This window comes from Callospermophilus lateralis, unplaced genomic scaffold (genome assembly GCF_048772815.1).
Source record: "Callospermophilus lateralis isolate mCalLat2 unplaced genomic scaffold, mCalLat2.hap1 Scaffold_45, whole genome shotgun sequence".
Lineage (NCBI taxonomy): Eukaryota > Metazoa > Chordata > Mammalia > Rodentia > Sciuridae > Callospermophilus > Callospermophilus lateralis.
In genome coordinates, this window is record NW_027514398.1 from 2,330,740 (window position 1) to 2,402,828 (window position 72,089).

At 33.5% G+C, this 72,089-nt stretch overlaps 1 pseudogene; it reads right to left on the bottom strand.

The window, feature by feature from the left end:
- Positions 1–23,032: 23,032 nt before the first annotated feature.
- On the bottom strand, positions 23,033–43,432 carry LOC143388909 (developmentally-regulated GTP-binding protein 1 pseudogene; annotated as a pseudogene).
- Between the last annotated feature and the right edge of the window lie 28,657 nt (positions 43,433–72,089).

The window sequence follows — 72,089 nt, forward strand, 5'->3', positions numbered from 1 at the left end:
AAAAGAAAAACAAAACCTTACTAATAATTATATTCAACCAAATAGAAGACTAAAGATAACTATAATGTATTAGTTTTGGACTCTCAGACCCAAAGTCAGTTTCCCATTTGTTATCACGGATTGGCCTTGTTCAGAGCAGATCCTGGTGCAAAACAATGAAGCTACTTAGGTCAGTTCCTTCATTCTTAAGCATATTTGTACTTCCTAAGGCTCAAATACTCTACTTTTTAAATGAGTGGTAGTGTTTTACTTTTCTAATATTACTAGATTACCCAAATTAAGAATTCCTTAGTTAGAGAATGAAAAGGAGTTTTCGTTAACCCCCAAAATATCAGTTGCCAATAGAAAGGCAGCTTGGTATAGAGATTTGGAGTCAAGACAAACTATTTTCAAATTTCAACTTTGAAAATTAACTGAATAAATGTTGACTATGTTACTTAATCACTTTGAAGTTTTCTATCTCCTCTTCCTGAGACTGTCATGAAGATGAAATGAAGCTTAAGGCATGAAACCTAACCCAGTTAACTCATTCTGTTCTCTTATCAAACACCAGAACAGAAATAGAGAAAAACTCAAAGAATGTCACGATAGAAAACACAAGAGAGAAGGACAAGTAAATTTTCCTGAAAGAGATTTTCAAACTGCCAGAGACATGAAACATTAAGACCTGACTCCATTCTCAGAATTAAGATTTTTGGTTTTTTATTTGTCCCAGGTAAGAACTGACCAGAAATATTGTGGCTTATCTGAAAAAGACCAGTGTCATATTGACTTCACGATTTGTTATATGGATCTGATATGTGCTTTTTTTTATTTGTTCTTAAATAAATAAGATTAAAATGGGTGAAGATTGTTTTAGTCAGCTTTTCTGTTGTTGTGACTGAAAGACCTGACAACAACTTAGAGGAGAAAAATTGGCTCATGATTTTAGAAGGGTATTTTATAGGAATAGAAAAATAACAATCTCATAATATTATAAAAATGAATTTTTATATTGACAAACATACTTGCATCCAGAAAAAATTGTATGTATCAAGAATTAATTTTGCACTAACAACAACTCCCCCCAAATTGCAACTTGTGCTTGTTAGAATGGGACTTTCATTGATTGATTAATTAATTAATTAATTAAAAATATTTTTAAATGCCACTTTATTTTTGGCTCTTTGCTAAGTGCTAAGAATCCAGTGATGAATATGGTTGAAATATCTACCCTCAAGGAGGTACCTTAATGCTAAATGTACTTTGTTTAGAAATTTTTAAAACTGTGTATATTAATGTATTGTTGACTTCCAGTCATATTTCACCTGATTTTCCAGTTTTCTGTTTGTGTTATGATACCACTTAAGTGAAGGACAAATATAAACTCTCTTTAGTTAATAAAACACATTAAAAAAACAATTCACAAAAATAAAACTAACTTTAGGTGATTTAATATAAAGATTCTTCCCAGAATTAGAAAGTAACACTGTCGAGTAATTTGTCACATGCAGTGATCTTCAGCTGAATTTGGCACAGTAGTCTACCAATTTCTTATGGATCACAGTACAAAATAATTCCTAATCGAAGATATAAGAAAATTTCTAAGACTGCCCAACATGCTTTATGAAGATCCCTGTTATTAAGTGCTAGAACGTCACACTGTGATGACTTACCATGAATGAAACAGAGATATTTTAGTTGAATATTGCTCTGATGCTTGGAACTAATGATTCACTCCAGTGGTACAGCTAGAAATTTCTGACCCTAAAATGAGAATGAAGAGTGATTCTAGCTTTTACATCAGCATTCACAGTAGGCTCCCTCTCATCTTCACTCCCAAACAAGCCCAGAAATTGAGATGTGACATGGTTCCTGAGAGATTTAAAATTTTCAGCTGACTAATTTTAAATGACAAATTGAATTTTACCCTTCACTTGTATCTGAAAGAATTTCATATTGAATAACACATGGGGAGCCTAATTGAAAATATATTAGAAATAATACCTTTGATCTCACTGAACTTTTGAGACTATTTGTTCCATTTTATAATTTCAACAAAAACTAATGGTTCAAAAATATCTAAGAGCTAACTTTTGTGATAGATATAAAAAATGTTGCTTTAGTTAAAAACATTCATTATAGTCTATACAGAGTATAGACACATTTCTAGAAAAGTTGCTATTCATCTGTACCTGTTTCCTTCTAAAGAGCCTGTATAATGTGGCCTGTTATTACCTGGCTCTAAAATATGTTATCTATAGTTTCTATTTCACATAGTGATTAATTTGAAAATTATTGAAGTCTTACTGTATAAACCAGGATGTAATCCTCAAAATAATGCTGACACATTTTCTATCCTCAATTAGAACATGGTCTGTCTGGATTTAATAAGAGAAACACATCTGTCCTGAGAGGACTTCCTTTTTAAGTGGACAAATGTGTTTTGTAACTGCAGTTTTTCAGTTTTAATTGTTCTGCAAAAGCAATGTAAAAAGAATATATGAAGTCCTCGGAAGATTAAGTTATTGGCATAAAGAAAAAAAGCCTATTATAATTTTCTACTGCTTCTTGATACATGTTATTTTTAAGTTACAACAATCTGTTCTCCTAGACTTTCCCGGGGAACTGCCTTGGCTGCACGGGTTCCCCTCAGTGAGGCCAGAGAGGCAAAGTATCACCCTGCTGCTGTAGCTGTTGATCCCCAACTCCAAGTGGACATTAAAATCACCAATGCCCAGACCCCCTCCAGACTCTGAAGATATACCTGAAGATATACCTCGAGAATCACTGTTTTGAAATTCCCTATAGTGATTTTAATCTCTGAAGATATACCTCAAGAATCACTGTTTTGAAATTCCCTATAGTGATTTTAATATGCATAAATAAGAAACATGGCTATTTTTGTATTTCTTACCTAGAAATGGGTTTTAATCATTAACGCATTCAGTGAGTTAGCTAGCTGTTGTGTGACATCATGCAGGCAACATGGAAAGCAGGTGCATGCTTTGTGATTTTATAAATTACAAAATTCTACCCTAAATAACTCGTCTTTCCTTCAGATGCTCATAGTTTACCAATATCACCATGGAGGAAGAGGCAGATCCCTGTCAATAGGATGTACTATTGAAACCTTGAGGTCCACCTTGTCTAAACTTTCACTAAATGTAGATACCACATCTGTAATGGTTATGGCATCTGTGTGCACCCTAACAGTTCACTGCCTCTCAGAGCAGCCTATGACCGTAATGTATAGGCTCAGTCATCAGAAAACTCTCCTTCCTTATATGAAACTGAAATACTTTTCTCCAACATTTTGCTTACTCATTCTCATATCAATTTTCTTGACTATATAGACTACTTCTTAATTTTATTGATGAACTTTCTAAGAATTGAAGATAGCCATCAGAATTCATCTCCTCTACACATGAAGCATTCTTAAAATTTTCAACTATTCCCTATGGATTCCTGGTGGCTTGAAAATGTGTTTTCAGATTCTTTGGCATTTTACCCACCAATAGGTGAGGATGTTTGGTTGAGTGAATCTGGGAGGGCAACTCCAGTGATGCTGTAGGAATTCAAAGTCAGATCTTTAAAACCATGTGTCGAATTCCTTGTTCATTGGAACTTGGTCATGCAGGTGGAGCCATGTGTAGATGCTCCAGTCAACACTCCCAGCTGATCTCTATCTTCGAACCATCCATGCAAAGGTACCCCCAGACCAGCTGAATCGCACTGAGTTTCCATAGCCACATCAAACAGAAGACAAGTTGCTCAAATATCCACGCACAAAACCATGAGATGTAATAATATGACTATTACTTGAAACTACTAAATTTTGGGATAATAAGTTACTAAGCAAAACATACTAACCCAAAGTGGTATGTTTGTTGGTTATATACATTGAGATATATACTTCAATTTGTTATGTCTACCTCTTTTTACACACCCACATGGGCACAAAACATCTAAAACTATTTTTTTTTCATTTCTGTTTGCACATGGAAATGTGGGGTTCAACCTACAACATATTTTCAGACAAAAATATACAATATCTGCACACCTGCAATCCCAGAGACTTGGGAGGCTGAGGCAGAAGGACCACAAGTTCAAGGCCAACCTCAGCAACTTAGTGAGATCCTGTCTCAGAAAAAAATAGAAAGAACTGGGTAATCTAGCTCAGTAGTGGAGCAGCACTGGGTTCAATCCACAGTTCTAGAAAAAAAAAATGTTCAGAGAGAATATACCATTTTATATTTGTAGTAATGAACATTGAGAGAATAGCACATGTTTGTGTTTCTTATATTTCATAGTCTCATTAATCTTCCTATTTCTCATATTCTGTGTCATGGATTTGAAATTAGAACTTTAAGAACAGAAAGGCAGGTCATGGGATTTAGTATACTTTTCTGGACCTAATCTAGAAGGTAATTTTTAAATATTAGTTCAATTTGCCCAATTTAGAGAAAAAAAAATAAAGTGTGGATTGAATAATAATGTTCATCAATTTTGCTCTGTTACCTTTACTGTTGATTTGTACGCTATACAAATGTATAAACGTGGTCATATTAAATTAAAAATAAGAGATTAGGAAGTGTTAAATTTAGCAAATAGTGTTTAAATCTCATTACAGCTATTTTTATAAAAATATTGTTATGAGAAGTGGAATTTTACTTCCTAAATATGTTTCCATTAACACATATATGCATTTGTAACACTAGATGGCGCTCGTTCCTAGAAAGTTATCCGCCTTAACCCAAACAACTAAAGAAAGAAAAAATTATATATGTGTATATATATATATTTTTTTTTCATGATATATTTCTTGGGACACAAGAAAAAAAAATAAACTTAAAATATAAATAGAATGTCTAACAATATTTTCTGAAAGACTAACCCATCTGGGAATGAGAATACATAGTTTTATTTAAACTCTAATAAATGTCAGAAAATATTTCCATTGTTCTTGAATGAAAAATGTAGATAAATCCTCAGAAATATAGTTTGAAAAGTTTTGATCTTTTAGAACATGCATTCCTTACTAGTGTATATATAATACTCTTATGAATATCCAGAGTCCATACTTTCTATTCTTGCAGGAACATACTCTAAAAAATTATAAGTTAAAATGACAGACTAAAAAAATAGACTCGGATGCTTTTGAAGACTTGTATTAGAAGCATGAGCAGAAAATCAGTATTATTATGAGCAACAGGGTACCAGGTTTTCAAGGACTAAACAATCTTTGGTAGAGACAAAAACTTCAAAGATTGTTCACAGTAATCTGCACATAGTTATTGCATTCATCATGTGACCAGGAGATATAATCAAAACTGGAACATAATAGAATGAGATACTGAATAAAATGGGACTGTGTGGTCAACATTGCCAGTACTGAGCAAGGCTACTCTAATTCAGAAAATGCCTATAAGTAAGAGAGCTAACTTCATATGCTCAAAGAATGATTCTGAAACCATGCCAAATGTACAGCCTAGCAGAAAAAAAAAGAGACTTCTTTATTTAACCATTTATTAATTTATTAATATATATTTATGCAATCATTTAATACATATTTGTCAAAAGTCCACTGAGTGGAAGTTGCTATGTGAGCTCATGTAAACTGACAGGTACAATTCGCTATCAATTACACACTAGAAATACGAAGATAGTTTGAGGAAGCACAGAGGAGAAATAGACAAAAGGTGCCTAGACTGGCTGTAAGATGCTTCAAATTGAGGTGATATTTAAATAGGTCCTGGAAGTATAGTTAGGGCTACTAGAGAGAAGTTGCTAAAGAGGGTTGCATTGAATTGGGTATATTGTATTGTAAAAGACAAGTGAGAAGAAATAAAGTTAGAATTTAAAATAAAATATAAGGCTTAGTATTGTGTGGTCTCCACTGAAATTCTGTCCTGGGCATAATATATGAAGACTCAATGATGAAAGTTCTGGATTGGAAGTTCTTCTGATTTTCTCTCATTAACTTGGAATATAGTTTTCATAGGGCCAGAGGCTTTTCTTGGTTGGGACAAGAAACCTGGGATTATTAACTTAGAAGAGAAAAGATTGATTTTGGCTCATGGTTTCAGTCCATGTTTGGCTTGCACATGTTTCTAGGCCTGCTGTGAGGCAGAACATCATGGTGTAAGGGTGTGGTAGAGCAAAGCCACTTACCTTATGGAAGCTTAGGAAGCAGAAAGAAAGAAGGGATCAGATACAAGACATAATTCTCATGCACATGCACATCCCCAAAGACTCACTTCCTTCAACTAGGTTACATCTCCTGCAATTTCTAATACCTCTCAATAGTCCATAGTGTTAAACTACTGATGAGTTCAGAGCCCTCATGATCTAATCACTCTGCAAAAATATCCCACTTCTGAACATGCACTGGTGACGAAGCCTTTAAAACCTGAGTCTTTGGGGGACGTTCCAGATCCAAGCCATAAGAGCTAGCACTTCAGATTGGAACAACAATGAGTCAGAACAATATTTGACTCCTTTCCTTCATCTCCTAGATGCCCTTCAAATTTTTGTAAATTGTCCTAAATAGGTTCTAGGGCCCAATATTTATTCACTATTATCCATTATTCACAGAGGCACTGTAATACACTTCTGCAGTAATCTAATTAGATCGTGATTCTGATTATTAGTCATCCAAGTACTATCCTAGGAGGACAAAATATAAACTCTTCCATGATTTCTTTGCTTTATGTTAATTTCTAAACATAAGTATTCTCAAGTGGAGGTAGCTCATTTTTGGAAACTTGATAGTCATCTACATAACTGCTTTTAACTATCACCCTATATAATTAAGAAAGTATTCTTGCAATTAATGTTTAAGAAAAGCATATGAAAAAAAAATACTTTGAACCACATTACTTCCAACCATCACATTTTTTTTAAAGAGAGAAGAAAAAAGAGTTTTGGAATTGATGAGTTAAACAACATTGAACTCCACCGCAGGAGATTATGGAACCTTTAACATTTGAGGTGCAGGCACTGAGACTGTCTAAGAGGTGAAAAGAGTGTCCACTAGTTCCCCAAATTTCTTGACAAAAATACCCTGCCTCATCCCATGCTTTGTTTTCATAGAATATATGATGGTCTTAGGTCTCACTGGAAAATATTAGTGTATTCATAATTTAATTAAAAGTGGGTAAGTCCAAAGTTATATGGATTCTTTCTTTAATTTTTAGGTTTTGAAGGGATATAACAAAGGTAAAATGTATATTAACAGCACCATCTGTCTCTCTTGGTAGTGAGCCTTTGCCAACTTTCATGCATCTTTTCAACATTATAGACATGATCTGGGCAATAAGGAAAACCCAAATTCCTGGAACTTTTCAACTAAATAGCAATAATCTTAATTGAATTTTAGCATAACGGTATTATCTTTTCTGCAGCACAATGAATGTTGAAGCAGAAACCTTTCTGCATTTATATCCTGGCTCTACTGTCTACCAGCTGAGCTTGGGACCTTATTTAAAGGCTCTGTGCCTCTTTTTCTTCATCTGTGAAATAGGAATAGGGGTATTCCTACCTCATGGGATACTTTGGAGATTTGAGTGTGTGTGTGCGTATGTATGTGTGTGTGTGTGTTAATAATTATTTTTAAAAATAATTAGCAATATGTATGTCATATATTATTATATTTTCTTCCTCTCCATACCTCACATACAAATAAAAAAATCTACCTACCTGCATTTTCTCTGTAGATCTTTACCTCTCCTTGCAGTTGGGTTGCATTCTAAGTTCTGGGTTTAGTGTCGGAGACGGGAGTGCTGGTAAGCCCACTTAGCCACATACTTTCACAAACGTACTCAATCAAGTCTAGCTTTTATCTGTAATAGATCTCCAATTTCCATATCTGACCCCTTTCTGTCTCTTTGTTGGTTCAAAATTCTGGCATAGAAGAGAGACATGTGTTAATCCCTTAACTAACCCCCAGAAGTTTGTATACCTTTACATGAAAACTGCCCATATGAGTCAAACCTAAACTAACTGAATATGTATCCTCTGATCTTATTCTAGCAACCCCCAGCCTCTTAAAATAAGGTACAGCCCATTGCTCTGGCAAAAGGAAGAGAAAAATAAGAGAGACTATGGATGGCCCCAGTGTTGAAACCCCTACAGAGATTCTAGGTCAGCAGTTGTGGTTGACACAAGCTTATCCGTTCACTCCTGCTGAGACCACAGAGGAACCTGCCCATGCCAGGTCCACATCTTCCAGTGATTCTAGGATGCTCTCCCCAGTGCCTGCCCTTGAACGACTCAAGTTAAATTCCCCCTCTCTGGGGAGCCAGCAGTTTAGGAAGAAAAATAGCTCTCCTATCTCCCTGTCTTTCCAAAAGTTGGCATGAATGTTGGACCAGAAGAACTATAAAAGCCCTGAGAAATAAAAATATGTCCCTTATTTAGATATGAAGAAATTCCTCATGGACAGTTACCTTGTAACAATTCTTTTCTCTCTTAAACTTCTAATTCCGGCTCTTCAAACCTGTGTGCTGTATATAAATCTATGAAGAATAGGCAAGAGTTTGAAAATATTCCAGCTTTTTATAATCTGTTAATAGTCTAATATAACCTCTCTTCCTTTAACTTTCCCTCCTCTGCATCTTTTTTTTTTCTTTCCTATAAAGGATAAATGTCTGTCAGATTCTAGGTTTTCTAGAAAATTTTTGGGAAACTTCAGTTATTGTTACAGAATCTAATTATGAATACTTTATAATGATTTTTAAAATACAACAAAAATAGGAACCTAAATTTCTACAAAATGTTAAATTTTGGTTGACTCTTACAGATGCCATGCTGTATTTTTTGGGGAAAAAAATTGTAACAGGTTATTGAGGATTTTAGTATCGGAAAATTGTTGAAGAAAAAAAAAATGTTATAAGCTGTTGACATTTCCTTTTGAGGAGTTTGCCCAGGATTTAAGAAAATGAACGAAGCAAGTGAGAAAAATTAACAGGCATTATTTGCCTGATTGAAATATATCTATGTATTACTTCCTAAGACCATACAACAAAATTTAAAAGATGAGTATTTAAAAAGATAAAAGTCATCCTCTCTCTGCAGAATAAAGGATAGTAAAAACATGTTATAGAACTCCACACTGACTACAGAACAGGAATGGAGTGAGTAATTCTTCTTTTATGAGGGAAAGTGGACCATTATTGTCAATCAGCTCTGAGGCTATGTCCCTGTTTGGCCTTCTTCTTCCTCTTCTCTCTCCCCACAGTGGGACCTGGATGGGAATTGGAGTATCAGAACACATATTTCTCTGGTAATATAACAGCCTACATCATTTCCTCTAGGGCCAGATTTTTATCAAAACTCAGAGCAAAGCATTTTTGCCAGCAATTTCTGAGCCATTGGTCATGTCCTGATGTCTGGCCCACTTTTGTGTGAGAGCTTTTGAGGATGATGTTACAAGAACATATTGTAGGGCTCTTCATGTCTCCTGGTTGTACTATTCTGTTTTACGCTAAAAGAAAAAAAGCGGGGGGTTGTAATAAATTCAAAGCATCTTTATTTTTTCCTGTTGGATCACTGGAAAGGCTGGTGTTCCATATTCGAGAGGTTTAAAACAAAGTTGATAAATGCAACATTAAAAATGATATAATTTGTGCAAATACGTACTATACACTTGTCCGGATTAATAAAATGAGAGGTTCTGTTAGGATAATTTCAACCCTCAGAAACAATTAATTTTATCTTTAACATCATTTGATTAGAAAAAAGACATTCTTTATGTAATATTCTGTGTAAGTTAATTAATTTGTTTTCAGTTTCATGGATTGTTGATTTTATCGTTTTAGAAAGCCTTACTGAAAGTCAAATTGTCATCATGTACAGAATAATTAAATACAAAACTGTCATTTCTCACTTGTGTGCATCAAAATACCAATGACTAGAAATCTGCCAAAGATCTCTCTACTCACACAGCACAATTTTCAGTAGGGTCATCAGGAGAATGACTGAACAGAAACTGAAAAAATCCTTAACCTCAAAGAAATGATATATATTTTTTCCTACAAAAGCCATGAAAGGAGCCCTAAGGAGACAAATTATTGGACATCAGTCTATTATCATTTGGAGAATATGAAATAAGATAAACTTCTATTTATTTTAGAGTTAAAAAAAATTCTCATTTTTCCTGGCTGTCCTTCAGGTTATCCTCATGTAAGCATAGAGTGCATTTTTTTTATAGTTTTAGTTTACAAAACTGACAACTTGATGACATGAACTATAAATCACAGCACACAATAGCTTTCCCCTCACCCCAGTCAATAACAGAAAAATAGAGACAATGTTTGCCTTTATTTAATTTTGTTTTGGGCTGGTGAACAATCATGACAACAGAGCTAGCTCTACATGGACAAGATCAGATATGACCCGGGAGTGGTGGTGCACGCCTATAATCCCAGCAGCTTGGGAGGATGAGGCAGGAGGATCGTGAGTTCAAAGCCAGCTTCAGCAACTTAGGAAGACCCTAAGCAACTCAAGGAGACCCTGTCTCTAAATTATAGAATATAAAAAAGGGTTGGGGATGTGGCTCAGTGGTTGAGGTTTTGGGATCAATCTCCAGTACAAAAACAAACAAACAAATAAACAAAAAAGATACAATTATATTGGAAATCAGAGGATAAAATTAATAACAAAAACATTTTGTTACTAGGGGATTCCAATTCCTAAATGCCAGTGTATTTAAAAAAATAATGAACTGCATGAATACCTAGATTGCCTATATTGTTTTAGAATGTTTTTTAAGTTATGGTGGCTGAGTGGGAAGGGTGGGACATATCCTGTGGTAATTATAAACTCCCCAGTTGAGGATGAGCTATATGTAACAGAGGTATGCTGCAACTCTGGACTCTTTATGGACAATGACAAAAGGATGAAAACTTAATAATTTAGGAAATAGACAATGAAACACTCTCTAAATAAATAGAAAGTGGAAGGAACTTTGCTTCTCCCCGACCAACTCACCCATGTACATAAGTGAACTTAATGTGCTGGGTGTTGAATTTAGTCTATGGTAATTAGGTCTTAGAAAGTAGAAGAAATGTGTAATGATACCTGAAGCATATGACATTTTAGGGAGGAAAAAAGCAAGTATAGTATAAAATAAGAATATGTTTAGAGAGACTATGAGATCATCACTTGATTTATGTATTTTGCTATGATTGAATTTTACTAAATTATAGTTTTCAGTGTTCATATGTTAACAGGGACAACTCATTAGGTAATTTGGTGTGCTTAAAATTATTAGTATGACTAATACTGTTATTGCTTTCAAAATTAAACACAAACGCTAGGAGATACTCATCTAAATTGACTTAATCATAATTTAATTACTGTATGCCAAGGTATACCTATTACAAAATTCAGAAACATATTGGCTAAATAATAGATTAAAAATATAGTGTGATCATATGAGACATAACTCATTTATTACATGTTGGAGAAAATATTTTAGGGAAGAGTCTTAGGTTAGTTGTGAGGGAGAGAAGAAATCTACTTTGAAACTTAGAATCCTTTCCAGATTCTTAGTCTCTTAGTTTAATGATCAACTAATTCAGAACCAGTTCTACTATCAGCTTTTTGAATGCAAAAAGAAGGTTATGAATATATGTTGAGAGCCACAGCCGAAGGGGCCCCAGCAAACTTTCATACTGCCAGCTGATGATTGGCTCACAGCCGCCCCAGCAACATCTAGCTGATTGGCTCCTCTGCGGTGATGCTCATTGGGCTGTTTCCCTGCCCTTTCAGGCCACGGAGCTGCTCATTGGGGGACATTTTTGGTTCTGTCCACACGACCCAGTCAATCGACTTCAAGAGCAGGAGGGTTGTGGGAGGTGGAGAGGCTGGTGGTTGGGGGAGTGGCTTGTGGGAAGCCGGTGGTGGCAGTTGGGCTCTGAGGGTTTTTCCTGAGGAGCGGTTTTGTTTGGCGTGTGTTGTTCTAAAAATAAAGTTAGTTTCTTTATTTTTGTGCCCAGCCAGACTGTGGCAAATATACACTCTACTCTTAAAGCTTCAATAATTGTATTCTTAATGGTCCTCTTTCATGAAATAAAAATAAACAGACAAAATATTTTGAACTATTGACACTAATTTAAGGAAGAGTTCTGTTGGGAAATGATTGATTGTTGACCACAGAAAAAGTGTGCTCCCATCTTTTCATGATCACATGCCAATCAGTAAAAGGTTTGACAGGCACTTTCCTAGTTAGAAAAAATCAAGTTGTGATTAGAGGCAACTTTTAAGAGAATCTAGGTTTGAATACATTCAAGGGACTGTTCTACTCAATATGGTTTTTATTGTAAGGTCAGTAATAAAGAGTTTTGTACTAAGCCCATGCTTTTAATTTAACTCCATAAATGTTTATAGAGTACATAGTATTTCTTAAATATAATACCAGAGATTAAAATCAGATCCAAATGTCAGTCTGCATATCCTTGAGCCTGTGACCCTTCAATCAGAAAAACAGAGCTTTACAATAAGAATTACAATCCACAGTGCTTCAGCAAAGCGGGGATTCCAGCATGCAATGCCAATCACATTGCTTCAATGCTCCTTGATGTTCTCTGTACATAATCTAAACTCCTTGCCTTGGGGCACAAGTTATCCAAATCCTGGTGCCCCAATCGCCATAATTTTTGCCATCCACTATATAGCTACCTCTCATCATTATGTGTCTCTCTTGCCTTCTCAAATTTTCCCTAAAGAATCTTCTCTGGAACTTTCAGATTGGTCAGATCCTTTCATTACATAGTTTATAAAATACCTTTGGTTAGCCTAAAAAAATCCTGACTTCAATTTAAGACTTATATAAGGTGATACAGCCTTTGAAACAAGTTGCTTCATTTTCTACCTTTCCATAACTTGACTTTATTACTACAATTATTTTTACTACCCTGGGTTATAATACAAAAGTATACAAATCTGTCTTTCTAGAGCAATGACCCTGTCTTCTTTCTTTGTTCGTTCTTCTTCTCTTTTTCTTCCTTCTCCTTCTCCTCCTCTTCTTCTTTTGCACTTTAGAGGTCATCAGGCATATATTGTCAAAACGCTGAATGTTGATTGAAGATGAGATTTGTTTTCTGGAGGAACTTATGAGCTAGTGGAAAAAAACAAGTTAAAAAATCAACAGAGAAGAATATAACACAGACTAAGAGCTCATTTTTATTAAGTCCTTACTTTATGCCAATTACTGTAATAAAATCTTTTTGAAAATTATCATATTGAAGCTTCATGCCAATCTTTGAAGAAGATATTATCATCATTCACATTTTATATGCACCCCTGCACTTCTCAAATGATATTAGCATTTCTTTTTACTTGTCTAAATCACTCTCGACTGTAAGCTCCTTGAAGACATGGACTGTCCAGCACTGTTTCAACTCTAGTGTCTGATACGTGCCTAGCACCTAAAAAATAATTAAAACAGTGGTTAATGTATTTGCAAATACATTCATATATTAATCAAAGGATTCTTTTTGCCCCTGACAGCACACACTATGCAATGCTCATGTCATGCCATATTCTGTTCAACATGCTTTACAGGTATTAGCTCATCAAACCCTCATCACACCCTTTGATCCAGCTTCTCTCAGTATAAACTCTGTAATGTTTACAGATGAGGAAACTGAGGCATACACAGGAAAAAACCTTTTGGCCAAGACCATATAGCTAATTATCTATATTGGATACTACACTTAAAGATGAACTGAGATAAAATCTAAAGTATGAAATTAGCCATATGTAATCTAGAAAAATGGCAAGTTAAGAATATTATAAACAATTTTAGATACATTGGTGATCACTTTTCATCTTTCTTTCCTGGTGAAGCTCTTGGCCCATTTTGATCCTCTTTCTTCATTTTGGTTTGTCTTCACCTTGTATAGTTGACTTAGCTCTCATTATGGATCCAAAGTTAATACACTTGCTGCATAATGCTGCATATTGCATAGTGTAAATGTTTTATCCCTGCAATTGCCACTTAAAGACTGAATTTTGGTTACAACTATGCATATTTTAGGACCTGTTTTTCAATTGCCTTTCCAATATCTATCCTTAATACTATCACAAAAATTTAGGTAGGCTAGAAATTGCAAAGTAATGACTTGATTTCAAGTGCAAACATGGTTTTTGTGATTATTGGGCTACTGGGCTTTGCATATCTCTACCTTTTGAAGCAGATGAAAAAAATTCCCATATGGATATTAAACATTTTACAAAGTTTCTTTGTTCAGCATGGTTGTTTCCTCATCTTTTCCACAAGTGACCCACTTTAAAAAAAAACCAACAAACCTATTTTCCCTTTAGCATTCATTCCAGTTAGTTGTAAAGTGGGATTTTTTTCCCTTTGTGTATTGTTGCAAATCTTTTAGCATTGCATGTATATTAATATTCTTTCATATATAAATTATAGAGTAGGAAAAGTTTATTTTGGGACTCACAGTTTCAAAGTTTCAGTCTATGATCAGCCAGCTCCATTGCTCTGAGCCTGAGGTAAGGCAGACATACGGCAGAAGAGTGTGGCAGAGGAAATCTGCTCAGTTCATGTGGCCAAAAAGCAGAGAATGGGAGAGAGACAAAGGTCAGGAACAGATATAGTCTCCATGGTCATGAATCTAGTGATCTACTTTCTCCCACCTTGCCCCAACTACTTAATACACCTACTAGTCCATTCAGATTATTGATCCATCAAATAGATTAATCCATTGATGGGATTATAGCCCTTATTATCTAATTTCATCTGTGAACATTGCTATTGTCTAACATATGAGCTTTTGCAGGAAAACTCCAAATTCAAGCAATAACAGTGGTCATATATTTTTTATTCATATGTATCCACTTATTAAATAGCAATGACCAACTTTGTTTACTAACAGGAGTGATTTAGAGAGTGGTTTCTTAGTAAGCTGGTCTTGAACAGTAATCAATTTTTCTATACCCATAAAATATAATATGATCATATAATATTTCTAAAAATTATGCTACTATAGAGTAATATAATATTTTAACGAATATTTTAAAACTATTAACATTAAAAATTTAAAGACACTGGACAGATAAGAACATTCACCATTTTTTAAATCTTGGAATTCATCTTGAATCTGTAGTAGCCCAAATGTACTACTATAGTTTCTTAATAATTTTTGTGTGTTTTTTAAAAATTTATTTAACGAATTGCCACAAATTTATCAGTTTAAAACAACATTCATGTATTAGTTCATACTTTTCTATGCCAAAAGTTTTATATATATATATATATATATATATATATATATATATATATATATATATATATATATATATATATTCTTTGTTCAGAGCTGAAATCAAGGTATCATTAGGTCTGAGCTCTCATCAGGATGAACTGGGAGAGAATCTATTCACAGTTTATTCAGATAGTTGGCAGAATCCAGGTTCTTATGTAGTACTGAGAATCTCTGCTTTTTTTCTCCTAGAGAGTTCCTTATAACCCCTGTGCTGTCCTTTCTACACTTCCTATCTTCCAGCCAGTAAGGGTACAGTATATTATCTTTCTGTTTCATTCCTTTCCAATTCTATAACCATCCAGAGAAAACTCTGCTTTGAAAGACCTTGTGTGATTAGGTCAGGACCACCTGGATAATTTTATCTTAAGTCAATTTTTCCACATGACATCATTAAATCATGTGGACTAAAGTCCATCTTGTTTACTGTCTTGAGGATTATGCAGGACTTGTACTTGGTGGTGGTGGGTGGGTGGGTGGAGTTTAGTGAACTCTTAGAATGCTGCTTACCTTAATCCCCAGTGAGAGAAGGTCACTTCTCATGTTAATTTTCTTCCCCATACATAACTGAAAATGTACTTGTGTATCTTTTGAGATACTGCCATGTAGTCATATTCTGACAATTTTTTGTAGCACTAATATTTTAGGATTGTCTAAAGTTGAATAAGACTTTTCCCTGTTTGGGTGTGCAGTTGTGATTTTTCTTTAATACATGCACATAAGCATGTGAAGCATTAGTTGCAGTTTTAATAATTAGCAGTTATAATCTGCTGATATCTTGGTCACATAGAATATGAATTCCTAGAAACTCAAGAACAGACTACATATATTTAGGTGACACGTATCTTTTCTGAATTGTCACAAGATACATCTTAAGATTTGTGTATTAGTTTGCTAGGGCTGCCATAACCAAGTAACACAGAATGGGTTGTTTAAATATCAGAAATTGATTTTCTCACAATTCTGGAGTTGGATGTCCAAAATCAAGGTGGCAACAGGGTTGTTTTATTGTAAGACCTTTCTCCTTGGCTACTCCCCTGCTGCCTCTGTGCATACAAATGCTTGTTTTCGGTGGCCTGATATGTTTATAAGCATGCCAGTCTTGTGGGATGAGGACCTACCTAATGGTTTTCATTTAACTAGATTTTTTTAAAGACCCTATCTCCAAATACAGTCACAGTCTGATGTTTTAGGGGTTAGTGCTTCAACATATAAATTTTAGGTGACACAGTTCAGCTCATAACAGAATCTGAGTAAAACATATTACAGACTCCTTCATTTTTTATCAATATAGTACAGCGAGGTCTACAGTTACCAAAGTAGTAAAATAACCTGTCACTTTATAAATTTTCTTTCTATATGGGGCCATATATGACTCTCAAGATAACAAAGTGACATCTAAAATGTGTTTCCCAAAAAATATTTTATTTGGATTGTGTCATTTATCTCTTTATGCCCTTAGAAAACATTCACTCAGATTTGTACTGTTTTAATTTTCAGGAAAGATAGGATATATATCTTCCAAAATATAAATTAAATCTATCATTCTAAGAAAACATTTTTTATAGGTACAAAAGTCTCATGCTGAGATGTACAAAAATACAAAATTAGAAGGAAAAGTAAACACTAAAGAGTAAGGAATAAATTGCAAGAACAGCAAAGGGTAGGCTATTATTTCCTTTTGTGATTATGCATAATATGAAGCATTGGCTTTTGGTAATAAATGTATCATAAATCAAGGTTATTGCCTGATGAATAGAACTAGGTTAAAAGTAAGAAGATAATCTAAGAAAAATAATAATATAAATTATATTATATTGTATTTTAACTAGATAGATTATACTCCTTCATTTCAAGTAAAAGGTGCAGATGATGAAGAATTGACTCTTATTTCTAGAGTGGTAGAAGAGTGTTTGCCAAAAGTCTCTACCACTGCCAAAAGTCGAAAGGTCAGTTAAGCAATTATTAAATAACTACTATAAGTACTCAGCGGTATTTGTTTGTTCTTGCCATTGTAATGAATTATCACGAATTTGGAGGCTTAAAATAACAGACTTGTTCTCCTGTTGTTTGGGTGCTTCTCTTGCCAAAATTAGACTTCAGAATTGAGATCAAAGTGTCAGAAAGTATAGTTTCTTCTGGAAGCTCTGGTGCAAAATCTGTTCCTTGCCTGTTTGTCTTACAAAACCATCCACGATTCTTGTTTCCTGACTACATCACTCCATTTTCTGCTACTGTGGTCACATTGCTTTCCCTTCACTGCAATCAATTTACCTGCCTCTTTTAAAGACACTTCAGATTATAATTACAGCCCACTCAGAGAGTCCTGGATATGCTCTCCATCTTAAAATTCATAACTTAATTACATGAAAAGCCATTTTTTTTCCATCCAAGGTAACCTTCACAGTTTCCAGAGAGTAATTCCACCATCTTAGGGCCACTTCAACCTATTATACCAGGTAATATTCTGTGTTACTGTTAGAGATGTAGAAACATAAGGTGTAAATCCTCCATAATTTATAACTTGGGAGACCATAGGAATCCTGTTTATCAAATAAAGGATAATTTAATAATGTAGGACCAGGTCAATAATAAAGAAATTAAATGTTTAAAGAATAAATAAATCATTCAGAAAAAAAATGGAAAATCCATGAATGAAGGAAAGTTAAAAGTAGTCCCATCATGAACAAAACAGTTTATAGAACTAGATTTATGAGACAGAATGAGCACGGAGGCTGGAGGTGTGTATGAATTTGTCTACGATACTCTACCCTGGCAGATACATAGGTTAGCAATATGTGAATATATGTATGAACAACAGTAGATGATTGATTAAAATAGGAATGGATATATAATAGAGTATAAAATAAATTACATAAAGATTAAAATGAGCCTAAAATTGAATTTGAAGAAAGTTTTTATAGATTCTTTAGCATGAAAGGAATATTGATATACTAATATTTTAATTGGATAAACTCCATTCATCCAGATTTTCAGAATGCCTTTTTTTTTGTGGGGGAGAGTCAAACTCCTGTTCAATAGAAGGTCTAATCATAATACCCCCTTCTTCAGGGTCACCTTTTACAGTTATATTTGGGGAAAAGCAGCAGTCAGCTCAGCAGGTGCCAGGATTTCCTGTTGTCTCCTGGCTTCTCTATGGATTTGAGGGTCCTCTTAGTTTCCTAGAATTTCTGGTCTATAAAGGTTTCCACAAGTCACCTCTAATTCAAGGCAATCTTTCATTTGTAATGATTTTTACTCAATTCAAGGGAGTAAATGATAGAATTATGAAACAAGCAAGAAAGAACTTTAAAATCAATATAATACCTACCATTTTGTAGAGATCCATGGGTTATTGCTTGTCTTGAGAAGTTTCATGCTGGAGATTTCCCTACATAGGACTTGTCTTGGGACCATCACTATCTCACAAAGTTTCCCCTATCTGTCCCTCTGTTTCAGATCACTCACCTCCTCCTATCCTTGGTGTCTTACAGAAATGCAAAGTGTTTGCCCCTTGTGTTAAGCAGAGCAAACAAGCAAGTATTCCCTTGTTTCACCATTGTCTGTCTGTGGTTCTTTATTTTTTCAAACAAAAAAATGTTCATTTACTCAAAAATTGAACTACATTGTTGTTCTAAGGGGAATTATCACAATGGTTAATTTGGTTTTTGTCTTACTTTTCAGTTGTCCCTGTAATACAAGAAAAGTAAGATTTTCTTCAAACTGAAATGATGTGAAAGATGCTTTGAAAGGGAAATTGTGCATAGTGTAAAGAACACATATTTACAGTTTGGACTTTTGGTTAAATTCTAATTCCTTCATTTTGTAATTGGAAGAAATTCAGCCACCTTATTCATCCATAAAAGAGGGAGGCTTGTTATGGGGATTTAATGGGATGTTCCAGATTCTGACACGCGAATTTCAGCAAAAAGTAGCTCTTTTTATTTTAGGACTAAGGAGCTTTGCTGGTTAGGTCTTGTGATCATTCAGGAATGAGATGAATGGATCCCTGACAAAGGGAGAAAAAAAATGATAGAAGTTGAACAAACTGGAAATGCAGTTTTGGAGAAGAAATGGGAGAAATTTGTAATAGAGATGATAGAAATGAAATGAAAAAGTGTTGCATCAAAAAAAATGGTAGCATAACAAATCAGTGTGTGTTTTAAGATAAATCCTCTCTATTCTTTGAATTAAGGAAAGGAAGAGATCAGTGAGGCTGTTGATATAAGGTTGTGAAGATATGATTTTCATACCAAAGGAAGAGGAATAAAAGCAAAACTAGTGGAGAAAAGAAATAAGGCACCCTTGATGTAAATATGCAGTTGACCTGGGAGTGATCATTGGCAAGGTGTGTGGAGAGAGAAAATAAGGATTTAAATCCAGCTGGAGCGATAGACTCATTATGAGGCATGGATGTTAGGCTGCCAATAGGGCAAATTGGGTAATCATTCACCATGAGGTTGTCAGCAACAGAACTTTTGTTAGCTTTTAAGCTAGAGTGAGTGAGTATCCACTCAGGCTCCAGAACTGATTTTTTTAAATGTCAGATTTGTCATCTCTTCCCCATTTCTTTGTCCAAAGATCATGACCAACTGCTATGTGCATATGACATACTCTCTTCACACTTGCCTCTATTCTCATCAAGAAACCTCTCCCTTCTTCAGTCCTTGATTGCAAACTACTCTAATTAAACTTAAGAAACTCTTGTTTTCATTGTTGTGGTGAGTCACATCCAGGATATAAGTGGAAACAGTGAACCAAAGGCAATAAACCTAGAAAAAAAAATCCTAATATCTTTAAAAATTATATCCCTGGGTACCCTAAAGACATTAGCTATGTGTGAAGTTTAGTGATGAGAATTTCTTAAATGTACTTTACTTTTAAATGTCCTCATCATTGAAGATGATGTCTCTTGAAAATCACCTCTCAGTTCAATGCCTGCTTACCTTACATTAAAGGACAAGTTTGAGAAACGTGGAGAGCAGAAAAGCACAGAGTAGCAATAAGGAAGAGTCCTTACTTAATGTTACCGAGAATAACACCTCATTAAAAAAAAAGAATAGTTTTCAAATTGATTAGAAATAGGTGAAGAAATTTATTTCTTGTCACATTTTAGAAGATAATGGTAAGCAAGAGATGAGAAGGGCTTGAAGATTATATGAAATACATGTGAGTATGTATTTATATATCTACATATTGTATATGTTATAGTTTAGAATAACTCCAAAAGTGACTAGAACTATACACATAGAAGTCTAAAGCCTGGATTGTGTTTCTCTCAATATCATAATTATTTTTACTCTTTATTCACATTTTGGAAAAACAATACATTGTGTGACCATGAATTTAGAGTTGTTTGTTCATGCATTTTCCTGTGACAAATGACTCAAATAAAAGTAAATTTTTATGTTTTATAAATAATTTCAAACTGATATATTTTCCCCTGAGAATATACTCCTTGGAATGAGATGATCAGTGTATTGGAATTCAGATCTGGATTGTGAATTCCACTGTTCATTGGTTTTGTTGAGTGAAATAGTGTCCCTTATCTATAAATGTTAATCTGTTACAATATTTGAGGCTTCAAATAAAGTTCAGTTAAGCTTAACAGTTGGTTTTTAAATATGGATTATGATTTATTTGCAGCTGAATTAAGAACACTTTATTACATTATTACAAAACAATTGCTGTCTTGTAATATTTGTTCCCCAAAGAACTGGAGTTGAAATTTGACTTAGCTTGGAAATGTTCACTAATGATCTCTTGAATCATCTACTCCCCCGTAATCTTTATTCCTCTACATTAAAAAGTATACAGCATGTTGCCAATTTTTCACTAACAATGTGCAAGTGTAATGAGTTATATGATCTTCCAGACTATTTTATGAATGGCCTTCAGTCTGACATTTCACTGCATAGTCAAGACTCATACACTATAATTGCACGGAGATCTATTTTTTTTTTAAATTTTGTAATCGTTCATCTGAATAGCAGACTAAAAATTCATTTCATGCTGTTGCAACTTAGCTAGTACATTTTTACCAACATGTAAGCACAACTACTTTTTGTAGCTATATATTACACAAGTATTAGGGAGAAATAAAATTATCTTTTAATTAACATGTACTAATGATTCTGAAAAAGTAAGCACTGCTAATTAAAATAGACTCTCTGAACACAGGTATGCATTTTTGCTCTTTTAATTTATCACATAGTATGTAGTTTTCTAATTTGCACTTCATTCATGTCTTTTGTAGAACTTATTAAATTCTGCAATTGTCTAGTTTGCTTATTGACTTACTAGTTGTATTCCTCACTAGAATGTAACCTCCATGTACAAAGGGTGCTTCTCTGTGTTTTTAATTTTTTTTATTTTAGAGAGAGTGAGGGGGAGGAGAGAGAGAGAACTTGTTAAATATTTTATTTTTCAGTTATCGGCGGACACAACATCTTTGTTTATACCCGGGCCGCACACATACCAGGCGAGCACGCTACCACTTGAGCCACATCCCCAGCCCTTCTCTTTGTTTTTTATTGTTGTATGTTCACTGTTTTAATTATTGTATCTTTGTAGTAAGTTTTTAAATCAGAAAGTGTGACCCCAAATCACAGACTTTAAATAAATCTTCGTATCTTCATTTCTAGAATGCTAGATTTTAAAGATATATTTAATTATAACTTCTAATAGTTCTCAAAAAGTTATGGAAATAATTTATTAATAATATTAAACAAAAATGTACTCAATGACTAAGTTATGAATATAGTTTATCAAATTTTTATCAACTTAAAAACCTATATTTGAATCATCTTCTAAGTCAAATGGAGACTTCAATCACCATTCAATTAATATTTCTTAAAATTATGCATGACAGTGTGTATAGCTTGTCTGTAGGATAAGACACTGACCTTGTTTCCAGGATTTACTCTAGAAAAAAAGGTAACAAAAAAATCAGAGCTATTAATCAAAGTGAATTGCAAATTGTTATGAAAAGGGAGAATACTTCTTAAAATCAGGAAGTCATTGATTGCCTTTGGGAGAAAGGCATCTTGACAGTGAAATTAAAGATGCCTTAGGGTGTGCAAGTTATCTATAAGAAACATGGGGAAAATGAAAGATCAGAAGCTACTTCATGTGTTGGAGCACTGGATTCAGTGAGAGCCTGTGGCAGATAAGGTTAGTAGAAAGGTTTAAGTAGTATTATAATAACTCTATAATAGAAGGCTGCGAAATTTTGTTTAATTTGTTAGGAGACAAAATCACTGAATGTTTCTAATTGAAGGAGTGAAATGATAAATTCTGTTTTAGAATGATTAGTATAGATGGATTGACAGTTTTTACAGAATTAAAATGTAACTTGAATTAGAAGAGTAGGTAGGTAGTGACTGAAACTGTGCAGGTGAAATATGTTGTATTACTAAAGTAGAATGATAGCTCTGTTATTTGAAAGACAGACAACCATAATGCAAGGCACATTTTCTTGCCTCAATAAGAAAAAACAGATCTTATCCTTATCTAAATATTAGAAATTACTACTCTTTCTCTTTTTTCTCTTTGCACAAAGCCAATAAGCCCACCAGATCTTTTAGACATTTCAACATAGAATGTGACACCAAAGTAAGGCAACTGAAGTTGCAGTTTGGGGGTCTCCATCTCCCACCCCTGTATTCTGATCCAGTGGCTACCTAAAGACAGAAGGGGCAAAGTAGGGTGCTCACTCATGGAGAAAGCTGCTGTGGTTGGCCCCTGCAGATGAGAAGGAAAAAGTTTCATTTCCTCACAATCGGAATGACATCCTTGCCCTCCAATGTATGGTCTTTATCCACTTTCTGTAGATTGTATTTCACAGAGAGACCTCAGACCACAGCATATTCAAATTCTTTGATAAGATTTTTGTGACTCTTCATGCAGAAAGCCTTCAAGTGGTCCTGGAGTAAGGCAGTACTACTGGACATGTATAATCTGGTAACTGGCCTTTGGGTTTGGTGTAAATTCTCACTAGTTTCAAATAGTCCCGGCTGTTTTTCTAACACATCACCAAAATTCCGGCAGTGATGGGCAGAGATGGCTACCCGCTGAGGCACTTAATAGATGCTACCCAACCCTTCAATGGAAAGCTGATCAATCTTATTTAATACATAAATACAGGGGATATAAAAACACAGTTTCATTCCATCACATCAATGAGGCCATTAGCTGTGGCATCACTACGCAAAGTCCCAGTATGCTCTTCACAGTTTCAGCACCCAGCTCACTCTTAGGGAATGTAGCTGTGAGATTAATGTCTCCTTTGTCATTCTTTTTAAAGCCAATGTTGGGAGTTTTATTATTCAAGTGAATACTAAAGCCTTCCAATTCTTCATTCTTCAATTACTTTTTTATGTCCTAAGGGTTTCAAGACATCCAGAACAATCAAGATCAAATTGCATGTTCAGGCCATTGCAGTGTCCTGATGGCTTCTATCTTTCCCCTCCCTGGCACCTTCAGTGATACCTGGGAGTTACAGAAGCTGTATTTTGGCACCTTTGTATCTGATGACATAAGGTACAGTAGTCAGAGTAGTGAACTCATAGGTTGCCACTTCAGAATATACCCCAGCTAGGTTACTCAATAGTGTTGACTTCCCCACAGATGGAAAACCCACAAACCCCCCAAATTTCCAGCATCACCAGTCTTGGCCACGTCACAACCTTCTCCTGGACTACCACCACCACCACCTTTTGGAGTAATGAGATCTCTACAAAGCTTAGCAAGGCAAGTCTTGAGCATCCCTAGGTAGTATGCTTTTGCCTTGTTGAGAATGCTCCATTTCAGTTTTGATCTCTGTGTTTTTTACTAAGGTGCGGCTCTTGGTGGCAAGTCTGGCAAGGTGGCGTGGGGATGGGTCGGGGTGGCCAGGATCAAGTACTTTTGGTCTTTAATAATTAGCCCCATGCCTCAGATGGTTCCAAAATTGAATGAGAAAAAAAATACAGGATGAGTTTAATAAATAATAAAATGTGAAGTAACCCTTCCATCTTTGTATGGAGTGAGATTAGGTTTAACAAGAATACTTTGATATCAAACACCTTATAGGTAACACACTTGAAAAGACTAATTTTAAGTGTGTTTACATTACTAATTTCCTTTAATAAATAACTCAATGAGGAGCAAGAGTAATATTTAGCATATATTGAATAGTAAACATTTTTATCACCTCATTAACTAGACAACCTAAGAAACACAATTTATGTCTTTTTTGCCATGAAACTGAATATAAGTAATATTTTTTTCTAATTGAAATATTAAAGAATAAGTGATAGTCTTGTCTGCTACTAAGATGTCTTAAAAACATTCCAAATAAACAAGAAAGAGTTCTCAATTCTACTGTTACAGGTTAAGTATCAAGGGTCCATCCTGAACAAATTCTTTAGCATCTCTCTGTATCAGTTTATTTAAAATAAAATAAATTAATGATAATAACTATTTCATCATGAGAATTAAACTTTTAATGTAAAGTGATATAAGCAATGCCTGACATATTGTAAACCTTTGACTAAGTTAATCATCATCATCATTCGCCATGGGCATGCTATATTTTAAGGACACCAGGGGCATTCGGCTTTCCCACCTGTAACATTCCATAAAGATGCGGAAGTCAGGTTGGCAAGAAAATAGGTTCATTCACAGCCAGGTTTGAGGAATATAGAAAATAGCTTTTTGGTGTGTGTCAAATTGGCATCTTCAGGGGCTCAGGGACACATAAACCTTTTATAAGAGAAGAGGAGGCACAGTGGAACAAAAGGTAGGAAATAATGAAAGTAGATTTAGCTAGGCTGTGTGAGAGAATACATCATCCTTAATTTTCTCGTGTCTGTCCCCAGTGTGAGGTAATGAAAGCAGTTATCAGGAAGTTGCTTTTAATTTCAAAGGGGATCTGTTTCATTATTTGTGATTTTAATAGAAAAGAAAATTATTTACATATGATATATATTATACATGTACATTCTTCTTTCAACTGTCCCATCCCTTTGACCAAATATTTGAAAGAGGATTCTAATACACAAACAGAAATCACAGCAGGGACTTCAGGATAAGAAGGGCATGGAAGCATGATAAGCAATATACCTTTCAATATGCATATTGAAATCCAAGAAAAAAAAATAGTAAAATGGCAAAATTAAGAGATGAAAACTATTATGGAATTAGAAGCAATATATGCTATGCCACTAGATCTGATAATAGTCTATAAAAGAGTGACTGGTAAAAGAAGAAAAATTAAAATATTCTTTTGGAGCAAAGAATAACACTGGAGGTTGGCTGAGTATTGAAAGCATTTGGAAGGTTGAATTTTGTAGGGTTGAGTGTTCTGTAAATGCTTTGCAACACAGACTGCTGGCTCTCCACACACAAAGGACAGTGATTTTTAGCGTGTTCCTAGTTTCAAGATGTGAAAGTTCCCCTAATGGCCTATTTTGAGCTACCAACATGCTACTGCCGAAGATGGAGTCAGGAATAGATGTATATCACCTGCTCTCCAGAGCCTTCTGTGCAACACCCATGACATCTCTTCTCTGAGAAAGCAAAAAGAGAATAGAGAAGCAAAGAGGTTTTTGGGAAATGTGGGGAAAAAGGAAATGGTTTTGGTCAACAGCCACATATCCTTTCCCTTTGCCTAGTCTTAGGAAGTCTTTAGAAAGCTCTTTGAATCTCAGCCTTTCTTGTTAGGTAGGTTAGTCAACTATGAACAGTTGGTAGAGGGAAGGACAAGAAAGGGCACTAACTTTCAGGGAAGACATAATAGACATATGCATTAAGAAAAATCCATGAGGGGCTGGGGATGTGGCTCAAGCGGTAGCGCGTTCGCCTGGCATGCGTGCGGCCCAGGTTCGATCCTCAGCACCACATACAAACAAAGATGTTGTGTCCGCCGAAAACTAAAAAATAAATATTAAAAAATTCTCTCTCTCTCTCTCTCTCTCTCTCTCTCTCTCTTAAAAAAAAAGAAAGAAAGAAAAATCCATGAGTCACAAAACAGACCAGAGGGAGCTTTATCAGGCAAGCAAACATCTAAAGAGTGGGAACTAGGATATCCAACCTTCCCCAACCCATAAAGAATTATAATCTCTTGGGGGAGGTAGTACTTATAACCAATGGAACATTATCCAAGCAGAAAAACTTCTGGAAAATGGGGCCTGGTATGTCAGAACCTCCCTGAGTCACAGTTAATTATAATCTCTTAAGGGAACTGCTGGTTCTAGATCACGTTGCTCTCTCTCTTGTGATCAGGTTGCCAGGACCTTCCGTTATCAACAAACCACCCCTGTTATGAGGTCAGCACAACCCTCTTAGGTAATTTACTAAGGAGCATACCAACAGATAATTAACCACTTATTGGGGTACAAGAGAATAGAACAAGGACAAAGAAAGACTAGAGGGAATGGTGTTTCAGAAACAAAGTTAGAAAAGTGTGAGGGAGCCAGAATGAGACCAGATGAGGTAAGAGGAGAGCTGTGTGGATGGTATCCCATGGGATGGTATTTCCATCTCAGTGAAAAGGAGGAAGGGGTCAATTTGAAGAAATGTTGCTGATGTTCTAGAAAGATAGTATTAAATATTGTGCATTGAATTGATCAATAGAAAGATAATTGATAATCTTTTGTTGGAATGGTGATTCTAAATATAATTTGGGATGGTCCAAAGGAAAATGGGAAGGGTATTGGTTTTCTATTATTGTGGAATAAATCACCATAAACTTAGTGAATTAAAGCAACATCTATTTATTAGTTCATGGTACTCTAGATAAAATATCTGGCATGGCATGACTATCAGCCAGCACATGTTTTAATCTGCAGCTTCTATTAAACTCACAGGGTTGTGGCAAGATTCACTCCATATGGTTTCAGGCTGAAGTCCCTGTTTCCTTGCTGGCTATCAGCTAACAACTTCGATTAACTCCTTGAGGCTACCTGCATTCCTTTCCATGTGACTTGTCCTTCTTTAAAGCCACAGATTAAGATAAGAATCTCCTTTTTGTTTGGAGTAGTGGTGCATGCCTATAATCCCAGCAGCTCAGGAGGCTGAGGCAGGAGGATTGCAAGTTCAAAGCTAGCCTCAACAATTTAGCAAGTCCCTAAGAAATTTAGAGATTTTTCTCAAAATAAAAAATAAAGAAGCCTGGGGATGTGGGGATGTGGCTCAGTGGTTAAGTGCCCCTGGGTTCAATCTCTTGTACCAAAAACAAACAAACAAAAAGATTCATGTAAGTGTTCTGGCTTACCTGAACTGTCTACCTATTTTAACATTAATTATGCCATATAACAACCTAATTAATATAGAAACAAATCCATCCCATTTGTAGTTCTAGGGATTATGGAAGTTGTATACACCAGAGGGCCAGGGAAACTTGGGGCCATGTTAGAATTGTACGTACCAACATAAAGTTTGGATACAGGGAATATAGCTGCCTTTTGAGAGAAACATTTTGCCTATGAAAAGAATAAAACAATAGGATAATGTAAATTAAACTGGGTCAAAGGATATATTTTTTGTTTAGGTACAATGGATTTAATTCTTTGGCACTGAACCACTGAGCCACATCATCTCCCGCCCCGCTATTTTGTATTTTATTTATAGAGAGGGTCTCATTGAGTAGCTTTGCTGCTCTCTGCTGCTAAAGATGACTCTGAACTCTTTTTTAAAATTCTTTTAAATTTTAACTTGTTATATATGACAGCACATGCATTACAATTCATATTACACATATATAGCACAATTTTTCATATCTCTTATTGTACACAAAGTAGAGTCACATCCTTCATGTCTTCATACAGATACTTAGGGTAATGATGTCCATCTCATTCCACCATATTTCCTACCCCCATAACCTCTCTCTTCCCCTCCTTCCCCTTTGCCCTATCTAGATTTCATCTAATCTTTCCATGCCCACCCCAATCACATTATGAATCAGCATCCTTAAATCAGAGAAAACAGTCGGCATTTCTTTTTTTTGGATTTGCTAACTTCACTTAGCATTGTATTTTCCAACTCCATCCATTTACCTGCAAATGCCATAATTTTATTCTCTTTTAATGCTGAATAATATTCCATTGTCGGGCTGGGGATGTGGCTCAAGCGGTAGCGCGCTCGCCTGGCATGCGTGTGGCCCGGGTTCGATCCTCAGCACCACATACAAAACAAAGATGTTGTGTCTGCCAAAAACTGAAAAATAAATATTAAAAAAAAAAAAATTCTAAAAAAAAAAAAAATATTCCATTGTCAATATATACCACTTTTTTAAATCCATTCTTACTGAAGGACATCTAGGTTGATTTCACAGTTTAGTTATTGTGCTGCTATAAACATTGATGTGACTGTGTCCCTGTAGAATGCTGTTTTTACGTCCTTTGGGTATAGACCAAGGAGTGGGATAGCTGGGTCAAATGTTGGTTGCATTCTAAGTTTTCCAAGGAATCTACATAGTGCTTTCCATATTGGCTGTACCAATTTGCAGTCTCACTAGCAATGTATGAGTGTGTCTTTTTCCCCCACATCCTCACCAACACTTATTGTTGTTTATATTCTTAACAACTGCCATTCTAACTGGAGTGCAATGAAATCTTAGAGTAGTTTTGATTTGCATTTCTCTAATTGCTAGAGATATTGAATACTTTTTCATATATTTGTTGATTGACTGTATATCTTCTTAATCCTCCAGTCTCAACCTCCTGAGCCACTGGGATTATAGATGTGCCTGTAATTACACAGTACCTGGCCAAAGAAGGATATTTTTAAGATGGAGAAAATTAAACAGTGCATATGATGATGAGAATAATCCAAAAAGAGAGAATCTGATGTTTCTGGAGAGGAGTGAACTGTTATAATTATATCCTCAAGTAGGTCCAAAGGATAGGATCTCTGGGATGTGTGAAGGTGTTGGTCTTACTCAGGAGCCTGGAATGAGCATATATTTTGAAATAAAAGAGGATTCTTAAATTGTTTTGCTCAGAAATGGCAGGAATTCTTCTGTTGCTTTTCTTCTTCTTCTTTCTCTTAAGTAAAATAGAGACTTTTTATGAAAATGAGTATGGGGATATGGTGATGAGGGTTTGAGGGGAGTACATAAGGTCTTGAAATGGAGTGTATGAAAGTCAATATATAAGATAATCATGAAGATAATTTTATAAAGTATATTATTTCTATAAAGATGTAAAAACATTTATGCTATTGAAATAAATTTTATATTAAAAATGATAGATGGAAGAGGAAGAAAGGTAAGAAAAAGTGTATACACATACCTATGCATTCATTTGACAGAATTTTATTTTTTCTTCACAATATTATTGGCATAATAAAAATAAATAAAATTCTGTCCTAGAGTGAAGGATTAAGAAGGGTCTTGTAAACTTTCACTGAAACAGAGGGACAATTATAAGAAGAGTTATGAAAGATGATAAGACTTAGCCTGCCTAGAAGACATCAGAGGAAAGTTACATTTGAGATACACAGTTCTTAAAAAAAAGTAAGGGATTTTTTTTCTAATAAAAATGAAGCATTAAAGTTATCCACAATTTTGAAGAAAAATACTTTTGGGAAGAAAATTACAATAGAGTAAATAGAGTAGATTAGGATAGAATAAATCAGAATAAACTATGGGACTGGTCTGTGCACTGATGCTTCATTTGTAGGTCAACCAGTAAATGATCTTCCTCATCTAAACTATATACTGGTCCTAAAAATAACATCATTCCTAAGCATGCCCTTGAAGAGAACATACAATCCTAGTAATAGAAATTCATTTAACTAATATGAAACAATTAATTTCATGATTATTTCAGTAACACTCAGACTTTTAAACTTTTAGTCTTATTTTACTAAGAATCAAATATTTTAGATTAAGTAAAATATGCAAAAATTATTTTAAGCAAATTACTTATAAATAAAATGCTAAGTATTAGAAAGTTTAGTCTCTTTTTTGTGAACTAGGCTGACTGAAATATGAGCAGAAAATAGTTATTTCTTTCATAATGATTGTTCATGAAAATTGAATAACTATGTGATTAACTTCATTTTAACAATGTAAATTGAGGGGTTGGGTGTAGCTTAGTAGTATAGGCTTGTGTAGCATGTGAGAAGCCCAGGATTTGATCCTCAGAATTGCAAAAATAAAAACAATAAATAAGTAACCACTTAAAAAAAGGCTAGTTCATAGTTATTAGACTATACATTTTTATTGTTTTTAGAGATTATATAACTACTTTCTTAAAATTTTTATTTAGAAAAAGATATTAACAATAAACAGGATTTATATACTTTGCCAAGAACCTATTTTCCTGTTCATTGAGTGCTTCCATAAAAGTAAAGAATCGTTTTAGCACCCTGGAAGTCTTCAACTTTAAACCAAAAAAAAATAAAATAAAAATATAACAACTCAGGTATGGTGTTGTTTTTTAGATCTGGGTAATATTAAAATATTGAAAAAAATATCAAGTAAATGCCACTGCAAAAATTGGGTTGATGATTCTACTAACAATTCAGAAAACAACTTCAAGATTACTTTTTCTTATTGTAACAATTGACTTCCTGGAAAACAAGAATAGAAAAAAAGACCATAGATCCCATTCTCATATACTCTTGAATCCCCATTAATTAATTCCATTTCAAATAAGAATAATATGTGAGTATTTAACACATACATATCTTTTTCACTTAAGGAAAGTGATCCTAATATTTTTTTCTAGAATGATATTTACTCAAAGAGCATCAGCACAATACAGAATTAATCAGAGATTTTAGTCATATTTTTTTAAAAGCAGCATAATAAAATCTATAAAAACCACCATTTATTAGAAATAATATTTGTACATTTTAACATTTTAATTAAAATCATTATAATGAATTGAAGTAAAATGTAGTACATGTGATCATGTAATAAATAGTTCAGAAAAAGGAGATCTGAAAGTGTCTTAACACCAGATTAAAAACATATATGCATATATGTATATGTACTCTTATGTGCATGTGCCATCAAAACTATAGGCTAAAATCATAAAAATGTAAGAGCCAATCAACTTCAAAAATATATGTAAAGCATTATTAATAAGTACTGATGGTATTTTGTGCATGCCTCCCTCACCCACACCCCCACAAACTAAGCCTCAAAAACCAAATAGGTATAAAACCTGAACAAGCAAACTACTTGATATGGGAAATGTTATTAATGAATAAAGAAGTATAAATTAAAATGATGTATTTAGTTACCAATGTATTATCAAATATTATTTAACACTTTATAACCCAATGTATGAAGAAGGAGTCCTAAAAAATTACTACTCAAAAATTGGATAAATTTGGAATGTTAAAAATGTTACTACATTTTTACCCAGCACTTATTTTTAAAGGAATTTTGTGTGAATACAATAAAATATTTTGGGAATGGGACACAGTCTAAAAACAAGTCATTCATGCTTCACAGTCAACTTTTATGACTACCCAGAAGGTAATTTTGTACAATGTATTTAATAATTTTGTGCATGAAATAAAATCTATTGGTGGAGAATTTTTAACTTATGGAGTCATGTCAGCAATCATATTTTGGAGCATTTTGGCTTTGCATTTTCATATTGGGGATATTAAATCTGTACATCAATACAATATAGGAAACCCATTAAGAGCTTCTAGCTGATGATCATTTGGGTTGACTGAAATCTAGCATAACAATATTGGGCAAATTTAGCCCCTCAGTTATTTGATGTGGCTTACTCTAATAACCACATGCACCCATGTTAGTCATCTACTTTTGCCAGAGCTATATATCAATGTCAAAACCGGGCATCACAGAAGTTCATTCCTGTTATAGGAAATTCAGACACCTTTGTTTCTAGCAGCGAACTCCTATCCTACTGTTTGCTTCTCTCTTCTATCATACAATTTTCTTTGATCTCATGAAAACCATGAGAAAACCTTGATTTGTTTTCCCCCAATAGTTACATCCTATATTCTTTGTTTTCCCTCATCAGCTTAATTTCATGCATCAGTACCTGACAGCATCATCTCACCTGTTACCTGGCTGTTCTGTCACTGTAATGGAATAGCATAATGTTTCACAAGGATGAATTCAGCCGGTCACAACCTCCATAGAAATACGAGGGAAGGTAAATACTGCTGGAGACATTTGGATTTATCTAGGCCACTTCAAATTCACAGTATCCTACCCCAGAGGGTACTTCAATCCTTCCAGGAAAGTCTTTCTAATTCCCTAGTCAGCTGGCTCCCACTATCTACAGCCCTGCTTTCACTTTTGAATTGTAGTTCTGTTGGTTTACTGACTACATGATACCTGCTCTTAAGATAAAACTAAGCTCACTATATTTCCCCATTAAGTCAGGGTGAGCAGCTGCTCCTAATATATATTCTGTGGAGAAGACAAACTTCCTTTATCACAGTACATTTTCCTTTACTGATATTGTCTATTTTCTTGCTTGTCTGGTATGAGCATGAAAAATGTTATAGAACCAAGTCATGTGAAGTAAAATAATTTAGCATGGTATCATTTTAATAGCTATATAAGTTGTGATCCCACCAAGCAGGGAAAATGTGGGGGAAAAATTTAAAAAAGGAAAAAAGTATAAATGCTCAAATAAGAAAAGAGAATCAAAAGATTATTAAAAAAATGACATGAAGGACTCTATAAAAGTACAATACTGGATCTTTATAGACGTAAGAATCACAAATGTTAAAAAGAACCAAAGAAATGCAAATGAAGAAGTCAAGGGCAGCAGCAAAAGTTTTAGTGGGAGTTCAGACTTTTGAATAAAGACTCAAAAAATATTATATATTTTATAAATATATATATATATATATATATATATATAATTATATATATATATATATATATATATATATATATATATATATATATATAAATATTACCTTAGGACATGAAGATCATTTGTAATGTTTTTCAGTTTTTTGGTTTATTTATCCAACAAACATTAGATTCTGCTTGTTCCTATTGAGTCAGACAAAATATAAATCCTGTGATGTGTCGAGAATTTTTAATGATTTGTATGAAATCTACACACTAACAGAAAACAGTCTAATTTTGATGAATTTGGATGAGAGTTATTCACATGGTGTTACATATATTTGAAATCAATATTTATAACAAATATGGAAATTGTAAATTAAATCATATCCTTAGAAATAATGTTATTTTTTATTATTTGTAGGTATAATCTGTATATTTTATTTTATATTTTAAGTATAATTAATGCTTAATAAAAATTTGCACAATAGAGACACTAACTGATTTGTTTTGAGTTCCCAATATAAAGTTTTAATTTAGTGAGTGATCTTTTTAGTTCTAATTTTATATTGGAAGTTGTAACATTTTTACTAGGTCTATAAATGATAAGAAAGTATTTGTTGGATGATTTAAAAGCTAAAACACTAATTTTGTATTAAATTTATAAATAGTTTTTTTGAATATTGGCTTAAAGGGCCACCCCTACAATTTTTTCTATAAATCAAAGCTTACCCAAAGAACACATATATCAACTGCTTGCTCTTTGAAGATTAGGTCATGCCTTTCTTATTATTTCCCCTGAAGGCAGTGGGTATCATGAGCCATTATAGTGAACATCCATTAAATACTTCTACAATGAATGATGAAAACAAATTATGTAATTGTTAGAATAAAGTTCAGTAATAACATTTAATTACATAAAAATGCTGGTCAAACAAGCAAATAAGAAAAATGAATAGTATATATATATATATATATATATATATATATATATATATATATATATATATAAAGAATATATGCTTTAATTCTATAAATAGTAGATATATGTGCATGCTCTTAAATGGTAACTAACCTTTGTTTCTTTTTTTAAATGAGGAATGCAATCAGTAAAAACTCTCCTTTCTAAGTTACACAAAGTTTTCTCAAGAAGTGGAGGTGTAAATTGCCTTTGAAGTAGACTTTTATTTAGGAAAAAAAATCACTTTAAAAATGTCTCTGCAATTTCAGAATTGTAAAGGAAGTACTGTCTATTATTCATGGGGAAAATGAAAAAATCCCCATTTTCTGTCTTTTTGATTATGTAAATTGCATGTGGTTGAGTCTAAGATGAATCTCATCAGACTGTTGCATTTGTTAAACTGAGAAAGAACTTTGATTTTAAATGGATTAATACAACACTGTGCCTATAGAACCACTGTGGTTCGTTTTCATTTGTACACAGTGATGGAGATCTTCCAGAAAGGTCTTACAAAATGCCAATGGACAAGTAGCACAATCTTTGGGAAAGACCCAATACATTTGGCCTGGCTTTCTAGGTAACTCAATCTGGAATTGAGGTCGCTGACCAAATCTCAAGGTAATGTGAGTCTGAGTAACCTGAATGTATTCGGTTGTATACTGTGTTCTGGTATAATTGTCGTGATGAGTCCAGAGCCTAAGGTCACAGTCTTGAATTTCCACTGAAGGGCATAAGTATTTCTATTTCTAGTCATTCTGGAAAAGAAAAACTCTCAACGAAACCTGGGTTCAGGAGCACACCATGAACTAGATGGTAGGTGGAAGGGTTGGGGAGGAGAAACTATTTCTTTCTGTGATTCATGCTTAGATCACATTCACTTCCCCAGGCAGTGAGAATGAGAGGGAGGTAGAAGGAACCATAAATATTCTGATTCAGTAAGTAGGCCTTCAAAGGTAGCCCAGGATGCATATCAGGCCCTCCTCCCATCTGCCTACCACCCTGTGATTCTAATGAAGAGAGCCTGCGAATTAGAAGAGATACTAAACTTAAAGAATAGCAAATTTGTTATGTTAAACTGAACACACAATTAGATAAGAAAAATAACTTAAAATTCATTATCTTGGTCATCTTCATTGTTTTTCTTCATTCTATGCTGAAAAAGTTAAAATCTGCTAGAGTACTATATAATCAAAAAATCATAAGACCACATGCTTCTGTAGGAAATTGCTGTCATATTACTGTGGTGAATTCATATTCAAAACCACTTGGATTTTTCATGATCAGTCTGGCCTTAAAGAATCAGACTATGACCAAGTGAAATTCATTGCCTTTAGTTGATATTTTAGGCTGAAATGTGAAACAATTGTCTTTACTGACCCTCAATCATGGAGTAATTCATGTCAGTGGTACTTGGGCTAAAAAATACCATCGCCAACATATTTTTTATTATTCACATGCATAGTTCATACTTCAACACTGGTCTGTGAATAGGATATAATGATTCAACTATAGGATACACAAACATTTACAATTTGACCAGCAATAGTTTTCTCTTGTAACAAGCAGATAGTTATTAACAATTTCTTTGTGTTATCTACTGTGTAAAAACAATTTTAAAACAAATAATTAACCTTTTTCTTTTGAACATGTGTCATGGAAATAAAAATATTTCAGTGGTTCTCTTTTAGTTAAATTATTAATTATTTATTTCAAATAAATAATTTTTACTTTTTTAATGAGAGTGGTCATCTACTTAGCTTTATTGCATGAAAATTTGTACTTTTCTCAGGAAAACAAAGGTAGGTCCAGATATATTTGTAACTTTTACCACAGTCATGTCTTACTTCAGTACAAGTTTCCCCCCAAGGGAAAAACTTTATTAAAGGACAGGTCATTATTTATTTATATGATACTCCCACTTATGAACAGGAATGATCAATCTAGAATACAAGTATCTATTGCAGAGTGAAGAATAAATTGTATTTTTCCTTTGGAATTTTAGGAGAAAACATTAGGTTACGCTGTATTTTGTGCCTTATGAACTCTAAAGTTGAAACTTAATGTAGCATTTGATCTGAATTTAAAGCCATGGCAAACTAATTACGGGAAGTAGAAATTGTGGGTAAGCAGAATAGACCAGCCATCAGTAGGTAAGGAAGGTGTGGGAGGAGAGAGAGAAAAAGAAGGGGGAATGTAATGCTAAAGAGATGGAGAAAGAGGAGAGAGAAGAGGAGGGAGTAAGAAATAGAAGGACCCTAGTTTAGTGGTATAGTAGAGCTCATTTGAACTGACTCAAAAGAGCTGATTATTAAATGTTCGGGTATTTAATAAGTTGGCTATCAAACCACACATTACTAAAAACTAAAGTACATAAATACAATGTATTGAAACAAATATATACTACAAACTCATAGTTCCCAATTATTTTACTCTTTTATACTATTATCTGTTCTTTAGATCATTCATGTGTATTGTATCTAAATTGTAGAAATACTGTATGTATTGGTGAACTTCTGGTATATAATGTAATGGTGTGCTTCTGGGTTTCCAGTCCCAACTCCATGATTGAGATGATAGTTAAAGGCTGCTATGGCAGGAATATTTATAGAAAATGCTACAAAGCATGTTTGTTAGCAAATCACTGACCTAGTTTCTGTTTTTCAACTCCCAGAACCACGTCTCATAATTCCTTACCTTACTTCATATGTATAAGATTGTTTGCCAAGTACTCAAAAAAGCATCCCTTTTTGTTAGCTGAGTAAACTCTGATTCCTTGCAACACAAATGCTTGAATAAGATAAACGTAACTCTTAAAAAATGTGCACTCTTCAAATGTCACTATTTTTTTCCTCTCTATTTCCTTCATAATGGGTGTTTTTCATGTTTATATCTATTTTATAACAGAAAAATTATTATTTTTAATTTTAATTTGTTATATATAGCAGAATGCATTACAATTCATATTATACATATAGAGTACACTTTTTTTATATCTCTGGTTGTATACAAAGTAAAGTCACATCCTTCATGTCCTCGTACATGTACTCAGGGTAATGATGACCATCTCATTCCACTGTCTTTCCTATCCCTATTCCCCTTCCCTTCCCCTTCCTCCCCTTTCCACCTTTGCCTTATATAGAGTTCATTTAATCCCCCACCCCGACACACACATTATATTATGGATCAGCATCCTTAAATCAAAGAAATCTTTCAGCATTTGGTTTTTGGGAATTGGCTAAATTCACTTAGCATTATATCCTCCAACTCCATTCATTCACCTGCATATGCCATAATTTTATTCTTTTTTAATGCTGAATAATATTCCATTGACTATATATACCACATTTTCTTTATCCATTCATCTACTGAAGGGCATCTAGGTTGGTTCCACAGTTTAGCTATTGTGAATTGTGCTGCTATGAATATTAATGTGACTGTGTCCCTGTAGAATGCTGTTTTTAAGTCCTTTAGGTATAGACAGAGGAGTGGGATAACTGGGTCAAATGGTGGTTCCATTCTAAGTTTTCCAAGAATTCTCCATACTGCACAGAAAAATTATTTCTTACAAAATTGGTAAGTTAGGATTCAATTTGCTCTGCCCACCCCCCCACCCCCCACCCCCCCCCGCAGTGGATACTTTTTATTTTTTTATTGTTTGGTACTGGTGCTTGAATCCAGAGACATTTTACATTGAGCTCCCTCTCCAGCCCTTTTTATTTTATTTTTAAATTTTTGACACGGGTGCTCAATAAGTCGCTTAGGGCCTCACTAAATTGCTCACTGTGGCCTATAACTTGCCAGCTTCTGCTCAGCCTCCCAAGTTGCTGGGATGTCAGATGTGCACAAATGTGCCTAGCAGATCCTCTTTTAGTACAATTAGTACTGCAGATGACAATGTGAAAATAGTTTATTATTATTTTATTTCTAGATAATTGATGCTGAGCTTTAACTGCCATGAAAGCTTCTTTGCTTATTAGGGTCTCCTAATATTTATTTTAGACACAAAGATGAAATCCATTCTCCTCCTCCAGGGAATGTTCTTTAAAAAAAAAAAAAACAAAGTTGGCAGCTACAAAAAAATAAAAAATAAAAAATAAATAAAAAATTAAGAGAGAGAGAGAGAGAGAGAGAGAGAGAGAGAGATGAAATTCTCATATGGATTAGATTTAATGGAAATATTAGATTCCTCTATTATGACAAAAAAATTAATTCATGGGTTCTAATAATTTTAACTATATAAGATAACATTGAATGAAGTAGGTCTTTTTTCTGGTTATGTTTTGAGCAAATAAAAATACTTAATGACATGTAAGTTATCATACCTTATGCAAATAAAATCAATCATTTGTGAATCATATAAGGTGGGAACTCATATACACAAGCACATTTAATTGTAAGCTCAATACAGTGGTAAGTAGGGAAAATTTGTTAAACCTCTATTGTCATTCCCTTTATCTGCAAAATGGAATCATAGCTACTTAGGAGAAATAGCACATGTAATTCAGTTGTTACTCTGCTATCACATTGTAAAGGCTTTGTCAATGTTTGCTGATACTATTACAAACAAGTACAAAAGATATTGAGCAAAATGAAAGCTAAAGAATGAGAGATCTTAGTCAAGAAAATCTTCTGAAGTGTAAAGGGTAGTTGAGACTAAAAATTCTGTAATTGCCAAATATTTAAGAAACACTGGGATGCCACTGACTGGAGATTGTGACCTTTTTCCATCATGCTTTGACACAGAAAGGTGCTATTCTATCCTGGATCAGTACACCATAGAGAAAGAAAAGCAATCCAGGGCTATTAACCTCTGAAGATTGAAATTAATTATAAGAAACTTCTAGTTTCCTGATAAAAAAATAAGGAATTGTTTTCTACTTGGTCTTTTAGGTGTGAAATTGATTTCTTAAGTTTGAAGTTGTAAGATTGAATTAATTTATGATAGAGTATGGGGAACACTACTAGAAACAAAAGGGTTAACAAATTTTACAGGGAAGGATTTTTTATGTCAGTACATTAATTTTTCATATTACTTAATTTTTTTTTTTGAAATTCCTTATAATAATAAAAGAAACAATATATGCTTATCTTGGTGGGAATATAGAATTTCCTGATTATGAGTATTTTTAAAAATCCCATTTCTGGTTTCAGACATTTTTCTTGTTGTACATTGAAGGTAACAAATTTCATGTAACTAGAAATTTTAATGCCATTTGGATCACTTATATAAAGTGCTACAAAAAAATTCTAAAATTGAGTAGTAGAATGATTGGTTATAATAACCTTTCATTGAGTCAAAATTATACTCTGTGTTCATAGATTAAGCTTGATGGGATTTTATGATCTAGCAGATGGATAATTATCCTCAATTGTCTATGTATAATACATTATCTCTTCAAAATTTGTGCTCATAATTAATGACATAAAATTTCCATTTCAATAATTGATGCCTTGAATCATAGTTATCAGTTGTTATCATTGCAGGGGTCAGATGTTCAGCTTTTGTTTGGGAATTTACACACACTCAGATTTTCAGGTTCATGGGGACCAGGTTATACTCTCAGAATCAGTTCATAAAGTCATGTTTTTGATCACATATTTCATTTGCAGTTTTAATATTGAAATATACTATACCTTTTCTAACATTTACTTCTAGATTTTTCATTTTAAGTGATTTTACAATGACTAAGCCACTTAAATGAGAAATGTAAAGAGTTTCTATTTCTACCAAAATGAAGGTAATAAAACTCTTTGTACTTAGAGTCTGTGCTGATTTAACCACTTGTGCTAAATGATACAGGCAACTATGACTCAAGACAGAAAAACGGTTGTCACAATCCATCTCCCCTCACTCTCTGAACTCCTCTTCTTGACTTTTGAAATTCCTTCCACACATTTATCAGTATAGTATTATCTAGTTCATTCATGCAAGTTAATTGTATCTCCCTGTGTAGATTTTATCTTCTTAAAAAAAGTTTTTGATTTTTCTTATGTTCATTCTTATTTATATTATTTTCATTTTATGTACATGTTTTCTCTCTCTCTTTTTGCATTCACAATAAAATGGCAAAGCATTTAACATTTTTAAAATTTAACCCATATTTGGTTAGATTATTATTTATTCTGAATGCCTGGATATGTGTTTTTTTTTATTATAATAATTTCTCGTCTGGCAAAATGAAAATAGATTGAACACATAAATAATCAGAGGATATAAAAAATTGATGATTAATTTATGATATTTCCTGTTATTTGTATTTAACCTATAGGTAGTATAATTCATGTTCAATTTCATCAAATTCTATTTGTTTCATTGCTATCTTATATGCTAAAATAATTGAAAATAATTGCTTTCATAAAATCATAATGCTAAAATAGAACTCAACAGTTTTATATATAAATACACATTAAAAGATAGTATATGTAAATATGTTTATGTAGATTTATAAAAGTAGCTGTCATATTTGACAAACAATATCATGTTTTATAGTTTTTTTTTTAGAACTCTAGTAAAAACATATCAAATTTAAAGCCTATTCCACTGGAAATTCTTACATTTCTTTAAAAAGACTGAATCAATTCAATAAGTAGGACCTATAGATGTGATGGTAGACTATTTGAGATATATCAATACAAGGTTAAACTATCTGGTTCCTGGAAAAAAAATCCTTTTGAAATGAAGACAATAAAACACATGTGAAAATAATTTCATTGTACTTTCCCTTGACAACTGAGTTTTATCCATGTAAATTTATTGTAAGATACACTGTAAAATCTGTCTTGCAACACAGTTCATTGCTTCATGAATGTCCTGTGATACTGAAAAAGTTACCAGATTTCTCAAATATCAAGTTTTTAATCTACAAAACGGAAGTAATAAAGATCAAACTGACATCATTTTTTGTAATGAGGACCACCAAATGATTCCAGTTCTCTTTCATGTTTGATGTTAGAATTGCACTTTCCAATTCCCTTTGTGTTAGGTGGGACTTGTATTTTGCTTTGGTTAGTAGCAGATAAGTAGAAATGATGTGTGACACTTCCATTTGAAAGCCTGAAGAGCTCTATGTGAAGTGCCCCAGTCTCTTTCCCTCTGCTATGGGGACAACCAGCATTCCAGATGGTGTCTCCTCCATCAACCTGGATCTAAGGGGCAGAACAATGGGAAGACAGCCCCAACCAAATAGCAATGAATGTGAGAGAGGGAGAAACAAATTTTTGTTGGTTTAAATCACCAATAATTGGGAGTTCCTACTTAATGTGGTCTATTTTAGAAAATGATCCATGTGCTGCTGAGAAGAAAGTATATTCAGTTATTGATGAATTATTCTACATATTTCCATTAAGTATAAACTTTTAATTGTATTTTTTGTTCTATCCCTACTTTTTAAATTTTTGTTTGCATGATCTATACAGTGATAAGAGAGACACATTAAACTCACCCACTGTTATTGTGTTGTGGTCTGTTTGATTCTCAAAATTGAAAAGTGTTAGTCTGATGTACATAGATGCTCCATTTTTAGGGACCTAAATATTTATGACTGTTATGTCTTGTTGATGTAAAGTTCCCTTAAACAGTATGTGATGGTCTTCTTTGTCACTTCTGATTAACTTTGGCTTAAAGTCCAATTAATCTGATATGAGGATAGAAATCCCTGCTTGTTTATATGATCCATGTGAATGATATTTTTTTTCCTGTCCTTTTACCTTCAGTCTGTAGATATTTTTGCCTATCAGGTGAGTTTCTTGGAGACAACATATTGTTGGGTCTTTTTCTTTAATCCAATCCTCCAGTCTATGTCTTTTCCTTGATGAGTTTAGGCCACTTACATTCCGTGTTATTATTGAGAATTTTTGATTACCTTTTATTTGGATTTATTTCTGCTTTTTAATTTGAATTAGTTTCTTTTTTGATTGGCTATTCTTCTAGTGTAGTTCCCACTTTTGCTGGTTTTCAATTTTTTCTTCAAGAAATATTTATTAAGTATGTTTTATAGTGCATGCTTCTAGTTATGAGTTTCATTAACTTTTGTTTATTGTGGAAGGTTTTTATTTCATCATCAAATCGGAAGCTTAATTTTTCCAGGTACGGTATTCATAGTTGGCATCCATTTTCTTTCAGAGCTTGGTACATATTATTCTAAGACCTCCTAGTTTTTAGGGTCTGGGTTGAAATATTAGCTCAGATCTGGATTTGTTTCCTTTTAAATGTGTCTGGTAATTTTTCTCTAGCATCCTTTACAATTTTATCTTTATTCTGCATGTTGGGCATTTTCATAATAATATGCCTCAGTGTAGGTCTGTTGTAATTTTGTATATTTGGAGTCTTGTAAGTCTCCTCTATTTGATTTTCCATTTAAATATTAAGATTTGGGAAATTTTTTATTATTTCATTGAAAAATTTGTGCATTTCTTTGGTTTGTATTTCTGAACTTTCATCTATCCTAACAAATCTTACCTTTGGTCTTTTCATGTTATCCCATATATTTCTTGAAAGTTCTGTTCATGGTCTCTTAACATCTTTTCTCCATGATCAACTTTATTTTCATGATTATATGTTTTGTCTTTGTTGCCTGAAATTCTATCCTCTAAGTAGTCTAGTCTGCTGGACCACTTGAGTTCATTGAGTTTGAATTTGATTTACTGATTCCTTAATTTTGAGAATTTCCAATTGTTTTTTTCCTCAGGATTTCTATCTTCTTATTGAACTGATCTTTCACTTCTTGGATTTTTCTCTCTGATTTCACTACTTACATCATCTTTTACTTCACAGATCAGCACACCTCAGAGCCTGGATGCTTCCAATCCATGCGGGGAGTCTGTTCCCCTGGAGTCTCTCCTGGGTTCTGCTCATGCGGCCAGGAGCCAGTCATTCCCTCCTCCACCACCTTTAGCTCCTGTATTTCTAGACTTCTTGGGCTCAGTCCTGAAGCACACATTCACTCACTGCCTTACTCCCCCCACGCCCCCATCAAGTTCCTAATCCTTCCCAGCTAGTCCTGTGAACTGCTAGACTAAAAGGGTGGGAGATACCAGGAATATCTTGTGTTTGAGTGTTTCAAACTCTCAAACTATAAACCCTTCTAGTTTCAAACTATAAACATTTTTTTTTCAAATTTTCCTGGGTACAACAGTCTGCATGCCTGAATTTCACCTGGTTTTCTAGTCGCCCCCTAGGCCATGTGGTGGGCGATTGGTTAAGTTATCAGACCCAGCTGGAATTACAATACCTACACCTGTTGGCCATTGTAGCTCTGCAGGAGGTAATGGCAGATGGCTATCTTGGCTGTGTGTGGGCTCTTTGGAGACATGCAGTGCTTTTCAACAGGAGAACATAGTGCAGCTTACCCACTGGATTTGTTCAACAATGTCTTCCATCACCGATGTCTCTGTTTTAAGATACTCCACGGTGCCCCCTGACATGCAGGTTTTCTCAGTCCTCCTCTTTGATTTACCTGCTGTGGATCTGCATCAGAGGCCGCCAGCACCAATTGTGAGTTTTTTCTTCCTTTTTAAATTTTGTAATTTTATTCTATCCACACTTTTGAGGCCCTAGGCTGTTCTGAGAGTCTATTATTAAATCCTAGTAAGATTTCTCTTTTCACCCACCTCAAAGAGAAGCTGTTTATCAGCTTTCCTGATCTCACACCATTGGCGCAGCTTGGAAAGTAAACTCCTGTCTTCCACCATCTTTCTAGATTGTCTAAAATCATTATTTTCATATGAGAACTGTAGAAGGCAGTAAGAAGAGTAACTTAGGAAAACTAGACAAATAACATAGAATTAATTGTAACAGCTTAAATTTAGCAAATAATTTCATCAGAGTTATAAATACAAATAACTAAACCATGAAAGTTTTCCTCCTTAATCACCAATATGTATTTAGTAAGAGTTTGTAAATGTAAAAATATAAACATCAGCACTGAGATGAGAGGTGTTGTCTTTCATTTTATTTCTGATAGCAGTTAGATATTAACTAAAAGAGATAAATCAAGAAAAAGAAATATTAGTTAATTATCTGAAATTACATATTAAATAACAGAATTAATAAAAAAAATCCTGAAATGTTTAGAAGAGGTTACTTAGGAAAAGGAAAACAAACAAACAAACAAAAAATTGGAAATAATGGCTTTTCACCATAAACTCTTTTATATTATTAGGTGCAAGTATTGTTTTGATCCAGGTGCCTACTTGATATCTCTATTTGAATATCTCAAATGCACTGCAAAGAAAAAATCAAGTCCAACCCTGAGTTCACAGACTTATTGTTTTCTCATTGTCTCCTGTGTCAGCCAATGACACTGATGTGTATATTTGTTCACACTCTTCTCTGTGGCTCATGTACCTTGTCCTATTTCTCACTAAGCCTTACCAGTTTTCTTTGTGTGATTATTCCTTGAATATCTGCACTTTTCTTTTTCTTTATGGTTGTTTTTATGCTATACTGTCTCTTTCCCATAGTACTGAATTAGCTGCTTAATGGAGTGCCCTAAAATCATTCTGAGCTCTGTTATTAGAGTCTGAGTGATCTTTTCAAATTGCAAATGTGGTCATGTTTTCTATCCCTTCATTAAACATAGGAATGAGTTTAATTTTGTTCTTGGACATAGAACAGCTCTTCCTTTGAAGGCTTAGGAGCCCCTGGGTAGTGATGCCAGAGAGCTATATCCTACATCACTCTCTAACCCACTTTTTGTGCTCATGTCTACTTTAGCTTTTTTAAAGTTACATAGTCTATTTATTCACAGAACCTGTGTATGAGCTTCCTTTTCTGCATGGTGTAACTACCCTTTCCCCTAATCCACCCCTATCCTGTGAATTCTTGATTATTCTTCAGATCTCAGCTAATGGGAAGGTGAATATATTCATGTGAATTAAAATCTCTCTCTTTTTACTCTTTTCCCACCAAAGATCGAGCTTCTCCTAACACTGAGGTGAATGAGAAAGTGATGTATTGATTTCTGTTCATGGTCACAAGTCCAGGGGCTAATATAGTGCCTGATGAATTGCACAGAATGAAAATTATTTGTCATGAATTAATATTTGACCCTCTGTTCCATTATTTAACCAAGAATGCAAACTTTCTAATATTTCTATCAGTATTCTTCCAATATAAGTTCCTCTGGTATAAACTGTACTTCTTATCCTTTTTCTCTGTTTCTGGTTCTATTTCTATTCCAAGTTGCTCTCACACAACTTGAGGAAATGCTGAGAGAGCTGATTTAAGTGTGAATATGCTATTACCTGGATGCCTTTAGCTGTTTGAGAATTGTTAGACTCCTGGGGATTTTAAAAGGAGAAATAATACTTTCCACATTTAGTGCTAATCATAGCTTTACCTTTTTCTTCAACTGTTCTTATATTTGCTTTTTTTCTCGTTATCCCTTGCAAGTAAATATTTACTTCCCCAAGATATATTTCACCAATTAAACTGATTTTTAGTATTCACATTTTCAAGATAATTATGGGTAAGTCACTATGGGTCCATGGAAAAAAATTCAGGTTCACTTGGAGACTGTAATTGGTATCACTGTAAGTAGTATATCATGTTCTACAAAGTAAGAATATACCACTTTCTGAATTCTGAAATAAAGCACAGGGCTAAAGACAGAGTAGGCAATGGATGATGATTTGCTTAATGAAAGAAAATGATACCTTGTTTGAAGTGGAAAATCAACTATGTGCCAGCTTTGTGATGCTTATGAGTTTGCCCTTTTAGTTCTTTTTTTTTTAATGTTGTGGTTCAGGAAATTCTTGGCATTCTAAATAAGAGGTGTAGGAAGTATTTCTGAGTTTATACAATACAGGTAGTCTCTGTATTTTCAGATGGGCAAAAAAGTACTCCCATTAAAAAAAGATTATTTTAATTGACCAAGATGGTAGTATAAATTTTAAGTATTTTCATTTGAAAAAAAATATTTTTCTTGGCAGCTGCATATTGTGGCCCCATATTAAGATTAATTCAGACAAAAAAAGGAGTCTTGATGTTTTCTATCTGTTTCATATTGGCAATCAATCTTGCCGAGACCAACTAATATAAAGATTAATTTTGATTAGGTAAAATTGTCCCCAGGAGAACTTCAGAAATGAAAAAAAAATTATGTCAAGCTTTTTCCTTCAATTTCAAATTGAATGAATTGCCAAGGAAATGACAAGGTTTCCTTGGTTTGGCAGGTATGACATTTTGACATGAATATATGAAAAAGATCAAAAAGATGGAGGTAAATTTCTACTTTGTCCTGACTTCATAAAAGTGCAGTAGAGTTTGACAAAGCTCTTTTCTTTCACTAACTCCCTCATTCTATAACTGAGCTGAGAATTCACAATAAATGTCAAGAAGGATGCAACTTGGAACTTAGTTTTCCTTACATGAATGATCCAAGGAGACATTCTCTAAACTAAAAGAAAATGCTACTACTCAACTATAAAATAAGAAAGTATTGCATTTGGTGGATTGTTCCAGAATGATTGCTAGAACCATTTATATGTATTTCTTTAATTTTCAGGAGATCCTAGCACTTACTCACAGATATATTTTTATTCTTTCAAATACTATTAAAGGTTACATTTTTAAGACAAATGCTCAATGATGTGCATATAAATTAATCTTCTTTATGTGTTTTTTTAGAAAAAATCCTAGACTAAAACAATCAAAGATTAATGTCTAAATCTCTACTGCACAGAAACATATCATATTTCACTGGTGAATACATGTAATTAACTTTATGTCTGATCTATTAAAATTTTCCTATCTTGGTTAAAAATGAAATACAAGAATATTAAAATGCTATTTTTCTTGGTTAAGATCAAAATTATAAGTGAGATGAATGTAGGCATCAGCAATATGATGCCAACTTATTTAATTTTAAATACATTAGATTGTGGAGAAATTTTATTCATCAAGAAGCATCAAAATCTGTGTGTAACATTTGACAAGTTTTAAAAATTTGAAACATCATGGCATTTATCCTTCCTTTATAGAAAGCTATATTTTTATTTCTGGTACATAAACATAATTTTAGTTCTTCAATTAATATAACCCATAAACATTTATGGAGCAGCTACTACATCTTACATATTGTGCTAAGCTTTTTCAGAAGGGAATTAAGCATCATCTTTGATAATTTAGAGTTCTTTCCAGAAGAAACACATTTAATAATATTCACCATACATGCTTGAATAGTGGCATATGTAAAGAAAATTGTGGTGGAGTATAGAGAGGATATTAATCATATTGTGCTTGATACATGTGAGAAAGAAATCTCACAGAAACACAGATCAACCATGATGCCACAAGCCAAGGGATATGGGGATCTTTTAGAAGCTGGAAAATGCAAGGAAAGGATTCTCCGACATCCTCTGGAAGAACCAGACAAACCAACACTTGGAATGGAACCACCATTTGACCCAGTTGGCCCTCTCCTAGGTTTATTCCCAAAGTATTTAAAAACAGCATACTACAGTGACAAAGCAACAACCATATTTATAGCAGTTCAACTCACAATAGCCAAACTATGGAAACAAATTAGGTGTCCTTCAACAAATGAATGAATTAAGAAAATGTGATGTTAAAACACACACACACACACAGTGGAATATTACTTAGCCGTAAAGAAAGATGAAATTATGGCATTTGCTGGTAAATGGATAGAACTGGAGAATATCATGCTAAGTTAAAAAAAATGGCTGAATGTCCTTTCTGATTTGTGGATGCTAACCCAAAACAAGGGAGGTTGGGGAGGGGAATAATAGAACCACTGGATTAGAAAAAGGGAAATGGAGAGAGGGAGTGGGGAGCAGAATAAGAAAGACAGTAGAATTAATCAGTCATAACTTTCCTACCTTTGTATTTGGATACATGACCAGGGTAACTCCACATCATGTACAACCACAAGAATGAAATCCTAAGTAGAATAAGTTATACTCTATGTATGTATATTCTGCCCAAATACATTCTACTGTCATGTATAACTAAAAAGAACAAATTAGAAAAAAGAAACACATATCTGAGGGTAAACTTCTGCTACCACCAAATGAAAGATGAGTGAGTATTTATTCTTCAGTGACTGTGAACGCAGTTCTCCTGAGGGATTTCTTTAATAAGCGTGGTTCAGGACATTAATAATGTGGCTTTGTTGTATTATTTTGTGGTGTCTGTGGTATTACTTGTACTACAATACATGTTGGCAACCATTTCAAATAAAACAACATTTTTTTTGTTGGGGGGGGTACTGGGGATTAAACTCCAGGGCACTTGAGCATTGTTTTATATTTTATTTAGAGACAGAGTCTCACTGAGTTTCTTAGTGCTTCACTGTTGCTGAGGCTGGCTTTGAACTCCAGATCCTGTTGCCTTAGTCTCCTGAGCCACTGGGATTGCAGGCATGTGCCACTGCGCCCAGCTAAGAAAGCAACATTTTTATTACATATTGGATCTTAATTATATTGTATACAGAATAGAATGTGTGCAATCGTAGTCAAATTGAGCCGCCTTATAAGTTTAAATATTGAACAGTCTTTTCCAACTTACTTTTAATCTTTCAAGGAAAATAAAGATCACCTTGTAATTAGAGTTTGTGCTACTACTCTTTTCATTTCTCCCTACCTTCCCAAATATGTTTAATGCTAATATATGTTTCTCAATTCTCATTATTACATAAATCAGGCTGTTTTATTTCTAAGGCTTTGAAATTATTCCTTACCGTAGCTTACTGCAGACTATTTTCAAGTCATGCGAATCCTGTTGAGTCATATGTCCCTGACCTCTGATCATGGACATGTTTGCATAGGGTACACTTTTGTTCTGAAATGAGTGTTCTGTTTGATAATCTGAATGGCTTCATGTGTTGGTAACTTTTTAATCTCCTTTCCCATGTAACTTGTGCCTTGATTTAATTATCTCTTTAAAAATTTGTTTCCCTTCTTCATCAGGCTTCCTTCAACATATCCAGGATTATCATTCAACCTTGGTGAATATACCTAGCTAACCTTTACTTTTTAATCATAAAAGTGGCAAAGATGGATGTTTAAAATAGAAAATAAGAAAATTTTTTTTAGAAGCAAATTTTGTAAGTGTACCTTTAGGAAACTTTTCCTTCAAACAGAAACATGGCAAGAAAAGAGATCCAAGGATGCCATGTAATAATGGATAATTAAAAATACAATAAGATCTATGAAAGATGAATCTGGCATGGTCACTCTGACCTGGGATTGAGCATTATGCTGTACATCTCAGTGATGAGTAAAGTCTATACCAACTCACACAATGCAGACAGAGAAGACACTAAGTAATCCTGTAATGTCAATAGTCATATGGTAAATTGAAGTTGTCATCAGCTGTAATTAGAAATGTTGTGAAACATGGCGATTAACTTGGTAAATGAGAGATTTTGAATTTTTAAAGATAAGGGCAGGTGATCAAATTCAGTGTTTTTTTAAAAAAAAGTCAGTGGCTAGCTTTCTAGTAAAAGACAATTGAGAATGTAGGAAAGTGAATGCAGAATAAATGCACAGAATGAAAAGTAGCTGAAGTAGAAAACTTTCCTCCTTCATTTAAAAAAGCATGTCATGTATTAGTTGAAGAATTGGTATAGAACCTGAGAATTAGTCAAATAGCCACTACCTATCTTATACCCTAGAAGTTATAAAAGAGGACATAATATGGCATTAATAGAAAACAAACATATATGACTCTTAGTCTTTAGAAAAATTTAGCAAATCATTTTGAGATAGAATTTGCAAATAATAAGGACACTAAGGACATATCTATTCTATACATATTGAAATTAGCTATATATATGTATGAGTAAGAGTCATGGAAGAAAGCAGAATTCACTGGAGATGGTAGAGAGCAAGACTTTGGTAAGAGGACCATGTACATGAGTGTGGATTGTTAGAATGAAGAACATCAACCAGAATAAAGAGACACTTAGTGACAACAGTGGGAAGCCACTGTCATCTCCAGAGGTAACACAGCAATGAAATCTCAGCCAGTTGATGAGAACTACTATCAAGAGATGCAGCTACTGCCCAGGAATGTGATTATCCATGCAGGGAAGACTTATCCCCAGCTTTATTTCCCCTGCCCTCCAGTCTCCTATTGGGGTACTTTGGCCAGAACCACCTGGAAGTTGATCAGCAGACAAGCAGAAAAACCCAGTGCATGTAAAAGAGTTCTTAGAATTTGGGGGCAGAGAACAGATCCCAGGTGAACAATAAGTCTGAGGAAACACCTAACATAATATATAAGGTATTTAACTCCTTGGTAAATTTGTGTGGTTGATTAAATTATTGACGCTTTTTTTTTTTTTAACTTTTCTATAGTAGTATTACCTAAATCCACATTCAAGTTCACCTTCCCTCTTTTTGACTTTGTACTTGGCCATGTGATTCACTTCTGCTAATATTAGCAGATGTAATACAAAATATCCTGCACAGTTTTGGTTGCCCTTTTATACCTTTGCTGTTGCCAAAATAAAACCAACCAACCAACCAACAAACAGAAACCCATCAGATAACTCTCCATCTTCAACTTGGGCCCTTCCCTTCCCAATTCCCCTGGAAAAAAAGTTTACATGGATCAGTAAATTCATGTAGCTAACCCAGAGACCTATAGCTGAAGCAGTTTTCCCAGTAGGCCTGTGAGCTTGAAAATAAATGACTAATTGTTTATTTTTAAGTCACTGATTTTTTTTTCAGTGGTTTTTACAATGCAGTGCTGGCCAGCTGACTGATGTAGCATTCATAATGTCTTACATGCATTATCCCCTTGAAACTCTGAGTTGCTAAAACAGTGCTCCAGATAAATCAAGAGAACTTCCTGAACCTCAGAGAACCCACTTATAGTGATCCTCTGGTCACTATAATTAGCACTATTCTGGTGTTCACTCTTATGTAGTAACTCTAATTACATTAAGTCTATTACAAAATCAGTTCTCTAATAAAAAATTGTTTTGAATGACTTATTGAAGAATCATTCTGTATCTTTTTCTACTCGTTTCTTTCTTTCATATATATATATATATATATATATATATATATATATATATATATATATATATAAAAAACAGAATTCATTTCAGATGATAGAAAGGAAAAGACTTACACATTTAAATGACTATTTAATATCCTGGGGGGTATAGTGGTAGAATAGATCCCTAGAATCCCTGTATAATGAATATACAACAACATTTTAGTAATGAGAATTCATTTACATGTGTCTCCCCTACTATATACCCTCCTGTTTTTCTGCTTAGTAAAAATAATATCATACTGAACATAGTATTTGGGTAGCATGAGTTGCAGGTTCATCTGTACGTTTCCTGTTGCTATATTTTTATTTTATTGTGTGATATTCAGTGTTGCTTCTTTACTGTGCTTTATTCAATAGTTTCCTTGTTGATGGACATTCCCATATTCTATTTGTTTTGAGCTTTATCTTTTTGTTTGAGAATAATCATAGAGCAAGAAGGAAGTATAATGAAACCTACTGGTTAATACCATCCTGTCCCAATATAAATGAGCATGGTTAGGAATCTTAGGAAATATGAATTATGCTAATGGCTCTTGAGCTTACCTGTGGTAAAGTTTTATTGCTCTATCCTCTCAGATTATAATAAATTTAATAAGATTGCATTAATAAGATCAGAAATCTGACCCTTAAGTGATTACACATGTTTTTGACAGAAGACACACTAGCATTTATTTAACACTTACTAGGTATGTAGTTCATGAAACTTACTCTGCTATAAGTGTGATAAGGAACTCTTATTGGGTATAAAATAAACATTAATGTCTATTCAATTGAGTAAGTTATTTTCACTTTATATCTCAAGAAGGGGAAATGATCCTTTTCACAAAAGCAGCTTTAAAATACCCCTAACCTTTGCCAAAGTGCTAAAAAAAACTTAGAATGGAAAATATATATATATATATAATTTATAGAAAGCTTAAACTTAGTTTAAAAACTCATAATGAACTACTGCAAAATTTATTCTATTAACCAGCAAGACAGGAGAACAGGTTGGGGAAGGAAACACTCCCATAGAAATTAACTGATAGAAATTCAGAAGCAAAGACAACTTTCTATCAAAATAACTTCCCCACCCAGGAAGCTTAGGGCAAGAAAATGCGGGACTTTTCTAAAGAGATCCACTTATATTCATAATTAAGAAAAATGCATACTATACAAAATATCAGTTTTTTCAATGACAAAAATGATATGAAATTATGGTCCCTTATCTGTTATAGTATATTATATATAGTGTATATGGTTTAATTCCAAATACTAATATCACTAACAAGAAACATTCTAGTCCCCTTCACTGACCCCCAAGATAAAAAACAAAAATTCTGTAGATATCAAAAGATAAAGGCACATGGATGATTGGGTGACTTTATTCTGATTATTCAAATTTCAGTTTTGGTGCAAACTTAGGTTATCATTCCTGTCTGTGTCATAATGCTGTCCAATGTGGTACAAAAGAACAATATCACATAGCCATTCAAAACCCTGGTTTATTTCTTTTCTTCTTTTCCCCCCACAATTGCTGCCTAAGTGCCTCTTCCAATTGTTAACCACATCTGTGAGAAATAAAAAGTCCAGACTCTTTGCCCCCAAAGCTTTATAGCTTGGATGACCACTATGCTAATTAAAATAAAGTACCTTACAAAGAAAAAGACTTTGTACTTTAATCCCAGCTAGCTATCTCTAAACTTTATGTCATTGGCCACAGGTAGATAGAGTGAGAGATCATGAATGGGTAGAAGCATAAGGACAAACATTAGAGGAAAAACAACTCTGATACAGGCTATATTGTTCTTATACAGTCAGCATCGTCTTTGCTTCCAGAATTGTGCATTACATTATATGATATCCATTGCCAAGGACAATTAAATGTCTTAAACATATAAAGAGTTATTATAAAAAGGATGCTGTTAAGCAGCCATCCATCTGCAGATGGGCTTAAATTTTATCTGATGGGATTTAGGATGCTCATGATCATTGCTATTAATATTGACAGAACATTCCTAGAGTATGGATTAGTGAGCAATAACTGTTTGAGAACATACTGATGTGGGATTAGGAGCACTTGCACTGGAACAGGTTTCCAAGGGAGACTGTAGATCTCTTTTCCTGGAGACTTATGATAGACGCCTTGTAGTCTGGTATAGTGAAAAATCCATCCTATCTCAAGCAGAATGGATGATCTAATGTCTAGAGGTTCATTCCAAGCCCATTATAGAGAACCAAACACAAGACAATGCATTAACAAAGCATCCTATCAAATGAGTCGTTTGTGCCCTGCTTAAGGTCTCTGTTCCCTGCAGCAACAGATGAATTTGAGCAATAGTTATTTGAATAGAATAAATTATCTCACAATAAGTTAGAGTACATATTGCATGAAGTTAACTGGATATACATCATCCTTATTATTTAATCATATTTTAAGCAAGATATTTTTTTAAAGAAAAACAGATCTAGTAGTAGAATAAATTCTTGTCATAATGTCTTCCTATTGAGTATTGAGGAATAAGAGTGTTGATTTTTCAAGATAAATTTCTATGATGGCGGGGGGCAGGGGGAAGGTTGCAGGGGTTCCTGGCATGTTTTAAGAGTAAGATATCAGATGACTTTCATAGTAAAGCTTTCCCTTCCTTGGGCTCAATTTAATACCAGGGTCTGGTTCTGCTCTCTCTTAGTGCCACATTCCAAGCACTATAGAAACTTTTAGCAATAGTCCTCTTAAAGAAGCACTCAAAATCCAAACTGGGCTCTCCCACTGCTTCTACCTTGACTTACATCTTTCATTATTGCCTATCCTTTTGAGCCCATTGATTCAATGGTCATTTTGTCACCTTGAAATACATTATATCGCCCAGAAAATACATAACATGCTGACTTTACTTCTGCTGAAGTGTGCTGTATTGCACTCCTCTGCAAGCTCTTCAAAAAGGCATAATGCTAAGAAATCACCTTTGCTCTCACTGTTTCAAACAAACCCTTGCCCCTGGGATCAACACTTTCAAATTCACTTTTTGATTTGTAGCAGCCCATTGAATACATTTGAAGCACAAAAACATGCTGTTGCAAAGGAAAAGTGAAGCTTTTAAAGTTGGCAAAGCACCAGGGGTATTCACTTCTCTAATGGAGAAAATTCAAATTTGCAGTCCCAAGCTGTCAACCCAAGGTGTAACAATTCCTGCAATCTGTTGTGAGACCTGCAGGTGTAACAAACCTGCCACAGGAAACCAAACAACTGCTTCTCCTATGTACTACAGAGTTAATGATTTATCTCCCTTTCTTCCAGTTGTTTGATACAAATCATTTTCAGGGACCAATTTAGAAAGATATGCTGTATTCCAATAACATTTTTGCTCTATTTCTTTCCCATTGTGTATCTCCTGATATTCATGACCATTAACAGGAAAACCAAATATCATATCTGTGCACTTAATAAAACTGCATCACATCAAAAAGATTCAAATCAAGTCTCAGGTCTCAAAAGGACACTACAGATACCATTTTTTTTGAGTCATTGTTATTATATCTACCTCTTATTTAAGCTACCACAGGTGATAGTAGGACAGCACTTGTGTGATAGGGTATTTAGGACCACAGGACCAAGAAACTAATACCTTGGTCAATTGTGTTCTCAGCTTCTAAATTTCTTACACGCTCAATGTGTTTATCTGTAAAATAAGACAAAAATGGGATTAGTACCAGAAATAAATGAGATTATGGCATCTATCTAGCTAAAGAGCTGCTCATCAAACATTTGTTAAGGACCAATTTACCCTATATATTGGATAAAGGGGTATAATAATAAAGAAGAAAAAGGGTTGATCCAAAATGAGAATCATTATATTAATCATAAGACACTATTTTTTATTAGAAATTGTTATTATAGTCTAAGATAAAATCGCAGACCTGGCTAAGTAGTTTATAACAGTGTTGATCATCTTAGCAATATAATTATGAATGGTAATTAGTAGTAATGCAGGTAATAAATAATATGGAATTTGAAGAAAATCATATGTCTTTTGTACTAGAGATTCTGGAAAAAATCTAATGAGAAAAAAAAATATTACATTTATTTTTGTTTCAATCCTGAAAACCATAAAAGCAATTGTATAAGTAAATTATCATTTATGGTGGCTAGAAATACTTACAAAGCTTTATATATATATTTCCAATCATGTTGGGTAAATATACAACTGCCTAGATTTATTGAATAACTAAGAAGTAATATACTTTCAATCTTAAATTATATAAAAAGAAAATGTAATGTAATTCTATTTTTTTCACAATAAAGTTATATTGCATAAAATTCAAAGTGAAATTGTTGAATGGCAATTAGGCCCAATCCTGAGGTAGGCCTTATAGGAACTTAGTAAAATAAATAAAAGTGCAAATTTTACTTTTAAATACTTCACAACTGATTCAAGACAAATAGGCTTGACACATGGAACAGCTAAAATACTGCGTCAAGTGTTTGGATTGTACACAAACTTCATTAGATTTCAAGTTCTAAAAGGGCTATATGATAGAAAAACATGACCATAAGGTAGAATTCCCAGGGAAGGAAGATTTCTAGAGAGGATAAATCCTATAAGCAACTTGTAGATAAGACCAATGTTTTAGTATCCCTTCTATTATTTGTTTGTTTGTTTGTTTGTTTATTTATACTGGGAATTTAACCCAGAGGCACTTGACCAGTGAGCCACATCCCCATTCCTTTTATTTATTTATTTATTTATTTATTTTGTTTTGAGACAGCTTCTCACAAAGTTGCTTAGAGTCTCCCTAAGTTGCTGAGGATGCCTGAACTTTGATCCCTGAGTCACCAGTATCCTTTCTAGTATGTCTCCAGATCTCCAGTACTAAAAAAAAAAAAAATCAGATTTGTTTTTCACACAAGAAATGTTGAACAGAGATTGAAGGTTTGAAGGACATTAGATGAGCTACCTGTATGGAAGGTCCAGATAGGGTGCCTGCCAAAGTAAGTGCTTGATACTCATTTGTTTTTTCTTTTCTCACCTGGGAGATCTGTCTTTCATCAGTCACATCCCCCTAAGGCTAGAGTATAAGCCAAGAAATAATGCTATTCTCTGTGAATACATGAGCTTATTTAGCTCAGCTGACTTACATTTCAGAACTAAGATCAATGTTTTAGCTGAAATATTTTCCCTACCACTCATGAGTTAAGATTACTTAATTGATCTTTTGACCCTCATATTTGTCTGCAGGTCAGAAGGTACATCTCTAATGTGCCATTGGGTGCTTAAACTGAGTCCAGGGTCTATAAATAAGGATGGGAGACTGCTGTTTCTGCTATTTAAGTCAAACAATGTTATTATTTTAAAGGAACCAACTTCCTTCCTTGCACATCCAAGTACATAATAAATAAATAATTCAGATTCCCTAAAATATTTATTATAGGCAGGTGGCATTTTGCATTCTGAGAAAAAGGAGTCATGTAAGAATTGAATGTTTGGGTAACAATAAGTACTAATAATCACAGCCACTCTGTCCCCTGCTTTCTGTCATTTGTTGAGAACAGAATTTAGTAATTCATTCATTCACCATGTGCAATTCAGATCATTTGCTGTGAAGTAGGTTATGAGGTACCAAAACAAGAAGTCGTAATCCAGATGTAAAAAGACATGTAAACAAGTTTATGGCTGTACTGTCCCATGATAGAATGTAATAGAGGCCAACCTATGTAAATGCTGTCAGAATCATGGTGTGGACAAGGAACAAAGGAGAAAATGGGCATTTCTGTTCTGTATAGGGTTATCCAAGGAGGACCTGTTGTGAAATACTGGTGTTTCTCATGGACCATAAAAGGCAGAGCATTTCACAAAGTAAAAGGCCCAGAAACATATAATAGAAGTATTATATATGGGGTCTATAAGCTCAGATGGCTGGGATTTAGAGCAAATTTACTCTATTTCTGGGGGAGTGCAAAGATTTCAGGGTCCAGTTAAAGTTTCAAATTATTGGGACATGGATAGGAAAGCCTATCATGCTAGGAGAGAGCATGGGTGAAGCATTCTAGTGGCTCTGATGAGGGCTGGGAATGGGGCAGCACAAGGAGGTACCAGGAGAAACCAGGCACAATCATGATTAACATCAGTGGTGCTGAAGCTTGAAATTACAACAAAATCATCTTATTTAAATAAATACTGTGAACTATATCCCCCCCAACCATGGTTCTGACTCAGTAGATAAAAGGGCTTTGTAATTTGCAACTTATAAGGAGTTCCCAGCTGATACCGATGCTCGTCAGTCCTACATATTAAGAACTACAAGTACAGAAAACAAAAATTATATAAGCAATTTGGGAGCAGTTTGTAAAAGGTTTTAAATTCTTATGTCAAGTGTGTGCACAGGCTCATAAATTTTAATAAGCCATAATACCTTCTTCAATCCCACAATCCTCAGACTATCAATGAGTTTTAAAATATAAAAACATGAAGCAGGAATGAGTTTACATTAGAGAAATAATGACTGAAAATGTCTTAGGTACAATTATGACTGCACCTGTGGTACGACTCTACATCATGTACAACCAGAGAAAGGAAAGGTTGCATTTGTGCACAATGAATTGAAATGCATTATGTTGTCATGTATAATTAATTAGAAAAATTTAAAAAATTGGAAAATATACTAAGTCCCACATTTCAAAGTTTTGGAAAGGTTGTGGAAAAATAGAAACTTTATCATAAAGTGCTGATAGAAATATAAGTTGGTATAGTGCTTTAGAAAGCAATCTGGCAACATGTAGGAAACCTGAATATTATAATTTAAGATCAGCATTTATTTCCTACAGGATTTCACATGTTTGTGTGCTTAGCAAATTGTGCAATACAAGTCATCATATTGTTGTAATTATATCTGTTTATTCATCTATTAATCCATCTATTACTATCAATATCAGTAAGAAAATGTATAACTAATTTTCTATATGTGGGATTTCATTGGAAAAATTTTTGGTTAAAATGACTAAGAATTACAGATTGTCCCAAAGGACTTAAAATCGGCATACTATAGCGATGTAGCCACATCAGTATTTATAGCAGCTCAATTCATAATAGCTAGACTATGGAATCAACCTAGGTGTTGCTCAATAGATGAATGGATAATGAAAATGTGGAATATATATTCAATGGAATATTACTCAGCTTTAAAGATAAGTAAAATTATGGAATTTGCCAGTAAATAGTTAGAGTTGGAGAATATCATGCTAAGTGAAATAAGCCAATCCCACAAAACCAAAGGCCTAATGTTTTCTCAAATATGTGGATGATAATTCACAATAAGGCAGGGGGCACTAGGGAAGAATAGCCTTATATTAGATTAGCTAGAGGGAAATGATGGGAGGGGAGGGGAGGGGATGTGGGGATAGGAAAGATAAAAGAACGAAACAGATATTATTACTGTGTGTGTGTGTGTGTATGTGTGTGTGTGTATATATATATACATATATATGTATATATATATACATATATATGTGTGTGTGTATATATATATATATATATATATATATATATATATATATATATCTGCATGACCAATATGTTCTGCAATCTGAACACTCAGAAAAATGAGAAATTATATCCCATCTATGTATGATATATCAAAGTGCATAAATGCATAATTAAAACCAATTAAAAAATTAAAAAATAAAGAATTATAGATTGGCATGGATAAACCTCCAAAACAAAGCGTGAAACGAAAACATGCAAATAAATTTTACATTTTCATTGTGAATGCACACACATACTTTCAATACAAAACTACATGGAATAACATATGCCAAATTTAGAGGAGTGAGTCCCTGGGAAATGATATTTGGGATAAGTATATATAGGGGCTTACATTTCATCAATAATTATTTTTTCTTAAACTAGTTGGTAGATATGTGGGTGGTTGTCATAATGTCATCTATATTTGTTTGCAAGAGTTAAATTATAAATTAAAAATTAGAGGTACCATAAATAAAATGATGCTTTAATAATAATCACATAGTTAGTTGAACCTGCTATACAGAATGGATTGAATAGCAGTAACAGGAGAAAGGCAATGCAGAAGCTGGTTGGAAGGTTACAGTTCTATAAACAATGCTCAGCAGAGCACTCCACTTGAAGTTAATTGTCAGTAATTTTCCAACAGTTTATATAAAGTTAAAATTCATTGACTTTTATTAATAATTTCCCCCATCAATTGCAATTCTGTTTGCTTGCCTGATAAAACTGGCAGTTCTTAATATCTTAATAAGCTGAGGTTGTGGAGAGAGACTAAATAACCTATGATTTCATAAAGGTATTTGCAAGTAATAAATTAAATGTTACCTTTAAATAATCACTGATTTTCCTCTGCATCAGTATGCCTGGCAAACACTGTTGAAACACGTCTTTACTTGTAATCTTATTTTTAATTAATATCATTAATATTCTGACACTGTTAATGAAATAAGCTACATGTGTAATTATCAATGATGTAAATTTTTCTGGAAACTAGTACATAATTAAATCAAACAGAGCAACAGTTCTTTAGTAACTGATTTATACTGTGGATTCATCTCATTGAGGCTTTCTGATCAATGTTAGCTTTTCCATATTAGGCAAAGTTCCACACTGGGGAAAATAACTTTCTCTTCTTATTAACTGCTACTGAAGTGAATGATAGTATAATTTTATGTTAAGCCTAGGAAATAGAGCACTTAAAGTGAAATTTGTGTCTTCTCATTGCATATAATGTATTTCAACATGTAACATAAATTACTTTGCACTGTTGGTTCTTTTGGAGCAATTGTATAACTGCTTCTCTACTTAAGTTTTTGCTATGATTTTAGAAAAGTTCCAAAGTGGTCATGATATATGTCAAAGTAATTTCCACAGTGCCTGATAGTCAGATGTCCAGTGAATTTTTGGAAATGCTTGGTTAAATGTGAGCAAGTGAAATACAATTATTAAGATGTGATGAAAAATTATGATGATGATGATGTAAGGATGATGACATCATTGTTGGAAACTGGACTTGATAATGGAATATGTAGGTCAAATTAAAGATAAAAATGAATTATAGACTTTAATCTGACCAATGATTTTATGCCTTCATCAAAAATTTAAATAATTGTAGATGAATAATGAAAAGTAAATCCCATTGTATGGCATCATAGTGTGGCAAGTAAAAATATGGACATCAGGACCAACTCTTATGGTCCAAACCCTGATTCACTGGATGTCTGATGCTGGGCATGCTACAATGCCATGTCATGTCTAAGTTTCTTCATATGTAAAGGGTGAAAAATGATGAACCCTCACATAAGTTTGGTTTGAGAAGTAAATGACCTGATAGCTATAAAAGACTTAAAAGAGTTCAGGCAGGTTTAAGTACCAATAAATATTTGTTAAATGAGTAAGTTCACATTTATAAAAGCAACCCACTATGGATCAATCAGTTATCAAGTCCTGATATTAAGCAGGTTATTGTAGCTCACCTATGCCATTAAAATTTGTTTTCATGACTTCCTTCTATTTTCTGCTTCTTATCCTACTTTGTATTGTTGTTTATTTGCAATGCTGGAGATCAAATTCAGGGCCTCATGCATGCTAGGCAAGTGCTCTATCATAGAGCTACACTCTCATACCTCGTCTCTAAATTTAATGTAGTCTCCATACATTTATAAGGTAGGAATTTAAATGGCAATTTTTTTACAGTTGATTCTAGCCTAAAAATTATTCTATCATTGGTTTCAAAAAATATAATTAATAAAGTTTGATTCTCTCACCACCATAAAAATATGTAACTAACAGTTGACATACATGCATTTCCTATTAAAAGGGAATACTACACTAGTCACATATTTAATTTAAAAAAATGTTTTTAGTTGTAGGTGGACACAATACCTTTATTTGTTTATTTTTACGTTGTGCTGAGGATTGAACCTAGTGCCTTTCATGTGCTAGGCAAGCACTTTACCACTGAGGTACAACCCCAACCCACATATTTAATTTTTTAATGAGGGAATTAGTAAATTTGTACTGTCTTATTATCTGTAATCACAACATTGTGCAATAGTATACCAGGACTTTTTGTTTCTATCTAACTATAAATTGGAAGCCCTGATCAACTTTTCTTCTCTTTCCCTACCCAGACTCTGGTCACCAGTCTTTATTTAACCTTCTGTATGACCAATCTTTTAAATTCTCCATGAATGAGAATTTGTAGTGCTTGTCTTTCTGTGGCTGATTTATTTCCCTTAACATAATAACTTCCAGTTTTATCCATGTTGACAGGATGTCATTCTCTTTATGGCTGAATAATATTCCATTGTACATTTTTACTGTATTTTCTTTATCCACTCATTAGTTGATGGACACCTCAGTTTCTATTTCTCGTCTGCTGTGAATAGTGCTATAATAAACATGGGAGTATCAATGTCTCTTTGATATAACTATTTCAATTGTTTGGATATGTGCCTGGTAATAGGATTGTTGGATCATACAGTTCTATTTTTAATTTTTGAGGAGCCTCCTTATGGTTTTCCATAATGCTTGTACTAATTTATATTCCCACCAACAGTGAGCAAGCTTGCCTTTTGTCCACTCCATGTCAACATTTATTATCTTTAATCTTTTTGATAATCCTCATTCTTCCTGGGGGAACTGATATCACATTGTTGTTTTTACTTGCATTTCTGAGAGTTAGGTTACTATAGATAACAACAATGTACTTCACCTTTTAAAAACTAGAAGAAGGAATTTTGAAAGTTTTCTAGAAGGAAATAAAAAATGTTTGAGGGGATAAATATATTTAACCTGATTTAAACATTATCCAACATATACATGTATTGAAACATCATATGGTACCCCATTAATATGTACAACTTTCATGTTTTATGCTTGAAAAATAGATTTGTTTTTTTTTAAATTATATTGTCTTAAATTTTAGGTATATACAAAGAATAAGTGCAAGAGGTACATTTTACAACATGGTAATTATAGTTAATTATATATTGTATTCTTGAGAAATGATAAAAGACTGGGAAAGAAAGGGAAATTGTGAAATCCATCCGAGAGAATTCCTGTGTTCCAAAACATTTTTGTATTCAGAAACTTGCCTTTCATTTGATATCATGTACACATTGTTGCAAACTAGGTCTTGAGTCCTCGAATTTTCAGTGATAGCCTCTGATCACTTTTCTCATGGCCTCTTCAGCTTTTCCACAAGCCCATGATTACGTGCCAATTACTATTTAAAAAATTGTACAAATACTCATCTTTATCCTCACCTTCTGAAACTGCCATAATTAATATCTTAATTTTACTGATGAGAAAATTGTGACAAAGAGCATGTTAACTAACTTAATCAAAATCATAGAGAAAGCTACAAATTTGGTATTTCAACCCGGGCAATTAAACTTTCCAAGCCAGGCTTTTAACTACTGAAGTACATGATATCTTGCACATTTCAAATGCTGCACTTAAGATTTAACCCAGGAAAATGACTCATTTGTTAATAAACACAAATAAACATATTATTTAATTTGACATGCTTTGAGACATTTTCCTTTAATTTTTAAATAGCCCCTTTTATTTTATGAAAATAGAGAATAATAACAAAACTAAGAGTTTTGTAAGAATACATGTGTGTATTCTGTTTTTAAGGAATGTAAACTACTACTGAGGAAAGATCCATGAATAAATGAAGTTTCATAATATCTCTTCTGCCTATATTGGGGAAATCTGAAAAGTATTTAAAGAAAGGTCAAAATAATAGTTGGCTGCACATTTGGCTTTTTAAGGATACATAACATGTTTGAGTCATAAAAAAAAGTACCAAGTAACAATTCATAACATCAGAAGTAACTGAAAATTCTATCAGGGCATACCATCAGGGAATTATAAAGGTATTGCCTAAACATGACATTCAGGAAAAATCTCCCTTCAAAATACTGTATCATTAAATTAACCAAAAATAGTTGAGTAAAACTGTAATTATTCTTAAGTCAATGGAAATTTTAAAAAGCAAAAAGCATCAGAGAGTATTTCTAGAAGTATGTAATGTTTATTATTGGGCTGAGAATAGTGTTTCTCCAAAGAAAAGTCTAAAAGTAGAACTCAGTTATATTATAACCTTTTTATTGGTATATGCTAATAAAAATATATGGCCCGAAAAGTCAACATAGAATGCAAAGACCTGAGGAGTCACAGCATAATTTCGTATAACATGGGCTGAAATATGTTATAATCTATATTCAAGGCGATGAGGAAATATTTGGCTAGTAAGAATGTCATTTTAAGTGTTCAGTAATTGTTTATTGATTGATCTATACTATAATTGGAAGAAAGCTTAACTATAAGCTGAAAAAGCATATAATGGATCTATTATATGGACAGTAGACACACTAAAAATGAAATAGCATGCTGTCTTTTTATCATTTAAGTAGCATTATGAAGTCTTATGTAACCAATTTAATTTGCTTTACTACAGAAGCTAAGTGAAAATATAAAGTTAAGCTGCATTTTTTTTATTCTCAGTGACTGAAAATCATTAAAAGCTACATTTTTACAGAGTTATGGTTTAATGACTAAAAAAAACCCCACATAATTCTTGGTTATCATATATGCATTTTAGGCTGTCTTTTTCCTCTTAAGGGGATAGAGTTTTACACAAGGGACATTGTTTTGAACTCATTGTGAGAAAAGAATTCACAATTTAGGGTAATTTGCCTAGGAAAAAAACAAAAATGAAAATAACTTTAGTTGGCGCTGCATATGAAATCTTCAGGAATTTTTAAAGTGTACATTTTAAGAACTTAGCACACATGAATTGAAAATATAAAAGCTGAAATTAAAAAAGACAAGTTTTTCAATGAAATTTTTACTTGTTATACTTTCTTATTATCTATAAATTTGCACAGATTAGCTGGCATTCCTAATAGACTTTCTCAGACCAAATCATGACTGGTAATAGTCATTTTGACTGTTTGTGAATGCACCTAATTTGAGATGTATGGTTAGCAACATAGGATGATGGAGTACCTCTGAGGATTATATTCTCTTGGGTTAGTGAGGGCAGATCTTCTTAGATCAAGATTTTACTACAGATCCAAGAAAAATTATTTAAGCATAGTTAAGGGGAAAATAGTCATCCATCCTTTTTGTCATTAAAATTCAAACCAAATGTTTGGGATACTAAGTGCTACACTAATGTATAAATTATGTAGAATACAGTTCTCTCGCCTTTCTGCCCACTGCCCACTACCATAATTCATAATACAGTAATAGCCCTCATTGATTGGAGATATGATACACATAAATGCTCCTCATCCTCTTCTCTGTGGGAACACCTTAGAGAGAACCATGCCATTAGGTAATAGGAAGCTTTCCTGTTCCGTACATTTTCAGAGTAAATGATATGAGTAAGTGGAAAACTGCACATCTCAATTTGGACTGATGTACAAGAGAGCTATTGGAACTAAAACATCAAATATGTGGCTTCTCCATCAAGAAAAAAATAAAATTGACAAATTAATGGAAATCATAAGTTCCTTCTGTTTCAGGGTTTCTCAATTTAGACATTAATATTTGGAGCTGGATAATTCTTGGTTGTGGAGTACTCTCCAATGTTTACCAGCATCCCTGGACTCACACATGAGATGCCACTAACACTTCCTCAATTGAGATGACCAAAAGTTTCTCCAAGCATTTCTAAATGGCCCCTGGGAGACCAAATTGTCCCTACTAAGAATCATCACCTTTAAAAGAATGTCCTAAATCATAATAGTAATTAAATTAACTTACTCAATTTGACTTTAGTTTATGGAATAATTGTGGTGTGTATTTTGCACATAAGTTGGGATGGATTAGTGAATATAAAATATTTATTTGAATATTTTCACATACTGGGAATTCTGACATGAAACTTTGACATGTGCATTTATTTGATTTAGCACAGTTACTTTTGATAATTCTTTTCCTTTCAGAATAAATAATAACCTTTCAGTGAATAAGGTTAGATTACATGCTTATAAGAAATGAGGGAATGCTAAAAATTAAAAAGGAATATTGAAAAGAATAACTGTGCCAAACAAAACGGGATATGATCAGAAGTTGGTGAAAATGATTGCTAAAAATCTCTTTTTCCAACAAACAATTGTTTATGAGCACACTTCTCAGAAATTTAAGTAATATGTGGTAGGGTAGGTGATTTTATATCACAAAGATAGATTACTCAGCTCCATAGCAGACAGGAAAATTATGCAATTTTATTGAGCAGTTAGAATCTTTGGAGTAAACAGCAGTAACAATCTACTGAGTTAAAAGAAATTAGCTATTATGAAAGACAATTGTAATTTATTAATGTAAAAGTCCTTTAAAACTACATACCATTAAAAAAACTTTCAAATTCTATATAAATTGTTGTTTAAGATTAAAGAGAAAGAGGAGTTGAAGTGAGATAACCATGTTTTTTTAGCAGACTAAAATTAAATGAAAGCTGACATCAAAGTTTTGAATTCTCAAATGAAAATCTGCATTTCAAGGAATTAAAATGCTATGGATATAAGAGATAATTGCTTTGAATTATTTATTAAAGAAATATTAATTTCAAACATGCTTTTACCTGTGCCTGAAAATTTCCCATGATGTTTTTGGAACAACTAAAAAGAGTGTTCACCTGGATATGATAGAATCTTTATTATTAAAGGACACTTTTAGGCAGTTTTGTAGACTTTGGTGATATTGAAGTTTTAGAATTTGAGATTGACAAATTTCTTAAGAAATAAAAGAGAAGACAAACACATTTTCATGTTGTTTTATTTTTAATCTTTTTAAATTATTTTATTTTCCTATTTAAGACATTTAAACATGCATATGTGAAGATCCAAGTTAGAATTAATGAGTAATAGTATTTTTAGCATTACATACTCAAATGTTAATTATGACACACAGAACATTGTTATATTTAGTCTCACATAGCTTTTGCAAGTCACCTTGCAAGACCCTCAGGAAAAAAATTATTACAGTTTTACTGATGAAACATGTTAGGCTTAGCTATATTAGGTGATCACCTAGAGTGAGTAATTAGAGGAGTATGAGAGCAGAATCCAAGGCAGATGGGCAATGTCTTTAATGTACATTTAAATTTATAGAAAAAGTTATAAAAAAAAGTCAGTATAAATACACTTTGGCCTCGGCACATTGTTTTACAAACAGGAGAGTTTCAGAAAGATTCAACTATTCTGTAAACCTGCCATGTTTAATCCTGTTCTCTATGCCTTCCTGCTGGCTTTTGCTTTCATATGAAATAGTTTTCCCTTTCCATGTCATCCTATCCTGTTCGTTCATATTTTCAGAAACATGTTGATTGTAAGATCTTTATGAACTTCTTTTTTTAAATCAGTAGCTGAGAGATATTTTCCCACTCACTTCCTAGGGCTTTTAGAGTCATTGCTCTTGATTTGCACCTTATTGTGTTATTTGCACTCGGTTTATGTGTATTTTTCTCATCTTCCCAACTGCTATGTAATTTTTTGAGAAATGTTACATATATTCATAGTTCTGTTTCTCAAAGATGCACAATACATACACTTTATGATTTGATTTATACTAGTCTTTAGTTGTTCATTTGTATGTTTTGATGATAAAATGCCATGTTTATCATTTATTGACATACTGCTGTGTTGGCCTTTAGACCACTCCTTTTAACCCCTCATTTTAGTGAAAGCTTTTACACACACACACACACACACACACACATATATACATACAGAAGTATAACCCAAGCCCATTTCCTCCAGAGCAGCATGTTTTCTGTTGGTTGGCTGCTACTCTTTGCTCTTAATTAATAGGTTACTTTTCAATGGAAATAATATGCCTTAATCATATTTATAAACTATGTGTCCTCTTATCCTCTTATGAAAACTTGAAGATCATGATAATAGAAATAATTTTGAATACTAGAGAAGGCAGATGGAGAAATTATTTGTTGTTAGGCAACTCTTTGCTTGTGACTAAATTATGCCACATACTTATTTTAACTTTGATTCCCAGACAAGCTTTTAAAGGTTAAAATGAAAAAAATGAAATATGTGTATTAGTGTTTTATCTTGAAGTCCAACTAAAAGGAATGCTCAGTACAATTATAGTAAGAATCATGTGCCTGGCCTAACAATTTATCACAGCAAAGTTTTGAAGAAAATATAGCATTCTTATTCTAATGTTCAAAGCACAAGATTACAACTACTCAGGAAAAATGACCAAGTTTATTTCTAACTAGTTACATAATGATGTATTATATGACACTCAGAGTTTCATTCAGATAATAGCTTACCATTTTCCAGAAATGATCATCACTAATAAAATTATATATTCTCATTTATTGAACTGTTCTAGTACCTTTTATTATTTATAGAGAAAAACAAATTTTCAAAATCCTAGTTCTATATTTTTATTCTTTTTAGACATAAATGACAGTAGAGTATATTTTGACATATATACATGGAGTATAACTTATTCTAATTAGGATCCCATTCTTGTAGTTGTACACGATGAGGAGTTTCACTGTGGTATATTCATATATAAACAGGAAAGTTATGTCCAATTCATTCTATTCCTATTCCCCTCCATTCCCTTCATTCCCCTATTTCTAATCTTAGCTCTATTTTAATAACAAAATGTTATGCACACAATATTTAAAGGATCATAAATACATAAAATATTTATTTTTGAAAGCTCTATTGACTCCTCTCTTGGTTTCTAACACACATAACGTTTATTAAACATAGGTTGTTCTATTATTGGAAAAAGGAAATCACAAATTTCAAACTGTGCATAAATCACTGCTTTTCTTTTTGGATGGCATAGTAATATATGTTCATGTAGGGCATGGCAGTGAAACCTGAGTTAGAACATGGAAGGTGAATGATTTTTAGCAAAGTCAAGGGGAGAGAAGAATGTTTCAGGTAGAGGCAACGACAGTGGTGAGACTTGAGGTGAGATGTGAGAAGCACCTTGGGAGACTTAAAGAAACTCAGTGTGGCTGGATGGAAGGGTGGCAGGCAGGAAGTGATGCCAGGTGGCAACTCTGAGGTGAGCAGGAGCAAATTATTCTGAATCTATTAGTCACTTGATATTAGAGTTTACCATGATTTTGCAGCAATGCAGGACACAGGCTGGAATAAGGCAAGGTTAGCAATACAGCAATAAGATAAGTGGCCACAGCATTGAAATATGATGAAGAAAATTTTGTTCAATATGTGCCTATGACAACACCAAGACCCAGTGAAAAGCCCAGGTTTTTTCACTGGGGGTGGGGGGTAAGAGGGTGGATTGTTGTGACATTTACTGTAATAGAACAAAAAGGAGGAGAAGGATTAGGGAAGAGAAATCTTTGTAGGAGATGCTTAGTTTGAATTACCTCTGGGAAAAGAAATTATTGATGTTTAAAGGAGAATATGTACCATTTTTCCTAATTAAAAAAATACAGAACTCTTTGGAGAAATGGCTAATTCTGTCATGAAGGCAGAGAAAATTAAAGAGCATCATGTCATCATGTATATAGTAACACAAGTGGTGATGAACTGAAAAATAATTGGGGTGCTGTGTATTTCAGAATGACCCAGGAGCCAACTTGAAAGAACTTTCAATGGCCAATAGTTTAGAAATTAAAAAAAAAATTATCACTGGATCATAACTCATAACTAAAATAAATATGCATGAATGCATATTGGTATAAATGAATTATGGATTAAATGAATGAACGAGGGATAAAGGATACGTGTTTCTTATGGAAGAATCTCAAAAAACATATATGTAAATACTCTTTTTTCTAATAGAGAGGCCAAAAATAGGTTCATATGAAATATGCTAATTTTTGACAAATGAATAAAGATAATTCGATGGAACAAAGATAGTTTTTTCAATAAATGATGCTGGAACAAGTGGAAATCCACATGCCAGAAAATGAATCTAGCCATAAAACTCATACCCTTCATGGAAATTTACTCAAAACAAATAGCAGACCTAAATGTAAAATGCATAATTATAAGACCCCTAGAAGGTACCAGAGGAAAACAAGGTAGAAGTGGCATTAGTCCTGCTTGGCAATACAGAAGCATTCTTTAGACCCAAAAATCATTGTGTCACCTTTAGAATTTCAAAAAAAATTTATTTTGTGTGAAACAAATCGCATTTTGGTCCTACCAGACTTTAATTTGAGATAAATTTGTACATAGAATATTACTGGTAGGAAAATATTAATTGCAAAATACTTTGAAGTATTTTAATTAAGAATAAAATATCATGTGATGGAGACATTCCCACAGAGATAAAAAAGAAAGATTTCAAATCACCATGGAAGTATTTCTTCAACTTTAACTATAAAAGTCACATAAATTTTTACCTAAAGCTTTATTTAATATTTTATCATTTACTTAAAGCCAAAAATGAACCTCAATTTGTTTGATTTTTTTAATTCCTATAAATAATTATGGTCTTTCTTCACTGATGACTTGTTCCCTATTGATTCAAATTACATAAAATTATTCTTGGTTTTATATTTTTAATCTGTCTAAACTTCAAAAATCTTCCATCAACAACTCACCCAATATTTACATAGAATTATGGCATTACATCTCCTCTTGAATTCATGCCATGTGACTTAAGATAGAAAAGAGAGCATACTGATACAGTCATGTTTTAAAAATAGGCAAGTGTCTACAAGTTGTGGTACAAATGCTGTGATGAACCTGCCCTGCAGCCAAGTTTTGATGAAATTTGTAATTTAATGACAGTTATTTGAATGTAGTAAATTTTAAGTTTAGGTATTCTTAACTATACAAATATCTGCATATAATTGTGTGACTATATTTGTATAAGCATAAGTAACTGGAAATAGATATTTAGACTTCAAGTTCTATATAAAAATTGTGGGCAATACCTTTTTACAATGACCTCATTGCAATTAAATTTTAGTGAGTTTCATAACCATAATATTACTTTTCTGTTACTGTTGTAATAGATTAATTCAAACCATGGCCTATATAGCAAGACATATTTTATGATCTTGTGGTTTGTATGCGTCAGGAGTCTGGGCCTAGCTTAAGGGCGTTCTCTGTCCTCATGAGGTTTTAATGAAGGTGTTGGCTAGGATTGTCTTCTCATTTGGAGCTTGGGGGTTCTCTTCCAAGTTCATCCCTGCTAGTGGCAGAATTTAAATTCTCTTATATGTAGGAAGGATGTCCACAATTCTTAGAGGCTGCCCTCAGAATAAGCACTTCAAAAGTGTGGTTGTTGCTTCTTTAAAGCCAGGAGAAGAGCCTCTTTGTTGATTTGAATCTCATCCTCCAGGGTCTGGCTGGATGCTCTTTTAAGAGGCTTACCTGATTAGGTCAGAGGCACCCAGGATAATCTTCCTTTGGATTAGAAACCTTAATTATCTCTGTGTAATGCCTTTACTTTCTGCCATGTTCTCTTGATTAAAAGCAAAATAAAGTTTCTGTCTGCTCTCAAGGAGAAGAGATTATTCAAGTTATGGATTCCAGGGGTGGGAATCATGCTGCCCCTTTTGGAATTTTGCCTAACACGACTGACATGCAAAGTAATCCTGCTCTCTCTGCTGATCTACTCTTGTATTGTAGAGGAGGAAAAAAATATCTGAACCCCAGTTTATTCTAAAGTGACATACATTCTCTCAATCTGAAATACTGTTACTCCGTTCAAGTTTTCTATTTCCATCATAGTATTCACTGTAGCTTAAAAACACTGAATTAAACTGCAGAATTGATTGATTTGTAATCTTACTACTCTTTAATGAGAAATAAATGCTCCAGATTCACTTTTAAAAATCTGTTACTTATCACTGTCTTCATATAGTAAGCTCAGAAATATGAGGGGAAAATATGTCCATTTGAAAGTAAAATAATTTCACTAATATTTAGGTTAGCAAATATTAACAGTTTTTTAAACATAAATTTTAGTCCTAGTTAGATATGGTTGAGAAACAAAATAATGAATGTTTTAAACTTGAGAATATCAGAATACTATCAAAATCACTCCTTTTACAAAACAGACATACTAAAGGTCCAATTTTAAATATTCAGAGCAAAAACAAAACTGCACCCAAATAACTATCCACTGTAGCATTGAGAATGTTTTCTATTTTATCACAAATCCTTAGATTTAGAGGATTTTCTTCCATGGATTTACACTTTACCCTTTGGATGCAAAGTTTGAGAAAATGGACTAACCATGTTTTGTTTTGTGTGCAGAAAAATAATTCCTTGCAGCCATTACAATTCCACTGAGAGCCTCTAGAAATCAAGTGACAATACAAGTACAGTAGAAAATACTCCAAAGCCAGGAGTAAGGCTCCCTGCTACTGGGTAAAGAGTATACAGCCTGCTAGATTTCCTTTCCTTTTTTTTTTTTGTGCCTTACTTTACATGAATGAACATGTTGCCTATCTCCAGGTTCATTTTTAGCTCAAAAAAGAGGCTGATAAAATGTATTCTGAATAAAGTTTTCTTTTTTTCTTCTATCCCCTATTTTGATTCTCAAGGTAAAAGAAAAGAAAAAAAAAGGAAAAATCCTTCTTTATCTGGAACATGATATTTTTCAGATTACTTTTTGGTTTGGATCTGAAATTTCCCTCAAAGGCTTCTGTGTTAAAAGTTGGATCTCCAATGCAGCAATGTTCAGAGATAGGGCTTTGGGGAAGTGATCCTGAAGGTTCAAAACTTATCAATGTATTGGTCCTTGGGTGAATTTATAATTGAGTGAAATATTGGGCGGTGGTAGAAACTGTGGAAAGTGAGGCCTAATTGGAGGAAATAGCTCATTGGAGGTGAGCCTTAGGAGGGTAGGTATATAAGCTGTATCTGTTCGCTGGTTGTTGGTTCCTGACTACCATGAAGATAGGATTTTAAGGGTTAACCAAGTTAAAATGAGGTGTCTAGAGCAGAACCTATTGCGAATCCAATAGGTTCGAAATCCAATTAAAAAGGAGAAATCTGTACACAGAGATATAAAGAGATATAAAGAGATACAGGCAAGCCAAGGGGAGAGG